General features: G+C 40.6%; 6 protein-coding genes across 11 annotated transcripts in view; 5 read left to right on the top strand and 1 right to left on the bottom strand.

The window, feature by feature from the left end:
• Positions 1-9,957: 9,957 nt before the first annotated feature.
• On the top strand, positions 9,958-38,831 carry pstk (phosphoseryl-tRNA kinase). 3 transcript variants are annotated; one of them, XM_076999814.1, is made up of 7 exons: positions 10,034-10,138; positions 32,341-35,036; positions 35,233-35,482; positions 35,803-36,004; positions 36,218-36,293; positions 36,617-36,710; positions 37,102-38,831. In XM_076999814.1, the coding sequence occupies exons 2-7, from the start codon at positions 34,791-34,793 to the stop codon at positions 37,329-37,331; spliced, it is 1,098 nt and encodes a 365-aa protein (XP_076855929.1). In that variant the 5' UTR covers positions 10,034-10,138; positions 32,341-34,790; the 3' UTR covers positions 37,332-38,831. The 3 variants fall into 3 exon arrangements, with proteins under 3 accessions (XP_076855931.1, XP_076855929.1, XP_076855930.1); XM_076999816.1 differs by lacking the exon at positions 32,341-35,036 and having other exon boundaries at positions 9,958-10,138; XM_076999815.1 differs by lacking the exon at positions 10,034-10,138 and having other exon boundaries at positions 32,310-35,036.
• A 328-nt stretch (positions 38,832-39,159) lies between these two features.
• On the bottom strand, positions 39,160-44,289 carry LOC143510451 (zinc finger protein Pegasus-like). 2 transcript variants are annotated; one of them, XM_076999811.1, is made up of 5 exons: positions 44,225-44,289; positions 43,884-44,085; positions 42,767-42,998; positions 42,067-42,249; positions 39,160-41,741 (listed from the first exon to the last, which is right to left on the bottom strand). In XM_076999811.1, the coding sequence occupies exons 3-5, from the start codon at positions 42,951-42,953 to the stop codon at positions 40,798-40,800; spliced, it is 1,314 nt and encodes a 437-aa protein (XP_076855926.1). In that variant the 5' UTR covers positions 42,954-42,998; positions 43,884-44,085; positions 44,225-44,289; the 3' UTR covers positions 39,160-40,797. The 2 variants fall into 2 exon arrangements, with proteins under 2 accessions (XP_076855926.1, XP_076855925.1); XM_076999810.1 differs by lacking the exons at positions 43,884-44,085; positions 44,225-44,289 and adding an exon at positions 43,073-43,212.
• Positions 43,379-52,798, top strand: acadsb (acyl-CoA dehydrogenase short/branched chain). 2 transcript variants are annotated; one of them, XM_076999812.1, is made up of 12 exons: positions 43,379-43,518; positions 43,675-43,751; positions 44,257-44,422; positions 44,679-44,779; positions 44,956-45,162; positions 45,376-45,546; positions 47,301-47,426; positions 47,652-47,744; positions 50,785-50,874; positions 51,003-51,140; positions 51,409-51,508; positions 52,162-52,798. In XM_076999812.1, the coding sequence occupies exons 2-12, from the start codon at positions 43,719-43,721 to the stop codon at positions 52,236-52,238; spliced, it is 1,302 nt and encodes a 433-aa protein (XP_076855927.1). In that variant the 5' UTR covers positions 43,379-43,518; positions 43,675-43,718; the 3' UTR covers positions 52,239-52,798. The 2 variants fall into 2 exon arrangements, with proteins under 2 accessions (XP_076855927.1, XP_076855928.1); XM_076999813.1 differs by lacking the exons at positions 43,379-43,518; positions 43,675-43,751 and adding an exon at positions 43,959-44,090.
• A 7,316-nt stretch (positions 52,799-60,114) lies between these two features.
• hmx3b (H6 family homeobox 3b) lies at positions 60,115-62,540 on the top strand. The gene is made up of 2 exons (XM_076998582.1): positions 60,115-60,734; positions 61,022-62,540. Exons 1-2 carry the CDS (start codon positions 60,413-60,415, stop codon positions 61,630-61,632), a joined length of 933 nt encoding a protein of 310 aa, XP_076854697.1. The 5' UTR covers positions 60,115-60,412; the 3' UTR covers positions 61,633-62,540.
• Positions 62,541-64,208: 1,668 nt separating this feature from the next.
• On the top strand, positions 64,209-65,764 carry LOC143509759 (homeobox protein HMX2-like). The gene is made up of 2 exons (XM_076998583.1): positions 64,209-64,605; positions 64,827-65,764. Exons 1-2 carry the CDS (start codon positions 64,353-64,355, stop codon positions 65,363-65,365), a joined length of 792 nt encoding a protein of 263 aa, XP_076854698.1. The 5' UTR covers positions 64,209-64,352; the 3' UTR covers positions 65,366-65,764.
• A 2,069-nt stretch (positions 65,765-67,833) lies between these two features.
• Positions 67,834-70,779, top strand: part of bub3 (BUB3 mitotic checkpoint protein) — a 7,704-nt gene continuing 4,758 nt past the window's right edge. The window contains exons 1-5 of one of the 2 annotated variants that reach the window (XM_076999818.1): positions 67,834-67,971; positions 69,085-69,279; positions 69,386-69,455; positions 69,814-69,965; positions 70,105-70,263. In XM_076999818.1, the coding sequence (XP_076855933.1) occupies positions 69,085-69,279; positions 69,386-69,455; positions 69,814-69,965; positions 70,105-70,263 (576 nt within the window). In that variant the 5' untranslated portion in view covers positions 67,834-67,971. Of the gene's footprint in view, positions 67,972-68,235; positions 68,395-69,084; positions 69,280-69,385; positions 69,456-69,813; positions 69,966-70,104; positions 70,264-70,779 lie in introns of those variants that run through there. The other variant, XM_076999817.1, reaches the window with a different exon arrangement.

Here is a 70,779-nt window from a genome sequence, read left to right on the forward strand (position 1 = left end):
TGTTTTTATTTACATCTCAGACATTACAGTGGAGGGAGAGAGCACCGAAGAAGCTCTGGAACTAAGTGATGTCATTAAAATGAGCTACGCTTCGATTGGCTGACAGATGAGGAGCTTAGCCAGTGGCAGGTATTTGGTGGTAAGACTCTATAAAGGTGATTGGGTAGAAGGTAAATCATTGGATACCAGTGGGGAGTGACTCACTCGTGTCTCCCCTGGGCACAGCAGCAGGGTTTTTATTGCCTCAAGGGCAATTGAATCGAGAGGTAAAAATGTCTCCTGCTCAGAGCTGAGCAAACACTCAACCTCCAAAAAAACTCCTCTCACTTTCTTCATGACTCGCTCAATCATTGTAGAGTCTAGCAAAATTAGGAGCAGTTTTTGATTCAGTAAACACGAAAGGCATTTTCTGAAGTAATACAAGACCTGTTTTGAAAGCTGGGAGTAAACTAAATTGTTATCATCAGTGATACATGACTAAAAAAGACCCAGACCTAACCCATGTCTGCAAAACTAGCTTAAATTTAAGTGGAAGTCTAATTCATTCAATGAGCCATCGAGCAAACAGGGCAGCCACTTGTTCTACCACAGCTGCTGAAAGAGATCCTAATGATGCTGTGGTTTGTCAGCTAGCTTCCTCAACCCTGCACCATCTTTCCTGTGATCTCAGATTTCAAATCTGACAGAATTAATCAAAATCCTTTAAGACTAAAAGACAGAGATTGGATCGAGTCGTGTGCTATTTGCACTTCAAATGGGAAAAAGCATAAATTATACAGAGAACTAAATAAAGATGCGCAGGAATGCTGGTGGATTCATCCAAGTGTTGTTCTTCTCCACCAGGACTGATTTCCCATAGTTTCAGAAGCTTTAGAATAGTATTCCATATTTTTGTTATGTTTTTAGTTAAGGAAACATCTCTGTACCATCCTGAGGGCTAGCAGAAGGAGAACATATGATCGGCATTCCAAACTGGAAGTCTTAAGAGACTTGAATCTGGCTGTGGATCATTTAGCTTGATGCAGAAAACACGATTCATAGCCAAAGGCACTCAACCCACTCACACTCTCACATCAGCACACTGGGCATTGGGTTGCACTCAACTCCATTAATTCAGCCTCTTTTTAGGAAGCGGCACTGTCATTCCCTGGGTGAAAGTAATTCACCTGTCATGAACACAACTCAGACAAGCTAATTTGTTCTTTGAACTTTCATTCACTGGCTGTGCTAAATCTGAAATGACGAATTGCAATGGACCTTATCCTAGTAGCGTTAAAATAAAAATATTATTGCTAACATTACTGCGTCCATTCAAATATAGTATGGATAGTCCTCACAGTTAAGTGAGCAGCAAAATACAGGCAAGGAAATACATGTAATTAACCTAATGCAATCTGAATGCACTTGTAGCAGTGTTGTTCCTTTAAACTGCTTCCACTAGCAAGCAGGCAGAGCTTTCAGACGGATATCATTAAGTGCCCTGAGTAATAGCACCATTCTAGGAATAGATCTCATCTGCCCACATAATTGGTCCATTAGTGCATAAAAGGCAAGAAACTAACCTTAGGTCTGTACTCTTACTTTGATACATTTGATAAATATGGGTTTTAGTGTCTTAAAGCATCAGGGGCGATTAGGGGACTGAGAGCGCCTGGATATGGAGCTTCTCTGTCAGGCACGCAGACAGCTCTCTCATGACTGACAGACATTAAGCGCTTGAACAGCTGCACAATAAAGTGAACACAGTTGTTTTGCAAACTTCTCTGAAACAGTGACAGTCGCAAGGGGAAAAAAGACCCTTGGTCATCATAGTAAAAAAAAAAGAGGAATACAGACTTGCCAACAGAGGACCTGATCATAGAGTGGCACGGTGAGGCTCGCTGATCCTGTCACTGTACAACACAAGCCTTATCACTAGTGGAGGGTAGACTGAAGATGGCTGGCCCCGATCACAGAGCTGCATGGTGAGACAACAGGTTGCGATGCTGAATAAATGTCATAACTAAGAGAGAGAAGTCCTGAAGGCCTACAGAGAGCTACACTGTGACGTTCATAGATCCTGGCCCACTGCTTCACACTACCTCTCTGACAGGCCAATGGAGAGGAGTAACAGGTCGTGGAATTCCGCTCAACCTCCAGACAGGCCTGACAGGTCTTTAAAACGCCTGTTTACATGGTCTTTGGCCCTCTACACGTCACAGCCACCATGTCAGACCCACTGCCTTTCCACGTCTCACTTCTGCTCTTCCATAGGCTCCTGTCACTGTGACCGTGACGTCTCTGTCAATAGCACCACACACAGCTCACTCTGTGCTGTACAGTCTCTTCAGCCTTGCACAGAATAGAACAGGCAGATATAAAATATTGGTCACAAGGAGAGAGCTTCATGGAGGGCTTCATGGACTGTTCCAAATCAACTCACAAAGTCAACAATTGTGCAAATGTCAGGGTTGCCAACTTTTGAAGATTGCTTGGAGTGAGATTTGAACCTGGAGGAGGTGGCGAACGTAAGTTGTCGAGGGGGGTGGCGAACGTAAAATGGACACAAATTAAGTGTTATATCACGATCTCTCGATAAAATGGACACAAATTAAGTATTATATCGCGATCTATCGATCGCCAGTGGTTGGTGCCAGAGCGAACTAGTAACTCATTTAGCGTGTGAAGACAGTCAAATGCGTGTGTCTCACGCTCAATGCGTGAGAGTTGGCAACCCTGAAATGTGGGGATGCAGATAATTACACAACAATAAACAAGACATACATGAAAATTTAAATTAATCTTAGCTCAGTAATCGTTGGATTGCAGAACTGGTGAAATTAATTTCTTTGTCTTCCTCTCTCTCTCTCTTCCTGTCTCTCTCCCCAACTCCATTTCATCAGTGCATTTCCTCGGCAGATGTGTACAGACCTAATCAAACCCAACATTAACATGATCAAGGGCCAAACCCCCCAAAATGCTTTGAAAGGCAGTAGGAACAGCTGCCTGGGAGGCTTTGAACTCAACGCCAAAGAAAACATTCGATTTTTCTCTTTTTCTCAGGAATATGGTGACAGCCCTGTTGCGGACACAAGGCAGATGGCACAAAAGCCTTGCTGTGCTGAGCTGCACCTACAAGTGTTCAATTAGGCGGTGTGCAGGGAGTGGTGCTATCCAAATCACCAACACAGGGCATAATTAGCCAAACAACAACAACTCTGGCGAATGCCCAAAATGGGACCACAATTTTATTTCAGAACAGGTACAGGACAGATTTCACAATGTTTGAACAAGTAACTTAATTTAGAAATGACCTTAAGTCCAGGGGAATTTATTAGTAGTGCAGTTTTTCAAGAGCAGCAAATGAATGGAAAAATGTCAGAGCGTATGAGCGTATTGTATGAGAGTGTATGTGTATGAGTGCCATGACTTTCATTTTATGCAACTATCAGTGATGTGGATGTAACTTTTATTTTAATTGCCTGTTCATTATCATGCGCTCAGTATTTGCTGTAACAACCAGATATTATTTTTTTTTCCAAAATATGCAGAGGATGTTAAAGATGTAGTTCAGTAGTTTATCCACATTATCAAACAAAGGGACTGTGGGATTGTCTAGATGTCAAGAAACAACATGTTCGTAGTGTCTGCTGTGTGGTGATCCTGCAATGCATTCTAAATGAAGGAAGTCAATCAATGTAATCAATTACAAAAGTACTTGTTAGGGACCATGTGGAACAGAATGCAACTACACAGCTATACACAACTATTAGCAGCTGTTAGCTGTTAGCTGTAACAGTTATTTTCTGTTTCTTTGACGTGACTAGTCATGTAAGTCTGAAATGAGCAACTTGAACTGTCAAGCAATTTTACAGTAGACTTGAATTTTCAAGCATGTTTACACATGGCCTACATTATACTTCAATTAATGTTTTCAGCCTCTAAAGACAAAGACAGCCTATCCAATAAACATTTGACTTCTTATTAATCACATCTGCACACATTCGTCATATTAAATTCCAAAAAAACAAACACCTGATTTCTGTGTTTTGCCCCACACACACACACACACATACACACACACACATACATACACACAAACTCTCAAATGAGATGGCACATGGCAGGGTGGGGTCCTGTTATAGAGAACTGAGGCCAAGCTACTCAATAATTTAAACACAAGTCCAACCCAACATCAATCTCAGCATGGTACATCTGATATGCCACCTGATGCTTTTAGTGAGAGAGATAGAGAGAGAGAGAGCAAGCAACAAAGTGATAGGAAGTGTGGGAATGAATGAGAGAGGTCAGAGAAACAAAGAAAGGGTTGGGGAATAGTCCATAAGGGAGCCAGGCAAGACTACAATCTTCAAACATACTATCACAAAAGCACATGAATTCGCTATTAAACAGTGACTATAAGTTCTATGAATTTCTGTAATACATATGAATACTAGAGTATCTACTTTAGGAATGGCAAATATCCTAAGTTGTGAACATCTGTGCAAATGTCTTTAAAACATCAATCCAGAAATCAGAATGTGTAGTTTGTGTCCTTCCAGAGTTCAGGACTCAGGTCTAATCCATTAAAGCCTTAATGAAGAATTTTCCAGTCCTTGTTTCCCAGCAGACAGCATGGCGATGGGGAACACTGTACATATTATTAGGGCTTCAGATGTTACACTGTCAACACTTAGCAGGACGATGCAGAGAGTGCTGACCGGGCCTTTAATCCTGAAACTCAGAACAGTCACGATGTGTTTGGCATGGCGGCGTATGCACACTTCCAGACAGCCTGCATGTGAAAAGGTCACGCTCATTCTGGGGAGGTGACGGAACAGAGGCAAATTCAATGAGCATCCTGTGTTTATCTCCAAGGGATGCGGTGACAGAGCCATGCGTCGACACCCGTGAGCTACAAAGAGCACGCTCAGATCCGGGCACCGGCACTGGGCACCCAGTCGATCCCGACGCAGCATGGTCCACACACTTTTATCCACACACCCACAAAGGGTTTTGAGTCAATACCAAACACACTCTCTCTCTCCTAAAACTCCTTAACAGATGCAGCACACCACCTAAAGGAACAGCTAAGAACTGCGGTGGTCATAGATGCACCATGATAATGACTGCCATCTGGACTAACTATGTCCCTTTCAATGTCATGCTCCAGAGACTCCCTCAGCTAGCGAGGAACAGTATGAACATTTAAAGGTATAATTTAAAGGAGTAATTTCGACTTAAATTTGCAATGATTTCCACTCAAGACTAAGAGCTTGTTTTTCATGCTTGCATTAAAACCATCACAACAGTATACTGAGAGCCTTTGTACTTTCATGATTGTGCAAAATGCTTTTTGGTAACGCTGCACCCTCCTCTGTGCAGTGAGTAATGCAATTCACAGAGAAGACATTCATTAATACAGGCAATGTTCTACCTGACCTTATGAATTTTCCATAGTAGTTCTTGATGTAAGACAGAGCTTTGCATCAAGACAACAGATGCAACGAGTGTGACTAATAAACAAAAAGACATTGTGAGTTCATGTCTCTGCTGGGGGGTAGCTTATTGGAACAGCAAGGCAAATGTTCCTGATAACATGCTGAAAATCAATGCTCACTAATTAGCACAACACAAACTACAAATCACTCCAGTCCAGTAAAGTGATTCGCTGTCAAACACTGCAAACAAATAGCACTAAAAGTGTCTTAGCATTATTAGGAAAGAATTTGAAGAGGGTTCATCATGGCTGTCAAGAGTTTATTAAATTCAAATATTAGTGAGAATAAACTGTAAATACTGAAAATTAACATCCACTGTTGTCATGAATGCCATTAATGTACAATTCATGGTAAGTGGCGGCTATTTAAACTTCTCCATAAATTCCACAACTCTGGCTCAAAACTACAGTAACCAAAAATTATTCCAGACCTTTCCTCATTTTTTGAGTTCTCATGGGTTAAGAGAACCCTATAAACCCTGATTTTTGGCTGAGCGATTCCATTAAGGTGAAGATGGACAGTCGGGCTATAATGAGGTTTCATGTTCGTTTCTCAAAATGGAATGACCTTATCATAGCAAGGTGCAGGGACAGGGCTAACCATGATCAGAGCCAAAGACAAAACAATGTGCAGCCCTTACTCCAGTTTCTTTAAGGAACTGCTGACTTATGTTTTGAAGTCTCTTTCACATTGTAGTAGATAATACTCTACACTGATTTGATTCAATCTCGTCATTAAATGACATGACGTCATTTAAATTAAATAAATCCTAAAACTGGCATGCAACAATCAACAAGCAAACACATTACAAATTATTATTTTTTCATTTTCATTCATATTCATCTAACATGTCACACTGGTGACACAACCCTAAAGTTGTAATTTAGCTCAAAGCTATCAACCTGCTATCAGCAGCACCATTGCTGACTGAACTGGATTATTTTGCTCCATGCTTTTTTCTTAAAAAATTTAAAAAATAAAACTTTTCTTCTCGTTTTGTGTCGTCTATGTATACTAGAATTTGAAAAAAAAATTCTAAAAACTTACAAACCTTCTGACACTTAGAACAAGCATGTGTCAGTGCTTTCTCTCATCAACTAAAACACATTTTAATAGCACTGTTATGTCTAAAATACTGTTAATTATGAGTCAATAACATATTGTTATCCTAATAAATATATACATAAGCATGTTGTATTATATCTATAAAATGTAATATGTAAGATACTGAGAATAAACCAAACTGCAAAATTATGTCATGTGTTAAAATAAATGATGTGCTCCAAACCACATGACTGTTGGAAGAAACAGGCATTAAAGCAAAGGTCAGACAATTTAAAACAAGTTGTTTGGATAAAATTTATAATTGATGTTTTCTTAACCTTTGACAAAGAGATTTTATGACGAGCCAACAGATTTCTGAAACAAGACCAAAACAGTTTCAAATTTGATCATTCTTTTCCCTATAGCTATTATTTTAGCTTTTCCCTATAACTGTCATTAGCTGCTGAACTCCTCACACAAAGGGGGATCCTGAACTTAACCTTTCACCTCTGTTTCCGAGACATTAGCGCCAGTGGTGTTGTTTTATTGTACCAAATTTCCTGATTGTGACTTCAAGGTAATGATAAAGTAACACCTGACTGTAAATCACTGTAGACTTCTTAAGGGCCAATATACCATGTACACCAGAAGACATGAGATCCTCACTCATAGATGAAATATTTCTAGGAATCATTCAATATGTAATTTAAATTTTTATTGGTGCAATACAAAGGTAAATCAATTAATCATTTAAAGGTTACAGGCCAAAAAAATATAGGGCTCCCTGAAGACAAAGTACTTCTGTAATTTCAACAATGAAATGGTTACCTCATTTTATAAGCCCATGAAATAAAACCAGAGCCTTCTGCTAAGTTGGCATGTAGAATAAAAGAAAATCTGTTCCACTCTCTCTCATGTTCTCCTCCCACCCCTCTGACTGTGGTCGGTCAGACTGTCCACTAGAATAAATACAGCGTAAGGAAGGGAACGACTGAAACAGAGAGAGAAGAAGAGGAGGGAGGGAGTGGGTGAGGGAGACAGAGAGAGAGAGAAGATATCGGAGAAAAGAAAAAAAAGCAAAGAGGACATGTAGAGATAAAAGTCTGTGTGTGAGAGGGAGAGAAAAGAGATCAGAACCAAAGAATAGACAGAAAGGATGAAAGGGAAGGAGAGGAAGAGAAAGGAAATGAAAGTAAGAGGAAGAGGAAGGCTGAGCAGGAGAATTTAAGGAGAGCAAGGAAGGGGTGTGTGTGCAGTGTGTGTAAATGACAGGCTTGGAGGATTCAGAGAGTCTGGGGCTTTAAGGATCTGCAGATGCCACCATCCCTTATAAACTGTGTAGCAGTATGTGTCAGTGAATGAGAACACCTTACCTGCACAGAACACAAAAACTAAAACACACATAAACTAAAAAAGTCAAATGCTTTCTGTGAGATGTAGCACTATTTCTGATATTTCAGAATATCTCTTGCCAAAATATCCAGAATATCTCTTAGACTGAAGGAATGCATTTATACAGATGATGACAATTTTCTGTGTGTGTGTGTGTGTGTGTGTGTGTGTGTGTGTGTGTGTGTGTGTGTGTGTGTGTGTGTGTGTGTGTGTGTGTGTGTGTGTGTGTGTGTGTGTGTGTGTGGCATGGATTTCTCTTACCGGCACTACATCCCTCAGCCTCAGCCATCATCTGCAGTAGCCCTTCAAGATACAACCACATCACATTTGTCAGCTTCCATACTGGCTTCAAGTGATACACACACACACACACACACACACACACACACACACACACACACACACACACGCACACGCACACGCACACACACACACACACACGAGGACAATAAACCACTTAAAGAGCTCCAAGCAACAGTGCATCCATCCCAGGCCTATTCTGTGATAGAATGTCAATAAGTTGGTGAGATGTGTCACTGCTTTCCAACAGACTGGTGCATCAAACACCTTACTGGCAGGACTTGTTTCCTAAGATGTATGACCTATGGTTGCTAAAATCTACAATTTCTGACATCTATGGTCCCTCTACAGTTCCTGAGATCTATGGTTTGAGATGTACTATCTAGCCAATAAGAGGTACAGACTCCAATTCTGTGTCAGGGGTGAATCTGTTAAAAAGTGCAACAGTGCAACAACCAATATTTCTCTGTGAAAATCTGTTGTCTAGGGGACCTGGTGACCTACACGTGTTTGTGTTCTCCCTGCTCCAGCAATTTGACTCAGCTCACTGGAGAAGTAACAAGCATCTCTCCAGTTTCCTGACTTACAGTATTTATTTACTATTATCCTTATTTCTTTAAGTCAAACCACAAGAGAGGACAATGAAATGTTCACAAATATAATAAACAAATGTTTAGAATGTGAAATCTTTTTTTACATAAAATTAAACTCTTAATGCCCAGATTAACTTCTTATAAAGTCTAAGCTTATAAAGAAGCTAAAATCTTCTCCCATTACTGAGACTGATAAGCTGAGTACTGAATAAAGGTGGATGAACCCGTGCATGTGATGAGATTTGCTCAAGCTTGTGAGAGTATTTTTTAATCCAGCAACACAGTACAGATTGAAGTCAAATGCTCCATACCATCAGATTAATTACTGTGTAGCCAATACAGTCACATAGACATAAAGACACAGAGACATACCATATGAAACAGATGCGTATGAAACGCTATAACAGCAGAAGATAACAGAAGCCATCAGGTTCAGCTCTATCCTACTTAGGGCTGTACGGCCTGAGGGCCACAGCAGTCTCAGACAAACAGAAGGACGCAGAGGAACAGGTGATCGATCTCATAATAAACAGGAAGTGTTCCACCTGTCAGGTAATCGATACCGGGGGTGGGAGTTAACGCCGGCCGTCAGCAGTGAGAGAGGGAGAGAATTTCTCACACTGACCTCGCTGGCAGGAGTAAATGCCAGCTCTGTGGAGGACTGTATAGTGATTGGTTTTCTGTGGAGGACTGTGTAGTGATTGGTTCTCTGTGGAGGACTGTGTAGTGATTGGTTCTCTGTGGAGGACTGTGTAGTGATTGGTTCTCTTTGGAGGACTGTGTAGTGATTGGTTCTCTTTGGAGGACTGTGTCATAATTTGACTTGGTCCTCTCAGTCAAAATTTTCATTTTTTGTGTACTGTGTAGTAGTTGGTCATCTGTGGTGGACTGTGAAGTCAGCGGTTCTCTGTTGAACTGTGCAGTCTCTGTTGTGGACTTGTGTGTAAATTGCAAATTACACACACAAATCTACACTGACTCCCTAAACCCATAATCTGAAAATAAAAGGTCATGACAATCAGGGAAGACATCCTACCCCTGGTGCACCAGAAATAGGAACAGGAGGTAAGTCCAAGTAGGAGGGGTTACAGAGCCTGGAACACAGGAACATAAACAAGCAATACAAACACAAACAGAACAGACCCAGCAAGGGTTGCAACAGTGAGTGAACTGTAAGAGTCAAAACAGGAGTTTAAAGAAGCGTGAAAACATTTCAGTATCCTGAAAACGGAAACAGAAAGCTAAGGAGGGATGAATAAGAATTTCAGTATCCTCAAGGCTGAGACAAGATTGAGGGGGAGCAACATTACAGAGGTGGTCAAAAGCAAGGTACAAATAATAGTGAGTAGATACAAAGTGTGTCTTTCTAATAGTGGCTGGTAAGTGTCTAAATCTAAATCTAACCAGAACTCACTCAAAAGTGTAATGCGATTTGAGCAGTGTAAGTTAATTTTAGATAATAAAAAATGTAAGAAATTAGTTTCCATTGAAAATGTCTGCACCACTGGACCCAAATAAAAACCTCTGTTGAGCATAACATTAACCCTCAGTTAACTTGCATTCTTCTCATGCCAAAACTCACTCATGACACTAACAAAGGGTGACCAGTCTGTTCAAGCCCTCCCTCCTGTCTAGCTCACTAGCACACTGACACACTAATGCATGCAGCCCAGAGAAACATGAAAGATGTTTATTCAGCACTTATTTATTTATCTAAACAATACAGATGTTAGATCATCGTGAGTTAAATCTGACTGTAACAGGAAATTATAGCTTTGGCTGGGGGGTAGTTAGGGTGTGAGGAGAGAAGAGGGTGGGAGATGAGGGGGGAGAAGGAGGGAGGGACAGAGAGAGAGAGAGAGAGAGAGAGAGAGAGAGAGAGAGAGAGAGAGAGAGAGAGAGGTTAAAGGCTATTTATGTGTTGGGAACAGGGGTGTCAAACCATTGGGGATCAATGCTCAACATCAAAGAGCCTGCACACATGCGCACACTCATGTGAACTTCCATTCTCGTCAATAATACATAAGCCTGACAGTCATGTCTACAAACTCAAAAACTCTTGTATGTCAAACACAGAAATTAAATGAGCCACAATATTTTCAAATGTTTACAAATTGATTTTGTAATTTGATAATTGTCAGGGGGAAAGGGGATGTGGATGAATACTCATGGATCATTTTATAATCTATAAACATCAGTTTTTGTTTTTCAATGGTTTAGATGCTATTTTATCGAAACCTGAACTCACTCTCAAACAGTGGCAAGGAAATTCACCAATATTCACTTTACACACTAATATTCACTTATATTCACTAATAATATTCACTTAATCCACTAATAGTCATTTTATACACTTATATTCACTAATATTCACTTAATTCTTTAATATTCACTTTATACACTTATATTTACTAATATTCACTTTATACACTTTTATTCACTAATATTCAATTTATACACTTATATTCACTTTATACACCAATTTTCACTTCATACACTTATATTCAATTCAATTTATATTCACTTCATTCACTAAGATTCACTTTATACATTAATATTCACTTTATACACTTATATTCACTTTATACTTTTATATTCACTTATATACACTACTATTTTGTGCAAGTCTTTCTGCCCAGCTCTATTTTATCTGAGTGGAACTGCAAGAACTCCAATTAACTTTTCGGTTACTGTAAACCTGGTGAACCTGCCGTAACCACAGTACATGTAATAACCAGCATAAACCTGTCCTGACCAGAATAAACCTGCAGTAACCATAGGAAACACACAGTGACCTGCATAAAACTGTACTGACCAGAATAAACATGCAGTAACCAGCATAAACCTGCAATAACCAGAATCAACCTGCAGTAAACATAGGAACCACACAGTGACCAGCATAAACCTGTACTAACCAGCATAAACCTGCAATAACCAGCATAAAACTGTACTGACCAGACTAAACTTCTTTGTGACTTCGTAGTATATATACATTCTACTTTAGTCTGCAAGTGTCTGAATACTGTTACATTTGTTGCTGTACTTCAGCACCCTGAATTTTACAGTTTTTGACGACTGCTAACGTGCATTTCCCAATACTTGTTATACATTGTCAAAACTCTAAACACAGCAACACATTGACCTCACACAAATAGCCAAATAGTTAATATCGTGTTCAAAAGCACATTTTCTTAACTAAATAACAACTCTGCATTTCACAATACAAACAACTTTGTTAAAACACAGCAAACCTGGTTCAGTATCCAATCATTCTTTCAAACACTAGCACATATTCTCTTTTCGAGATGAACATAGTCAATCACTGCACAACCACTGTAAAAAAACTAACATTTGATGGCAATACAGAAACAGTATTACATGTAATATTTTACCCTCTCCCAGCAAACAACAGACATTTTACAGTAACATCTGTTGTTTTCTTAGTCAGTTCATTTTTACTGTAATCTGCTTCATTTGGACTTTTTTTTCAAATGTGTGCATTTTTGGCAACATACTGTCTACACAATGAGTTATATTTACTGTTAGGTACTATATGGAATGTAGATTAGACAAAAAAGTAGTCAGTAACAGTTTTGCAGTAAAGGGTATATTTTACTGTATTAGGGACATTACTGTAAATTGTGGCCTAACCCAAAAAATAATTATCGTAATTGTAAACATAATTACCCATGGTCCCATATGTGTAAAAATACACATATACAAAAAAAGCCACACAAGGGGGAAAAACAGAATACAAAACTGAACAGTCTTGTTAGGTCTAATCTAAACAGCCTTCAGCAGTTGGCCACATGTTTTCATCTACATCACATCTGATGTTGGCCCTTGCCATGGACCTGGGAAAGAAAAGCTTGGTATGCCTTATTCACCCCTGGCAGTCTTCAGCTGAAATGTCTCTGCAGCCGGGATCCATTGCATCCAGGAGGGACATTTGGTCATGGGGCCGATGATCATACACCTTCCACCTCCAGACTGAAAAAAGTTCCTTAGTGGGGTTGAGGAAAGGCGAGATGGGCGGGAGGAAAAGGGACATCACTCTTGGGTGGTCTATAAACCAGTTTGTGATGACATGAGAATGACAAAATGCTACATCGTCCCATTACAAATGTCCTCGTGTTTCCTCCCACCTGTTCCCTTTCTGCTTCTGGAATCAGTTGTTGGTAGAGTTCATTCAAAAACGAAAGAAGGAGGTCACTGTTATAGGGACCAATCTGGCATTTGTGAAGGACAAAACCAGCACTTGAGATTGCAGGACAAATTATTACTGTGTACAACAGTAATAACTTTTCAGCTGCCTTTGTTTTTGTAGAACTTGGCATTTTATACGATATTTAAGGTTTTGAACCTTAGGTTTTCATTTTTGGCATGCTGTGTACAAGCAATTGTAAATAAGACAAAAACGATCCAGAATTTTGTTATTGGATAACCTTGTGTGTATAGAAAATTTAAGCATTATAAAAACATGTAAAATGACTGCATTTTGTGCCATAACAACATGAATTGAACTAATAGTATAGCCACTGAAAACTGATGTTGTGTTCACTGTGTTTGGAGTTTTGAAAATGTGACTACAGATTGGACAAACGCACGTTAGCAGTCGTCAAAAACTGTAAATGAAATAATAATTTTGATAATAAGGATTTTAAATAAAATAATGATAAAGCACATTAACGATGTAAGCGTCTACAAGAGGGGCCAAAGGTCATTGAGCAGTTTGTTCTTTAGGAGTTTCTCTGCCATTTTTTGGTTATAGGATTATGATGCAATGTACAAGTGACCATAGGAAAGGTATAGATTTCAGTGCCATGTGTTTTTGGAGTCCATAACTTTGGTTTTGGTATGTGCTCTGAAGTCATATACACAGACTCAAACCACTACATCATAACCCTGCAAATACTGCTGTGTCGAAATAAGAAGGCCTGGTATAAAGAAATATGAGAAAACATGTTCTACATGTAATTTATTAATGATGTAACAAATAACTTATTAGGTTAATTTACAGTGCACAGCATTACCACAGAAACTAAACTGCTTAGTCTGCTCTTCACGAGGTTATAAAGAATGGAAGTGCACTTTAATCCCAAATCCCTTATGTTGCTAATACACAAGCGATAACATAAGGGGTCAGCTAATAATGACATCATTCTACCATTAGCAATTAAACATTTATTTGAAAGCACTCTTCAGACCCACAGTTAAAATATTCTGAAAACATCTGCTATGAGGAAAAAAAGAGTCCAATTTGCTTTCCAAATCAATTAGCATAAAACCACCTAGAAAATTGCCCAGACTTGGTGATCAAATTATTTATTAAAATGCTGGACATGAGGTAAAATTACATATGAAGATACAAGGAAATGTATGAGGATACAAGATATGATAACGTATGAGTATTTGAGGTAGATACGAGGTATGATACCATAGGAGGACACAAGGTATGAAAACATATGAAGACACAAGGTATGAAAACATGGGGATACAAAGTATAATAACATGAGGAAATGTGGTATGATAACTTAGTTACTTCATGACTTCAAAATATTTTCCAATACACACCAGCCTTCAATTATAAGTGTATTATAAGAGTTCAAAGACTAATTCTAATTTCATTCTTCCTCTATTACCCATCTGGTTACTAAATGCACTGTGCACTGTGTGTGTTAGTGTATGCTGTGGTTTTAATCACAAAGCAGCTGTCCTGTCCAGTCTCATAAGCCTGGATCCTTTCTTTTCAATGGCTAGTGACCACATCAGTGGAATGTAACTCTGTTCTCCGAGATGTGGGGGATGGCTAAACAAATACAAAAAAGAGAGAGAGAGCTTTATTTAATCTAATATGGGAGTTCTGGCACGGGCTGAGTGAGCTGCATCGACCCATAATAAAAAACAAAACAGGCGAGCCAAGAGTGCTTTTATAGATAAGTCTACTCAGTTTATTAGCAGCTGGATGAGATAGCATGTTCGTTGCTCTTAACAAGGCTCCGCCCACCTTTGCCCTTCAGAAGCTAAAAATAAGATGCAGAAAAGATGCAAAGCACAGGAGAACAGAAACAGAAGTGGTTATTTAAAAGTGCGCATTTGAACAGTGGGTGAACCATATAGATGAGATTAGACTGGGTGTAACAAAGATTAAGAGCAACGTGATTAAAAACTGTGGTCCCCGTGGTTCCTAAATCCAGTGATTCTCAAATCCAGTGGTTCTCAAATCCAGTGAACTTAAAGACCTTAAGGAGTTATAACAGGAGTGTTTAAGTTTTTTAGTTTTATATTTTTGTGGCATTCTCAAAATTTGACAAAACAAAGGCCAGGGTGGTCTCTCTTGAAAAGCCTCACAGAAATGCTACCAATTACAGTGATAGATTTAGATAACTGAGTTATTTCTTGACAGCAGCCAATATTACAACACCCGAACGCTATTTTATGCCTTACAAATGAGTATATTCATCTTGGCTTCTTTCCTTTGAAGTGATTTTTATACTATTGATAGTTGAGCCTGGGACTCAAGAGAAGTGTCCTTATTTATCTCGGTGCTCTGAATATGGAAGCCACACAGTGCATTTGATTTACTGAGTGCTTATGCTGTCGAGAAACACAACGAAAGGTCACAAGCGCGTCTCATCAGAGATTAACCGACTGGTTGAATAGCACCCTCCTGAGAGTGTCATTAACATAATCTTAATGTCATCATCTTCTGAAGGTTTTTTGTCCCTGACCCTAAACCAGTCCATTCTTTGACCAACCCAGCAGGCATTCCTTTTACATTCCAAATGAATGCTGACATTTCAGAAGCTGAGGACTGCAACTCAAAAACCCAGTCTTTAATTTCATAATGAAGAAACATCCAATGATGTCTAATGTTGAGTAAGTGGGGCAGGACACAAGTGCAATAGAGCAGATTGTTTTTTGGGACAAATCCAAGATTCAGAGTGCTTGAAACAGTCATAATCCGAAATAGAAATGGTCATAATAACACTGGTCAGGCTGGTAACAGTGACATCTATAAATAGTACTGAGAATACGAGATAGCAACTAGGTGAAGACAGGATAAAAGGTAAACGCTGCATGGCAAACTGGCTTAAACCAGGTATACACAGACAGCCTGATCAAGGTTTAAAGGAACAGGTGAGGATGAACCGGCGTGGGGAACACACACGATGGAGTAGAGACAAGAGTGAAACCAGGTGCTTGGAGAGAGGGACCCAGGAAATAAGGGGAAAAAAACAAAGACCTGGCATACCTGTATTATTTTTCACATCTAAAAAAGAAGCAATTTTGTATATTGATAAACACTTGTAAGTAAGAACAGGTTTAAGATGAGCTCCAGACATGTTTCCAACAGAACAAAAGCGAAGCATCGTTGGTGCCCGGAGAGCTGAATCAGGGGAGCTGGATCTGCTGGGGGAAGGATATCCAGACGCTTGCGTCATGGTGCTGAGGTCAGCATGGCCATTAGTGAGTCACCCAGCTTCCGTTTGATCCCATTTCTACCTCTGACCGTCCTGACAGTGGGCTGATACTACGCCACCAGCCGGAATTTAATTAAGCAAGTTTCAGTAGGCCACTGTAAGATCCATTAAGGTAACATGTCAAGAAGCTCCATGAGGAATATGATTTACCACATGGGCTTTATGCTTCAGGGGGGGGGGGGGGGGGGGGGGGGTGAGAGAAGAAAGAATGGATGAAGGTTGTAATATTGAAGATGGAACTGGAATGTACATTAGTACCACAGGACTCGGTCAGGTCTCTCCACTGTAATTAATTCTGCCCACCACTAATAAAGTTAAGTGCCCTTAAGTGGATGGCCCAGAGATGGAGGGAGGGGCCTGAAGGTGACTCCATGGAGACTGGATGACAGACAGGCATGGGCAGAATTCAGATGAGAGGAGAAAGGAGAGACAAGGAGAGAGGCAGGCGCCAAAGCCGGCAGGGGACAGAATTACAAGAGGACATTTAGTACCTACTGCTCATATTAATGGCTCCCTGTAGACTTGGGTAAACAGAGTACTGGATACAAAGCAACACAGTGTGGTTAGAGAGCACTTGTTACTCAGCTTGGGTTCAGTATGTCAGTAAAGGGACAAAACAATTTTTAGTGTACTGTACTATATAATCTGGTTTAATTAACAAAAATATTAATATTTGCACATTGCAACTTTTCATTCTGAGAGGTCACATTAAGACATCTCAACTGCCATTTTGGACATTCTGATTCTAGAACAGAGATGCCTCTAAGCCTGAGGGGTCACGGTGCTACAGAGTTTATTTCAGAGCTCGCAGGTCCTATTCCGGAGCTGCACTGCTTTAGTTTAGTTCCTGACTGCATCAAGTCTTTCAATAGCGTCTGAATATTACAGCAGCAAGGTAGCTTTCCAGGACCAGGCACATCCTTTGGCATGCTCCAGTAGATCCTGCTTCAACTCAACAAGGACTCTGAATCAGGACTGACTTCAGTCGCACTTGAATGACACTGATCTGTCAAGGTGAGCTTTTGGATTCTTCTAACATAGACCTTGTCAGATGATTCTATGATATACTATGATCTTCCGAACCTGCAGATCTACACAATGTATAAGGAATTAGGGGTGTGACATTTTGTTCAGGTTGTATTGCACTGTCAAGACATGTGAAAAGAGACTATAAACCTGTTTGGGTGATGGTCGTGTCTCGTCTTCCACAATCACAATCTACAGTTGGCAATCAGGGTAACCCCCTACAGGGTGTAGAGAGGGTGGAAAAGGAGAGAGAGAGCAAGGGAAGAGAGAGAGAGAGAAAGAGAGAGAGATAGAGAGAGAGAGAGAGAGAGAGACTAAGTTGTGACCGTCATCCATTCTTACTGAGCCCACACTGTGCAAAGGCTGATGGGAATGTTTGGGGCAGAACTGACTGATTGCACGTCATATGAACACACTCACATTTACTTCTAAGCCTTCAAGAGTTATAAAGGAAGAATATAAATGTATAGTGTATGGTATTCATGTATAACGTATGTATAACGTGAGTAAGTGTATGACAGGGTGAGGGATATGTAAGAGGGTACATGAGACTGTGAGTTTATGTGATATCTATATCTATATTTGAACTGCTGTACTTGAGAAGACAAGATGCCTTGTAATGCAGAAATCATTTTTTTAATTGCTTAAAAGTCCATACTGATACAGTAAATGTTGTGGGGGATTTGATGCTAGAGGAGCAGGAGCATTTATTTCCCCTAAGTTGTTAAGGCATATGTATGTGAAAGAGAGGGAGGCAGGGGTAAAAGTGGATGTGAAGGCCACTTCACATCATCCTCTTCTATCAGAAGCTGATTGGATGTCACAAGTGCACCCCGGCAGTGTGTCTCCAGCACTCCTCCTCTCCTGATTATTAACACCTGTGCCTTATTTATCCATCATTAGTTAGCCTTAGTTCCAGTGGTTTCAAAGCTGTCCAAACCAAGCAGGATGTTAAACGTTCAGACTGCAGGGGGGTTTTGATTTAGCGCTTGCTTTACATCTCAAGGTTATTCTGATTTTTCTTCTTTCCTGTAAAGCAAGATTGGATAGATGACCAACATCTATTTTGAACAGCAGCTGATTAGCCACTAGAGACTAAAAAGTTAATAGAATTTTTTTGGCTAAAGTAACAACACTTTGCTGTTTGCTGCTGAATTTCACACATTATCAGCACTACTGGAATGGGAAACCTGGGAAATTACCCTTGCCTTTCAACAAGGACTATGCAAAGGTGCCACGATGACTCTCCAAGCTTGGACCAGTCCATCCCCTTGGCTGTATAGCTTGAATAACTGTTGTATGGGAAACATTCATACAGCTCTGGAATCCTCATTAACTCATTAACCAGCTAGGTCACCTAAGCCAGTGAAGTTGGGGTGCACAGGACCCACCTCTGAAGAATGAAGATTACAGTAACAAAGTATTTTTACTTGTGGGAGCTCAGGCCATCCCCCATACTTCCTGCAATACATATCCTAGAGCCAAGAAGGACCACTCCCAGCCTCCAGAGAGTGTTGCTAACCAGGCAACCAGAGCTTCCAGAGATCACTTCCTATCCCAGCACATCTGTTCTAGAATGGTAATGATATCTCTGTTATGGTTTAATAGACTCAGGAGCACCTGGGAGTTTTATTGATTACCACATGGCCTGAGCCCCCTAAATTCCTATAAACCCCCACTACTCATTAATTTACTAAATGGTTGCCCACTGGATTGGGAGTGGGTACAGGAAGTAATTCTAAACTATTTCCCTTTTCATTATTGACTTTCTATTACACTCTGTTATGGGATAAGAAATCCCATGGCTTGAAAAGCATGGCCACCATCTTCCCTGAGCCTGCAAGAAGATTTTAGCTTGGTCATCAAAGTGAAAGAACCATTGCCACCAGTTACAATGCTGCTTAACATCCATAGAGAGCCACACAATACAGGGGATTGAATCATTCCTCAGGAGTATCAGGATCTTAATGAGGTGTTCTACCACAACACTGTGTCTGTGACTCTGCCAGTGATCTATTCACTGTACTACACCACCTCACTCCTGAATATAGCCCTGTCAGTAAAGGAGATGTCAGCTATGAAGAGACTATGATGCAAGGGTTTTTCTGTCCTTTTACTCCACCTTGCTCAGCAAGTTTTTGGAGGACTGCAACTGTAAATAGATCATTAATGACGTTATGGTGAAGTTTCTCCATTCCATGTGTCTGGTACCATCCACACTGAAGTGCAGTACAAATCTGGTCATGCACTATAGCCTATCCAAAGGACCACCTATGTTCATTGATGAGGATCTCCTTGATATTCTCCATTGTTTCATTACAGGTTACACAAGGGGTACTCATTACGTCGATCGCGATCGAAGGAAGTGTGGGTAGATCGCATGACATTAAAAAGTAGTGGATGAATGACAGGCTATCATCCATCTGCACTGACGGTTGTATTTTGATTGACATACATAGCCAATCTGACGTCTAGGGTTTGACACACACAACCACCAAGCAACACCCCCCCCCCCCCCCCCACCCACCCACCCCACCCGTCAACGATCAACACACATCACACATTGCCGCCACCCCCCGCCGTCAACGATCGACGCATGCCGCTAAAAAATAATTAGGTAGATCTTTCCGACTCGGTCATGTTATAAGTAGCTCGCAAGCTGAAAACGTGTGGGCACCCCTGGGTTACACCAATGATATGCTCATCTACGTAACAAAGCTGAAAGACCAAATTTGTTATATAAATGCTGTCTTAAAAGGTTGTTCAAAGATTGACCATCAAGACAGATGAGGAGATGCATATATAGGACATGCAGGAATGACCTCAGCTGTGTGCTGTGAAGGACTTACAATGCTTCCTGGGTCTTGCCAACTTCTACAGCTACTTCATCAAAAGCTTCAACATGTGGCAGTACCTTGAATTGCCCACTTCAAAACTGTTCCACACAGACTCTCCTGGCTGGTGGCTGACATGAAATTATTTTTCACAATATCTCTAGTCCGGGCTTATACTGACTCATCAAAGCCCTTCACTGTCAAGTGGACACCTCCAAAGTGGGAATAAACGCACTTCTGTCACAGGCAAGGAGATCCACTCAGTTACCTTCTTCTCCAAGAAACTCGTTTCTGTGCAATTAAATTATCACTGCTGTTGGCTGAAAACCTTGTATTCTCGTATCTCATTTTGAAGCTGGCCACAGTGCATAGCCGTTATGATATTCATGAAGGAGTGGAGGCACTAAGTTAAATTGCTACTGACCAAGAAGCAAGAACATTAAAGCAGATAGCTTATCCAGAGTTCATGAACCTGAAACCATATATCCACAGCCTGGTCCCATAGTTCTGTCCATCAGCCTGGGTGTTCCCATCAAAAGGGTTATCAAAAAAGAGATAATGGATACAACAACCAAACCCACCAAAATGTTATATGTACTGGTGAGCCTTTGGAGTTGAGTCATCACCTTGAAGAACACAGGAGTAACTAAGACCCAAGAACCAGTGTCAGTGGTGGTAAACTCTCAGTGTGGACAATCACATGGCCTCCTGCTTGGTGTGTGGTTAGGCCAATTTCCACCTTGGGGTCACTTTGGAACCACTTCCCACTAACATACTATACATAACTTCCGTGGATGAATCATCAGGAAATTTAGTCACAGACCTCCCAAACTCAGAAAGTAAACCTACCATCCTTGTTAACCACTTCTCTAAGGAGGGCATTTATGGGCCATCTGGGTTTGAGTGCAAGTCCTCCATGAGACTAGTGCTATGATCAGGTGGAGAGAGAGATGCAAGAACAAAGCCATTATCTACACTGTTGCTCTGGAGACTGACACAGTGAGTAGCTTAGGGTTCTCTTCTGGGCCAAGTATGCCCATAATTTCCTAATTCATTTGCCTACTGGAATCACACTTGTCCAGTTTGACCTTAGTTATCAGCTGGCCCTGTAACTAAGAACCCTATGGAGAAGCTGTTAAGTCAGTTGGTGATTCATTTAAGGGCAATGACAAGATGTGGGCATCCAACCACACACCCACGATGAGGGGTATCAGGAGACAGAAGACCCAAACTGTCCCAGTCATGGACCCATGCTTCAACTGATTCTCATTCCTCTGCCTTTGGAGCAAGTTGTTTGGGGGAGGTTTGCCCCACCTCCCCTGTTTATTAGCAGCTGTACCTCATTTATGCCTAACGTATTTGTCTTTGTGCATTTAATTCAAAGCCTTATACCTTCCTGTGTGTTTATGCCACACCATATTCATTTCTTTGTGAAGACCTGGTTGTTGTTTTTATTACCTGTTTTGCAGTTACTCTGGTTTATAGTGATACTCACTGAGGTGGACACACAGTGATTCTTTTGTTTCTGAGAATGAGCTAGTCTGCCTGTTTACACTGTGCGGGACACAGCTCGGTGAGGGCAAGCTACATGGCTTTGACAATATGTCAGTAGGTCTGCCCCTTTACTGAGATGTCCATCAACACTGCACTAAGGGCCTGGCATTCGCAAGGGGCAACATTTCAGCTGCCACTATGACAATATGATGTAGCTTCACCAGCGTATGGCTACACAATACATTGTTTGGTCAGTCACTACCACAGAATTTGCCTTTGCTAATCTGATATTGCAAAAAGTCTAACAAATCACTTTTTTATTATGCTCTATAAATATCCTTACCAATCTCAAATATGCTGATCATTGTCCTCCGGGTATTTTGATGAATTGTATTATTCAGAATATCAAACGAGCATAAATAATTTTGGTTAGAAATCTCAAATGACATTTTTTTCCACATTGGGGTTTCACCTAGATATGGCAAAGCATACTGCAATTACAAAATGCAGGAAAATAATCGCAACATAATTTTTGTCCATATCATTTGACTGTACTCTACAGCTAGGGTTAGGAGTCCAGTAGTGATACATCATGACTGCTGACACACCCACCTCCTATATCAACACAAACACACACACACACACACACACACACACACACACACACACACACACACACACACACACACACACAAATACGTGACCTCCTATATCAACTGCATTCCCGCCTTCAGCATCCCATGGTCCTACTTTACCATGGTTCCTTTCCAGCTAATGTGCAGTTAGTAAACAGTTCATTGTGGACTGGAACCGATCCAAAAGACAGACAGCTGTTTACTCTATAAGCAATCATCATCTAGCATCTTTAGCCAGCATTCATAAGGACTGAAGCAAGTCTTCTAAAGCTGCACAAAGTAACAGTAACCTTGAAAATGATTTGGTGCTAATTAAATCCATAACTTCTCCAGTAGGGATGTTTTTCTTTTGAACATGACTAGGTCAGTGGGCCCTTGGAGAAAATGTAATTAACCAGTTAATTAATCGATATGCTGACTGATTGGTTGTTTTTAGTTTTGAGTGTGTATATTATACAGACTCACGTTACATTTAAAGTAATGCAAGTCAGATTTGCATGTTTTGTCATGCGCATGTAACCATGAACAAATGTATATGTCTTGATCCCAGAATCAAAAATCATAATGTGTACATCATTAAACAACTAATACAGTATTTTTGTCCATTTGCTTCTTTAACGTAGTTACAAGAACATTGAAGACAGCTTTAACTGTAGACATGTAAGCTCAGTGAGGCTTAATGTTTCAATGGCATGCAGTCCCCTCCCTTCCCCATACACACCACAGTGGCCTCAGGCCCTCCATCAAAATCAAGTGTTCAGGCACGTGTTCTAATACAAAATCACAGAGAAAAGCAACGACTGATGTGCAGATTTTTCATGATGGTAACTAAACTTCATGCCTCTCTAATGGATATTATAATGCAGAATTTCTTAACATCTTCTGTAAGCAGGACCTGAGAGAGAGAGAGAGAGAGAGAGAGAGAGAGAGAGAGAGAGAGAGAAAGAGACTGTATTTGAACGGAACATCCCTTAGGCAGAGCAGAGAGCAAAGTTCATCCATTTCCATCCATCTGAATACATAAGCAAAATTCTGGAACTACAGCAACTGACCTACATGACTGTCAACAGTTCCCTCTGTCCTACATACCATCACTCACAGCAGCTCAAATCATTATACTGTCATGCACATGATAAAACACAGTAGGAAAAGGATTGAAAGTCAGACTAAGAAAGAAAAGTACATCCAGTCTATATCTCACATGAATGAAAAAAAAATCAATACAGGCTTTTAATTATGCTCTTTTCAGAGCACAAAAACGGCAATCAAGTAAATGACCTACAATGCTTGTTCATCATCGTAATATCTTAGGCAGTACCTCTGTAGTTTTCCCACTCTAAAACCAAGCAGGCTGACACCTAGGCTCTATCTTTCAACCTACAAGATGAACAAGTAATATAACCTAAGAATCCACTTCCCCTAGTCTTCTTCTGAAATTGCTATTTCACACATAACACATAAAAATTATTGCAGTAATTATCTAAAATCAAAACAAGTTTCTGACTATAGTCCAATAGTACTGCCTATACTATATACTGAACAGTCTATGTTAATAGGTTAGATATGACTAAAACATCTCTAAACAGAAAGGGTTCTCCTCAGCCTCTATCCCTCTCCCCTCAGCCTCTCTCTTTATCTCTCTCTCTCCCTCTCTCTCTCTCTTTCCTCAGCCTCTCTCTCTCTCTCCCCTCAGTCTCCATCTCTCTCCCTCTCCCGCTCTCTCTCTCTCTCTCCCCCTGTCTCTTTCCCCTCAATCTCCCCTCCCACTATTGAAGTTGCTCCTTTCCATCTCTGTTAATCTTATTGTGTCTTCCTCCATTTAGCAAACCACACAGCCATGGCTTCAGAGATATGGCCAGTTATTACCCAGATAGACAGAGAGAGAGAGAGAGAGAGAGTGCTTAAGAGGGAGCCAGCAAGCAAGAAAGAGATTACATTTATCTTGTTAACTGTACATTCTGTGTAAAGACATCCACTGAATATATTAACATCAATATTGGTTGAGGTCTCCAAAGACAAAATGCTGGAAAAGCCCTATAGATTTTCCCCTTTTAAGCGCTTGACAAACAAATAAACAATGAAAACATTTTATCACTTTATTCTAACAGAAAATTACAACTAGTATGTATTGAATGTGTGATATGTAGAGGACATACTTACACACATTTGTTTCACAAATGTTTGTTGTTTGTCTTTGAATTTATTAGTCAATATAAACCAAAAGGTGTGTGTTGCCTCATAATGTACATTTGTATATTTACAATTGCCTTCTTAATAGCAATGGGTATCACAGACTATACAAAGCTATAAGGCTCATTTTGAAAATGGGATGTAATACCTAGTAAAGATGATGTTATGCTTGGCAATGACAAAAGATAAAGGTAATTATCATGAACACACTGCAAACTGACAAACATAAAACCCATAACAAATGCACACACAAAAATTATTTTACACAGGAAAATCACCACAGTCCATCAACAACAAATGAAATCAACCCAGTCCTGAATTTCAGAGGGAACTTAGTCTAACATCTTCTCTGCTCTGTCCCACATGACCGACCTCATTAGCCAATTATCAAGCCCTTCAAAAGTTGAATCAGCTATGTAAAGAGTGGGAAACCCTGACCTGTGCAGTGCTGTGGTCTTATATGGCAGGAGTGTGTTTCTGTAAATGGGGCTTACACCATAATGTCCCATTTTCTTTGATGTTACTGCTCAGTGCCACTGCAGCTGGTTTATTCCATTAAGCCTTCAGTGACACAACCACAGGTCAAAGTAATCAGTTTAGCTGTTTGCTAAACAAGACAGCTTAATTACATTGACTCAATTAGCAGAACTAATGTAGGGCCCTCCAAGGGCTGCTCCAATCGGACGAAGTAATTACCCCAGAGATCTGAAGAAGACCCAACCCTCCAGAGAGAGAGCAAGCCAATGAGAGAGAGAGAATGAGAAGGATGACAATGACCACTTTGAGTAATCAACCATAATTAACTTTGAGTCAAAACTATATTGCTAATAATGACTGCTTGATTTCCATCCATACATAGCTAAGGGGAAATGTTATATTAATTTAGTTAGATAGATTACACAATGGCTGACAAGCATGGCTCTGAAATAAAAGAGGATTACTATAGAACATTTGCATAAATGAATGTCCATCCGCATCTCAGAAGTGCACGTGTGTATAGTGAAAACAAGATGTGGGCTTCAACCAAAGTGTACACTTCTGAGTGTGCTAATTTAAGGCGTGTTGCTGTGGTCAGGTATGTGGTCAGGCTTTATGGATGGAAGATGGATGGAAACAGTGATGGCTGTTCCAGAACCTTCCATCATGAACTTCCCACTATACACAAGACAGCTTAGAAAAACTGGCTGTCAAATGCTTGTGAATAATGACATTTCAGCCATTGCCTTGAGTATCTGCTTATTTTAAACTATCATTAACTTCCTGATCAAAATGCTACCATACCCACCCTCAATCTGAATCTCTTTTTATCATGTTATATTAAGGGGCAAAGCAAAATTGTTTAGGGAGTGTCACACATTGCAACATGAGAAACCTCCAAGATTCAAAGCTCAATTTTCTAGGAAATTCATACAGTTCTTCTATAAAACTAAAAGATACACATTCATTCATATGGCAAGCATTCATATTGTGTTGACTAACCATTCACATCTTGGTAGATGACAGTTGCTTGGTGAGCTGTCTTGCTCTTGAACCCATACCTGCCCTCCGAGGGTGACAGTAGTGAGACCAGTGGTCTAGACTGAGGCCATATGATAAGCAAATTATATTTGTGCCAGGGTGGCAACTCAAGAGGGTCCATTCTCACAGTTTCCATGCACAGTGATGAGGAACTCTGTGTGGTTCTGAGTGGGTTTGTGTGTCAATGCTTGCGAATGGCTTGGTACCTGTATAAACAGCTTGAGAGCAGTCAACACTGTCTGAGCTATGGCAGGAAGAAACCTTCCAAAGAGCAGTCCTGCTTCAGTGGAGTCCAGCACCTGGAGAGAGAGACAGCGAAAGGGAGGGGGTTGTTTATTAGTTCCACAGTCCCAACTGAGACTATTTGTTGCCATGGCATTCACACCCAGCTGTTGCTGTGGGTTACACAGCCAGATGGATAGGACACAGAGAGTGCACATTGCTAATCATTAACTTCATCAGCAACAGTACTCTGGCACCTGGCCTGGAAAAGCAACATCTGAAAGATGTTTTTAAAAATACACCTAAATCTCCTTTGCCTCACATATCACGTAGGCCTACTTCTAAGAAAACAAAGCTCTACAAAGCACCAATTCAGATAAATTTTTTTTTAGCAATGACAATATTTTCAATTCCCTGGTACAGATACTGATCTAGATTTTCTTGGTAAATACATTTCCAATGTACTGTAACGTGAACTGTTATGGTTGCCATTTTCCAAAGTTCAATTTATCAAATGTCACACAAAGGTTTCCTTGTTTTTTACAACCAACTCTGACACTAACAAGCCTAACGAATGAGCAGACGTTCAAAGGTGGCAAAATTAAGTGTGCTGTCTGCAGCATTACTGAAACACACACTACGACATTCACAGATGCTCTACATCCAGTGTAAAACGCAAATCAACACTCAGGCAGCCAGCCACAACACACAGCGCCTGCACAGTTTAGTTCGTCAAAGCAGATAGTTGCTGCGATCTTATTTATGAGCGCAAGGGTTAGCGAATGTCAGAAAGATCAATCAGGAAGGTAATTTTGCCAAGGTCTTCCTCTGTTTAGATCACTTCTCGGAACACATGCAAATAAGATAACGTGAGCGATAGGACGGGGTGTTCCCAAACATGTTGGCGGCTCGACGGACGATTTAGCGGCATGCTTTTCATGAGCAACCGCCGCTAAAAGAGAATCTGACAAATGGCGTCATAAGTAAGGGCTGCGCTGACATCATAAAGCAGAAGGATGGGCCTCGGCTCTGGGCGAGAGAGGAGTCCGTAGAGACAGCCAGTGTAGCCGCCGCAGCGCTAAATCAAACGGCCAGTGTGAGGGAAAAGAAAAGATCTCTCTCTCTCTCTCTCTCTCTCTCTCTCTCTCTACCTCTACCTCTCTCTCTCTCTCTCTCTCTCTCTCTACCTCTCTACCTCTCTCAGCCCCCCCCCCCCCCCCCCAACACATGCACACACAAAGCCAACACAAAGAAGGTCTATATATCACCACTAACTGACAAAGTAATCAAGTACACGAGAGCTGACACACTGTCGTCACCGATGGAGTCTTTGGATTTATGTGTCTGTTTATGTTCACCGGAACCAACCGGAATAATTCATTCCACTAAACTTAATCAAATAATTTTTCCTACTCTTGAACTGAACCAAACAACCAATTTAAAGAGGGCTAAAACAAATTAATTTATTTAAATCGAATTATTAATTTTGCTGATACAGATTCAGCAAATCATACGCAACAGCTGAACTACTGAATTAGTCCATATATTTGCTCGGAATAGAAAAGGCAGGAAGTAACAAAAAATCCTACAAATCACAAAAATACAATTTATAGTATTTTACTTCAAAATGCTGTTGTGAAGAATCAAATTATGTACCTGACTAAAACTTCATGATTCATTCCAACTGATTACAAAACACATAAAATAAGCATATTCAGAACACACTGAGTAAAAGCAGACAAACAATTCAACAAATGTCTATCAAACGCAAATGGTTTATTCGCTCCAGGTGGTTATGGCTATGCATATTCTACAAGAGACCATGCGCTGTCTTCACCCGTCTGTCAGAGTGAACCCAGACCTGCCAATCAATGTGCATCACAAGCTCCATGCCCCCGCGTCACTGTCAGAGGGCAGATTTGAGATCAGACACAGAGTCAAAGGGAAAATCAGTCAGCCCTGACATGTGAAAAGAGGATGTTGGTGCTGTCTCTAAATAAGCTGAATGTTAAGGGCCAGAGCATAAGAGCCCAGAGGACAGCAGGCCTTCACACCGTTAAGACACAGAGGCAAATGGACAGCTGGGCATTCCTTGCTCTCTTCCAGGGAAGTAATATGAGAAGTTCTAATTTACATCTATTTAATTGATTTTTATTTAGATCTTATTATTTAGATTTTATTTATTTATTATTTAGATAATTTTATTTTTATTTATTATTTATGCTAAACCATCCAGTTATTATATGATTATAAACAATCTATTAATAGGCCATTAATATGGTTCTATTATAAAGCTTTTATAAACTCATGAAAGTTTCATGAGTCACAGGGTAGAGACACCAACAGGTCAAACATCATCAATGAATAAAGCTGCTATTTCTCTTTTTTATCATGAATCAAACAAGGGAGGAGGAGAGAGTTAAACCAGCCATATAAATTCAAAATGAATGGTTCCTCATGAAGGAAACACACATGCACACACACACACACACACACACACACACACACACAACCTCCATGACATTTATCAGAAAGCACACACTCTGACACTTCCATTTGGAGAGAGTGACTCCAGCAGTTTATAAGAGCAGCTCAAATGAGTGTTTGTGTTTCTATGGCTTTTTGGCAGCAGCTGTGTCCATCACTGGCCTCACGTTGCCAATTACAGCAGCAAAACTCCACATTTTTGCTTTAACATAGCCACATTTCTGCCACTTCTAACGATACTCAAACTCTTTGTGGACTTTTGGACTGTCAGGGTGTGTTCAAAATGCAGGCATGGTTCCTTTGCAGGGACAAGCTTGCATAAAGCTCTTCAGCAGGTTGCATTATTATGTTTAGATGCACTTGTATCCGTGTCATTTAGAATTTTAATATATACAACACATCTGCTGATTTTTTTTTATCAAATTAGAGGGAATGCATTTGGAAATAGAAATGTCATTTTAGATTAATACTTTATGCTGCTAAATATAGAACTGAACTTCAGTAAGTCCTCAGATAAATTAAATACTCAATCCTCATTGAAATTAAGTGATTCATTGTGCCATATATACCCATTTAATCAAAACCACTGGCTATAGTTTAAATGTATATGTTATGTTATGAGAAGGGGCTATTTTAACAATGACATAAAAGCTTCCGGTTATGAGCAGCTGTTGGTAAATAAATTCTGACTGAAGTGGAAAATGAAAAGACTCCTAACCTCTTCTCCTCTCCCTTCCTCTCCTCTCCTAGAGCTCGTCAGAGTTAAGAACGGCCATTGCTCTGTGTGTGTGTGTGTGTGTGTGTGTGTGTGTGTGTGTGTGTGTGTGTGTGTGTGTGTGTGTGTGTGTGTGTGTGTGTGTGTGTTTCCTGGCTTTAGAGAGGAGGTTTTTTCAGTGGAATTTTCAGCAGTGACGGTTGGTCACTCTCATTCTCAACTCTCTGAAGACCCACTCTGTCTCTCATGTCTCTTACATTAGTATACAGTATGCCAGACCCTTGAAAGAAAAACACTCAATTTGAAAGAAAACACAATTACGATGCATAATTTGATGAAACCATTTACATGGCAATACGAAAGCGATAAAACACTTCAAACTGGGAAAATGTATGATACATGGAACTAGTGTATTGTACATTCTGAGTGGGGAGGAAGCGAGAAACCTACAGAACCTCAGGGTACCTTTTTGGAGTCATATTTATGTAATCTGCGCATTAAACAGCATAATATTTGTAAACTTAATTTATCATAAATTGAAAGTCACAAATTACTAAGATGAATCATATTTTATGGTATTGTATTATTTGAAACATAACAATATATTGAATCATGGGCTTACAAATTGAAGTACTAAGATGCATTGAGTCACCCACTGCGTGAGGTTTACACGCATACATGTACTTACACCAGCTGCTATATATTGCTTTAAAGAGCTGTGCCTGAACGAAAGAAAAAAGAAAAACATGAATGAAGGGTGGAGTGAGGGAGGGAGAGGGGGACGAGGGGTCAACAGTCAGCCTGTGTCCCTCAGACCTCCACCGTGGCAGCACACTGCGGTGTCTGAGACAGCTCTGGGCTCAGCTGTGAGCCACTCTGACTCCTCCTCTCTCTGAGACTCCCCAGTCAGCAGAAATTCAATTAAGGAGAACCACTTAGGCAAGTTCCAGCAGGGTCACGTACGATCCATTAAAGCGACGTGTATCGTGACAAAAAAGCTGCATGAGAAATATAATTTACTGCATAAAAACTACACATCTGCAAGGAGGAGGGGAGACAGAGAGATGCTGTTTGTTATGGGCTGAAATTAGCTCATCTATGGATTTACTGGTTTCCTTTAATGGAATTAATTCAATTAAGGCAAACAGGAAAAGTGTCACAAGCTGTAATTGATCCGAGCAAAGCTGCAGTTCTCTGAGACTGATGTGAGGCTTGGCCAGGACACTTGGCTATGACGCATTCACAGAGTAACGATGGCAATGGCATGGCTGGAAATCCAGCATCCATTCTGAGACCAAAGTCAGGCACTTTCTATGAGCAATCAGAATGGGCACTGTGACAGGAAAAACAAAGGCTGTATAAACAAAACATAAAGAACCACGGGGCTGCAGTTACATTTTCTTAAAAAGGACTATACTCCAAATACAGTGACATATTGTATAAAGTTCTTGATACATCCCCTTGGACACCAGTGGAAATGACCGGTTTGGTAACATACCTCAGGTATAGAGCATGTGTTTCTAAAACAAGGTCTGCATTATAAATGTGGAAAAATAATGTTTTAGAATTGGTTGTTCTCTGGGTTTTCAATGATGGTGCTGAATCTGTAGGCATGTTCTTTTTCTGACAGATTACTAAACATGACCTTTTGATGCAATTACTAGCATGGCTTCCTTCCCTCTTTGCAGCTATGGCCACTCTCTTGAATAATGAGGTTGGTTTAAGCAATGATATCATTGCTGAAAAGTTTGTTTTCACTGGGGACTATGAGGAGAATAAATATAAAACTGTGTAATTTAAGAATATTTTGATGATACCATATATATATATTTTGATGATACCATTTGATGATACCATATACCATATATATGTATATATATATTCAAATGTAAACTATATATATATATATATATATATATATATATATATATATATATATATATATATATATATATATATATGTATATGTGTGTGTGTGTGTGTGTGTAGTTTAAATTTGTCCTATTGAAGTGTCACAAGCAAACAACAAGCAGGAACAATTACTGACACAGACTTGCTTTCATTTAAAAGATCATTAACACTGGTTCTAGCTAAATCGTAGCTAGTCCAAGAGCTAAGCTATATTTGACATATCCTAGTATCCGCAGACAGCACTCAGTACATACTGTATGTCCATGCAGTAATATGCAAAACAGTATCCAATATACATCAAATACAAACTGTGAGGTCACTTGAATGTACAAATTCACCACCATTTCATGACGGGATGCAGTATAGCACAACATAAAGCTTTGGTCACATGCTGGAATTTAGGCTGAAGTAGCAGTCATCTAGTCATCTAGGTGTCTTTCACATACTGGTAAATTATTGTATTATGCATTGTATACTGATTTGGGGCCCAACCAGTACACAAACAGTATGCAGCAGTATATTTTGAACACAGCATTACTCTTAAACTACAAACAGGAAATCATACTTATGTTATCTTTTGACAAAGACAATCTGTTTCCTGATAATTCCCACAACCACAGCGCCCCCCTCAGACGAACGTGGGTCGCAGGCTCCCACCTACAGCGGGCACTCTATACAGTGGCTGAGGTTTCATCAAATCACTGATTATTAAAACACAGCAGACCCAGACACATGGGCTCACCTAACTAAATCCAGTTAGAAACAATCACAGCGCCACTCACAGCCACAGTGGAGCTAACAGTGATCAGAACTGGGCCTTCTGCAGTGAACAGTCTATCCAGCCAGAGCATGTTGTGTTAAACGTTTTAGTGCAGCGTTGTTAATTTATATATTTTTATACACTAGAACTTTTTTTTATCTGTATAATCCAAACAGTGCACAGCAACTGTTCCTGTTTCATGCTCAAATGTTATAGGAGATGGAACTGTTTCAACATGAAAGTGGTTTTTTCCAGGAATCATTGCGTTTCACTGGTGTGACTCAGTAAGTGATTGATGAGGAGACCAGCCGATTCTGCAGTCACACTGCACCGGATCCAGAGGTCATTCTGAAACTCAGGACTGCCCTAACCAAGACACGTGCACATTACTGAGTCTCAATTCATAAGAATGTTTTTCATTGTTTAACAAAAATCAATTCAAATATATCCATATTTGGTCATTAATGCCTGGAAATATACAAATTTAAGATTGCATCCACACATCACTACAGCAGGTATGCAGCAGGCTCTCTCTCTCTCTCTCTCTCTCTCTCTCTCTCTCTCCTTCTGTTAATCAGGATGTGTCCTACTTGTTTTTATTAATTAAAGCTTCCTTTATTAATTGAAGTACAATTAACCTTAAACAAACTCAAGCAGAACCATTTTATTGTGTTTGGCACCCATGTGCTATAACCTAGTCTAAATGATCAATTATAGCGAGCCCTGAGTGGATTTGTTTAAAAACAAAATCACCAATAACTACTAAACATCTCCCAGGGGAAAACCTTCTAATTAACATCAACATAAATGGAGACAAACACAACAGATGGGAAGGAAGCAGACATTGTGTATTGTAAACTTTTCAATCGACACAGTGAATGAGCACATATAGGAAACAGTATTGCTGAGTGAAAAATCAGGTGGCAGATTTTAATGGGCAATAGTTATCGCCTCATTAGGCAGCAGGGGGCTTGTGTGGTTCACCCTATGCCATGGATTTTGCAAGAGGCTTTTTTCTTTCTTAAGATTACTGAATATCTGAGCTGTCCAAATAGGTTTAATGAGCTGAAGTAGGAGGTGTGCGCTCCCTAACTAAAAAATATACTAATTAGTAGTTAAAGTACTAACTGACAGTGTGACATGATTAAGTAATGATGTAGGGTCAAGGGGTGTAATGCTGGTTTCCATGTTCACGCACTAACGACTCTAAAGATTTGCACTAAAGATTTGCTTCTAGAAAAAAAATTAAACAGGCCTGCAGAAGTAGGTTGCGAATGAGTTCACACGCACATGAAGCGCATACACACACACACACACACACACAACAGAAAAAAAGTGTTATTAGGTGGGATATAATGTTATTAAGTATAAAATCTCATTCTGTCTGTAATAAAGCATGCAAAACAGCAATTAAATATCCAGTATTCATTATGCTAATGTTATTTACTAATTGCCCAAACAAACTCTGAAGCGCTTATTGTGGTGCTCATACGTAATTTCTTAGTTTAAATAAACAAATAAATGTAGTAACTTCAGACCCAAGTTAATTCCAAATGCAGTGCAGTACTGCACACAAAAATGTTAGTTTCATTAAACGTGTACTGTATGACAGTATTAAAAGAAAATGAAACTAGGCTATCCTAACAAATAGAACATTGTAAACATTCTAATAATGCATTAATACATTGTTGCACAATTTAGTAAAGAATCTGGAAAATGCCATTCATATCACCGAAAACTATAGACTACCGCTATATTTTCGAGCAGACTGGCTATCCGTACTTTACCTTCTACTACTACACTGTATTTATGCTGCCATCTTCTGGTTAATTGCGTAAATTCAATATTGTGTCAACGTTCGTATTGTATAATAACAGAAAAATGCAGAGCAACATTTTCTTAACAACAAAAAAGACAAAGCCTGGCAAAAGACGAAAATAAACACAAAGTCTGACTTTTACAATAAAAACTCAAATGCCTTCTGCAAAAGATCACAAACATCAGTACAAGCCGCGTTAAAAAAGTCCCGTGTGCCATGTAACACCTGGTAAAACTGCTAATCTGAGCAAAACCATATAGAGTTCCACATAGCAAAACCCTAGACATTTGTCGGTTCCGAGACTAAAAGTAGGCAAATAACCTAATGAAGTTGCAAAATAATATGTTGGGCGTTTCTTACAATTATTATAATAAATTAATAATAGCAAAATTAACTTTTGGATTCAGACCAGAGACCGTATAAAAAACTACAAGTACAAGCAAACGTTGTGTTCCGTGAAGCGTCACGACTCCGGTGACGTCACCCATCACGTGTGTATCCTCGCCAATACGCTGAGCTACAATTAGTGACGTTAGAAGAGAGTTTCTAGCGCTAGTTCAGCTTCCGATACAAAGATCATGTAGCTGGCGAGCAGGCGAGCTAGCTGTGCAAGAGACATATATGTGCTGTATAACATTTTGAATTATTGTCTACTAGCTTAGCACGGAAAATGGTTCCACGTTTTGTTAAACTTTAAGTAACTATTTTAGTTGTCAAATCGATTCATGATTTTCATCTGGGGAACAGGGGAGTACTTGAACTACGTCGTGTTGAGGGTTCTGGTGGTCGATTGGGTATGACGTAGCTGTTAATCCCCTAATTCGTAGGTAGTCTGGGGATGGCTATCTAGATCAAACGCCTACTAGAAACCTCTTAAATAAAGGCAATGAATACACCCTATACAAGTACATGCTTAGTGCACCGTGGTCAGACGATGTCTAGGGCAGTGATGTGTCTGTGTGTTCTGTGCGGGTTACCTGCCTCGGGGAAATCCAGACTAACGCAGGCGGTACCTGGTTACGTTCAGAAGCGCGGGTGGCGCACCTTAGTTTTATCATATGATGAGTTAATACCAGAGGACGCCTTCGACCTCAACACTTCTGTGGGTGACGATGAAGACAGATCAAACAGGGTAAGGCATTATGGAAAGTTGCGCACGGATAAATACAAAACCACTTCTGCTCATATTCTACATGCATACATACATAAATACATACAATCCAATAACACAGTTATCCTGTACAGAGTAAAAAAAAGCCAAATCTGGAAAATAAACGTGTAGGTTACAAGTGAGGAATAATATTCTGATTATGTTTATTGTACACCAGCAAACCAGATGGAAGCATCACAGGCAGCTTGTGTTGGCCTGTCTAGAGAGTTTCCTGCAGGACCCTGGTGCCCCCCGCCCAGGTCAGCCTGAGGGAGGATTGTGGGAGCGTTTTATCTTGGCAGTCCACCAGCAAGACGTCCGATCTGCACTACAGAACTCCTCTCAACCAGCACGCCTTGTACTGCTGCTGGATGACAACTTCTACTATCAAAGCATGAGATATGAAGTGTACCAACTTGCCCGAAAGTGTAGGTACAATAACAGCTCTGATGTAACCTTGGTGGTCTTATTGATCTAACTTGATGTCTCACAGAAATGAGCGTCTTCTCAGCTTTAGTGGAACACGTTTTAACCAAATGTACATGCATAGGATTTCTCCAAAGGCATTGTGGCTGTAAGGGCAGCGTGCAATTGTGGAACAAAGATCACTTTAACAGTCTAATAATTATTTTGCTTTTGAGAAACCGGAGCCCCATTCCATTGTTCATTGTGCATGTTTGCATCTTTATACAACTACATTTGAAAGGGGCAAGCATATTAATGTCTATTGCTCTCTCATTGCCTGCAGACTCAGTTGGTTTCTGCCAAGTGTACCTGCATTGTCCTGTGGAAGAGTGTCTGCATAGAAATCAGGCCAGAGGACTACCAGTGTCAGATGAGACCATCATAGAGATGTCCAAACGTATAGAGCCTCCAAACAGAGCGAAAAACCACTGGGAACAAAACACTCTTACCCTGAGCAGTACAGAAGACTTCACAGACACTAATATGTAGGTATACACAATTGTTATTCACAATTATTCCCCACACCTGTGGTGGACCCCTCCACTGAGCTTTTTACTGGAGTGCAATTTGATTGGTTCTTTTAAGCTCAAGCTCGTAGAAAGTGACTGTCATCTCTGTGTCTGTCCATAAAGGTAAAATAAATAACAATAAAGTTTTCTTATTTTTTTTATTTTGGTTTTCTTTTCTGGTTTTCTTAGTCAAAACCTGCTGCTGCTGTTGTCCACAGCAATGGAAAACCCATTGAGTCCAGTTCAGGATGACTCAGCACAGAGGGTAGGAGGCGCCTTGCGGTTTAACCTGCTTACAGCCAGACGTGCTCCTGCCAGAACGTTGGCTAATGGCATTTTAAATAATATTAATCATAACATATTAAGAAAAGTCAAGGTAAACATATGCATACTTAGAAGTTAAATTCTGAAAACTGGGGCAGTTTAGTGATTGCCCTGCTCTGACACACCTACTAAACCTTTCAAATACCAGATTTGATTTAAATCAGGTATGTGAGCAGTGAACTCACTAAACCACACTGGTCTCCAGCTCTCCAGAACTGTGACCCTGTACTAAAGTCTCAGTTTATTTATCTCCCTGTCACACAGGAGGCAGACAGAGAACAGTGTGCCTCAAGTGTGGTGCACCAGGCTGACCAGGCCTGCAGGAGACTGGTGGCTCAGACTATGCAGCTGGCAAGAGGTATCCATCGTGTTTTCCAGTCCAGGAGGACATATGACACTAACATTGCATTACATGCATGCATGTATCACCATAGAAACACATTAACCAATCAGCTTTCTTCTACCATAACCACAGAAATATAAGACATACTGCTTATCCAGTTCCTTTTGACTCACAGCAGCAGCAGCTGTAAGTCAGCCATGTATACACCATAGCAAATGACAGTGTTGTAGGTTTTGACCATTATGGTTTCACCATAATGAAAACAGCCATTTAAGCACTATTAAAGGTTAATTTAGGACATTTCAGAAATAAACTTTTTTTTCTACTCCATGTCAAAAACACACAAGTGCATATAATAACAGTTTTCTCCAGCTGATGTGCCAATACCTCTGTCTCATCCTTCAAGAGAATAAAGTGTCCCGGGAGGTCCTGAGTGGCCTGGCGAGAGATTTGAGTGAGCAGAAGGGTCGTTTCCTGCAGGAGCTGAGGAGGCATGTTCTCCAGGGACCACCCAGCCGCGTAGGAGAACCCCTGGATGTGGAGCGTCTGGTGAGCAGAGCCATGGGAGCGTTTGAGCAGGAGATAGACGATGTGTTGCAGAGACATGCCATTGATTCCAGAGCACAATCGACCTGAGAGCACGTCTCAAAGCACCTCACCTCCACAAAGGCTTAATTTTTCATTACAGTGGAAAGGTTAGGGCACCCAGTCAGGGCCTAGAAATATTCTGAAGATAATTATCATTCATCATAGTATTATTTTTTTGTTCTTGCTCATTGTTAATACAAGTTTATGTTACCCCGTCCCAGGCATTCAATCCCCTCGGGGCATCATGACGCATGACTATTGCATGTACAGCTTTGCAATGTTTACATTTTTGGAATTTGTTTCAATGAAATTAGTTCACATCTTACATTAATTATACTACTGTTATATAGTAAAAAAGTTTATATATATATATATATATATATATATATATATATATATATATATATATATATATTCATTATTTATTGTAATTTACAGTAATTATAAAATATTACTTATTCATAAATAAGGCCAATATTACACATATAATTTGTACAAATGTACAAATGAGGAAGTCTGAAACATTTTTTTGGATTCAGTGAGCAAAAATGCATAATAAACTGACAAGATGCAAAATCACTGTTGACCAGTGATAGTTTTTATACATAAACACTTTATTATATATAAATAAATAAATCATCAGCCATGAGTTGGTGTTCTTTCTTTAATTGTTTTTTGCAAAATCAGAGTTTAGTTGAAATTAAGGTGAGCACAAGTAGCACTGTTTTTCTTACAAGAAATTCTGGATAGTTCTTGAGCTTTAGTTATTTCTTTCTCGTTTTTTGTGTTCCTCTGACTAGTTACAAAAGTAACCTTGTCCTTGATACTACATTAAACATTTACTTCAACCTCACACACATCAACTTCACATTTGATGATGCTTCCAAATGCATTTATCAAACCCTTCAAGAAGTTCTATTCTAAATCCATCTTCTAATATAAAAAGATTAAAACTTTGCTGCATGTAACAGAATTTCATCCGAATTACAATTTATATCTGCAATCATCTCTAAAGCCAGAATTCTGAAATCAGAAGATTAGCTAAGAAAGTCTGTATAGTTGGCAATATCGACTTCCCTGATGTCCATTCTTACAAAATCTTGAAACCTCAGTTATTTACAAAATATACCAAAGTAAATAAAAAAAATAACACTGTAGGATATAATAAATTATGCAAAAGGCCTCATCATATTACATTTTACTAGAACCTTTGAATGGTAAATGTAGAAACAATAGCTTGAGTACAACTTGAAGACAAGATATATATATAGATGGCCATATATATAACCAAACACTGCAGACCAATATTGGCATAAATATGTAAAAATTTGGAAACAATTTCTCATCTTCTAAATAAATAAAAGTTATCAAAAGGCAAAAACACAAGAAATTATAAGGGTTTTGTTTGGGGTTTGCAAACTAACCACTTTTAGTGTTTACATGACTATATTACATCGGACAGTGTCTGAACTTTGGGAGGGTGTGCAAATTTGAAAAAAAAAAGCTCAACATTGTCTAAAGAGTGGGAGCTTCCACAGCAAGCACATATGTGCATATATTACAATTTTAATCTCGGGCGTATTCAAATTATAGCCCTCAAGGTTGACGTACTTGCTTTTCCACTCTCAGAAGGATGCATGGTGGTGTGGCCAACCACAAACAAACCTATTCAATAACCTACAGTCACAACAAAATGAAGGAGCAGATGCCCATTATATTGTTAACACCCAAGACTTTAAATGACATTTCTGCCCATCAAAAAGGGGAAAACATTAGGGCAGCTGGATTGAGATCTGAATGCTTAAAATGTATAGTTTGTTTTATTTAGGAAAAGCACTGGTGCTGATCAATCTGATTCAGTCACCTTGTCAAATTGTTATTCCCAACACTAGTCCAGCAAAAGTGGCAGTGTAGTGTTGAAAATGAGCTTGAGAGCATTCCAGGAGCAGGGGTGGAGATATGTGATCTAAGCAATTATACTGTAACCCATGTGCTAGGCACCAAACTACCATATATATATATAAAAAAAGAATGTCAAAAACATGATTAAAGACATGATTTGTTCTGGTGGAATTCTGATCATTAAAAAACTGCAATATTGACTTGAGCCTCTTGCAAACCTGGCTTGTGCTTTTTTTATCTTTAAGAAGATAAAACACAACAACAGGACTGTAATGGGAGTGAAAAGATCAAGGTGAAAGATTTGGAGAGTTAGTTTTGTAATAAAAAAAAAACCCTGCAAAGCCAGTCCTATGTAAACGCCATGACATGGTGTCAAAATGTTTGCAGTAGTACCTGGATCTAAGGAGGTAGCTTTAGGATGTACCAATATTATTCACAGGCACAGCAGTACAGATTTTTACATTAGTAAAAAAAATAAATAAAAATCTATTAAAACAGCACAAATCTAAATGCCATTTAAAAAGCTGGCTACATTTGCAGAGTGAAGTTCAAATCACACATATTTAGAGCATTTTTTTTCCTTTGTTGTGGCAACAAAACAAATACAAATGCCCATCTGCCAAAGGCCAAATATCTCTATTAAGTACAAACCCCCAGTCAGCCTTTCAGATGTTGTTATAAATGCACTGATGACAGTAAGTACTGGACACAACAGTACAGTTCACGTCACCTCTGAAGACCCAGATTAAGGTTCAGAAGGCAGAAGAATGCATGGACCACACACAAATATCAGAACCAGCCAGAGACAGCCAGCACCACTCGGCTGGATGGAAAGTCCACTCAGATGGAAAGTCACTGGAATGAGCACTGGACCTGCTTATGACAGAAATCACACTAGGACGTTCACACACACACGGATACACTCATCTGCCTCTTTATGAGTAACACCTACCTTGTACCCACTCACTGTCTCTTCAAGAACCACCACAGTCAGCACTGGTCCTGTGATTATGGACTGGCCAGTGTTGAACAGCATGAAGGGTAGTTGACACATTTACACTGTGTATTTGAACACAGGTGTACCTAAGAAGACAGGTGTACCTCAAGTAGACAGTGAGTATAGTTGCAAGGTAGGTGTTCCTATGTGGCTGCTAGGAGAATACATGTGTATATATGACTGAAGCTCCATTCTTTAAATACTAGTAAACATAACACAAAGAAATAATAAATAATCAGTCCGATAGTTGTTCCTGCATCATTCTTTTGAACATAAAAAACTCTGCCATCCATTATTTCCTGCTATCCATTCTATAATTCTGAGAAACCAAAAACTACACCTCCATGTAACCTCTTAACTGTAACCTCAGTCTAAGGTAGTAACTGACAGTAATAATTAACATAAAAAATAAAGGTTATGTAAATGGCTTTGTGTAAAAAGCGTATTCTTTTATCTTATTAATCTCTTAAGACATATCTTAGCTTATATGGAGGCTTTGAAAACCTTATTTTTGATATTTGAGAAAGATCATTACAAGCGAGAAGATTCAACACCTTCCACCCGCCCCTTCAACATGCACAGCCGACATCAGCCCACAACCCAAGACCTCCACGTTCACTGCTGGTGCTGCCCTCGTGCAAAATGGCACGCAAAGTCATACTTGTCCCTGCACTTGCTGCCGCACACGTTGCACTGAAACGGCTCATCGTAGCCGTGGCAGCCCATGTGTATTGTGTAGAGAATGTTGTCGGCGAAGTACGTGCTGCAGTGTGGGCAGGTGTAGAGCGTCTGCGGGGTGTCCCGTGTGGAGGTGTGTGCGGACACCCCCGACGACGCAGGCGCCGGTGTGCCTGACCAGCTGCTGGCCCCGGGGGCGCTGCGGTCGCTGCAGGGGCCGAGGGTGGGGCTCAGGAGTCTGCGCGGGGAGAAGTGAGCGTGGGCATCCGAAGCGGCCGTCGAGGGCCTACACGGGTCGGCAGACCTGGGCGTGGCCGGACGGCATGGAGCCTGGGAGATGAGCACGGGCTTCTCTTCCCTGCCGGAGGAGGCCGCACCAGTCTCCAGCAAAGATGGAGGGTGGTGTTCCTGCGAGGGCAGGCTGGCGAGTTGGCCGGCCAGTGTTGAAAGCTCTTCCAAAGGGTTGTCCGAGAGTAAGGGACGAGCGTCGATGGTCGTGGTGGTTCTGCGAGCTTTGACTAGGCCGTCGTACGTCTCCGTATGTAGGCAGGGGACTTCGGAAGGAAAGCCATTGGCGTAATCTGGCTTCTGCACCACGATAGAGGGAGGGCTGAGGCTACCAAGCATCTTGTGACTGTGAGCACTTTCCTGCAGGTCAGTCAGCATCTTCTTATTCGTCAGTGTGAGGTGGGTGCCCTTCGCTGGGAGGACCTTGTGTCGCCGGCGACGATGATGCGACAGGTTGCTACGGTCGCTGCAGCGGAAGGAGCACAGCTCACATTTGTAGGGTTTCTCCCCCGTGTGAGAACGCATGTGTGCCTCCAGGTGGCGCTCGTACGCAGACGCAAACGGGCACAGGTGGCATCGGTGGGGTTTCTCACCTTTATACACACACAAGAGGTATAATAACATTTTCATATGGTACTTCTGACAATTAGGTTACAGAGACAGATCACAAAATCAAAGAGAACAGAGGAACAGATAATGTATCATTAACAAAGAAACTATATGAATTCTGTCTTATGCAAGAATTCTGTCTGAAATGCAGCATGAACCCAGCTATCCAATGGCTACAAATGAAAAGCTGATGTCTATAGCAGTTCTCACTATCACCACTACGTTAGCTGGAACTAGTATTGAAAGGAAAAGACAGTAGCGCATCTCTGCATTTTTAAAGCCCCCATCAAACATTGAAGCGTGCGTTACCCGTGTGTATGCGGATGTGTTCAACAAGCCTCGCTACACCCCGGCTGGCGTATTCGCAGTAATGGCACTTTAGTTTTCCATCGTCTGTCCTCTCAAAGCCATCGGCCAGGACACCGGCCCCATCGTCCAGCGAAACCTCTATGGAGGCATGTCCAAGCCCAGACACACCCCCCTCACACACATCTGCGGGAGAGACAACACAAGCACTGTGCTACACCACTGTGCACTAACACAGAGATCCAGTCTCTGTACGAGTCTCTAATACTACTCGCTTGTAAGGGTGCTGAATTTAAGTACACTTGGAAGCAATAAACACTGTGTACATGTTCAATTTTGTTTTTCTTTTTTACAGTTTTCTAATTTTAAATTCTTTTTTTCCAAATATTTTAAATGTTCATGCACTCATTTGAAATTCAATGCATTAAATTTCTAGTTTTGAACGTGGCCATTAATACAGCTGTATAACATTGCATTATATCTCACAAATTAATTATCTGTATAAATGTTCCAGGTGTCATTTAGAGGTATGCATGACAGAATTATATATATATATTTTAAATAAATAAAACTTTTTATATTTTTCAGGAACTAAAACTGCAATGAATATCAACTCTAGTGTGTCTGCATGCACCATGTATTTATTTACACATCATTATGGATACTTTAAACATTTGGCTGATGAAAATGAATTTCCTCTCACCCTCCTGTAGATTCTCTGGCTCTTTCTCGGGATCAACAGGGCCCGAAATCATATTAACGTGGTGCGTTTGCTGATTGAGATATTCCTGGAAGTCTCTCACGAAATCCAGCGGCTCCGGTTTCTTTTCGCCCATGGTACAGTCGTTCCAGCCGCGATGCGTCACACGGTGCGAGCGGCTTATCCGCATCTAAGAGGCGCTGCGACTTACGCCCAAACGTCCACGGCGAGTATCCTGAAATATACACCTGTACCGTCCATTACGTGTCTGGCCACCACACTTAATCACCACGTGAAATGTCACATTACCTCTTGGAGTGAAATATAACTCAGTGGCGATATGCTAGGTCCGAACATGCGCCCACAGCTCGTTACGAGTCCCATAGCGGATGGCGCCGCCTACAAACGCTGTTTGTATTTATAAATGTCCGCAAACGAGCGCATCACCTGGGCCTGCTAGCGCCCCATCACTGGACTACTGACACAATTCAAACAGGACCAAGGTTAAGCTACGTAATAAAACCCATAGGCGACATTCATCTTGTCCCGTGTAGCGAACGTTACTTTGGCGAAAAACGGCAAGAACGCCACAGTCAATGTTACTATTCCAGCTGTATCTGTGGAGACACGCAGCTCATTTAATAGCGGGCTAATGATCACACCAGGGCTGCTAGCTGCTAGCTGCTAACAACCAGCGGTAACTGACAGCGCACGGAGAAACTGCGTTCCGAGGGAGGAAAATCTTCGTATCAAAGGTCCACCGTCCACGATAAATCACACATATGCGTGCATAAAGCAACTATTGTACAACTATTGTACAAAATGTTATGTGGGAAGACATGTATATTCTTTTTTAAATAAAAAAATAAGCAAAACGATATAGCCATCACTGTTTCACCCGAACGATTAAGGCTGTGGACGGAACCACGGGACCCGTATGTAAACAACCCTAACAATGGCGGCGCCCTTAGTCAGAGTCTTCGGAAAGGTGAGTGAATTACATACACTGGAACAATTATGGTTCATTTCGTTAAATAAATATAGTAAATCTTAAATGTGAATATATAGTAAAAATATAGTAAAGCGTAACTCTGTCTAATTACGTAATGGTGAATCATACCTCAGCGTGTGACATTGTGTAATCTAGCTGTGTTAGGTAGTTAGATAACCAGCTACTTGGCCGATGCAGTCAGGTATCAGGCGGACAGCAAGATGTGACACGCAGCGGCAGTACTGATTAAGATCCCATCGTCTCAACACGGAATATGATGTGCTGAATCCTCGGGAGAACCTCTCGGAATTCTGTTAGCTTGCATAGCTTGCTGAGGTGCAAGGAAATATTTGAGTTTAATTTATGGATACGTTGCACTGTGAATATTGCCAGTATTCCATTGCCATGTTTAAATAAATAATGTTCATCATAGTTTTACACTGAACACTTATCCATTGAGGTCAGGTTACCTGTTAACTGTTTAACTTCCTCATATTTGTAGCTTGGTAGGCTGGTGCCCCGGCCATGGAGCTCTTCCCAGGTGGCTCTGCGCCCCATGTCCTCACGGACAGTTGTGGATATGGCCACAGAGCAGTCCGCCACTCCAAGCACCATGTTCCCACCACTACAGACCTACTCAGAGGAGGAGACCTTGATGATGGAGACAGGTGAGCTTGTAAATATCTAGTTACTGTGCCTAACATTGTTCAAATTGCAAACTGTCCAAAGCTAAATAAAATGAGGTTTTAGTATGAGAAGGTACTCTCCCTAATGAGTACCACCACAACATAAATCTGCTTAAGGGTAACACCACACTAACCTGAATAATGTTACTGTAAGATGTAGTATCATTCACATCATATCACAAATTAAAGTTTAATATAATTGAAACCAAGTAAGCATCTTAACTCTTTCTTTCTACAGTTAAGAAATATGCCCAGGAACGCATCAGTCCATTTGTGTCAAAGATGGATGAAAATTCTTCCATGGACGCAGAAGTGATCAGCTCTCTTTTTGAGCAGGGGGTATGTGCCATTCTGTCCCTCTGCACCTCTCTCTCATACCAGAAAGCACATTTAATGGTAGCTCAGTTGGACAACTGGTCATAAGTGCAAAATGTCACAGCTTGTATTTTTGTGTATTCAACTAATTTAAGTGAGTTTCTGTATTCAGCTCATGTTCTGCTGTTACCATATCACAGCTGATGGGGATTGAGATAGGCACTGAGTACGGGGGCACTGGCTCCTCCTTCTTCTCCTCCATCCTGGTGATTGAGGAACTGGCAAAGGTGGACCCATCCGTGGCTGTGCTGTGCGACATTCAGAACACACTCATCAACACGCTGTTGATTAGCCTGGGCACAGAGGAGCAGAAAGAGAAGTACTTGCCACGCCTCACCACTGACACGGTGAGGGCTGAGCCTCTAACACAACTGCAGTATAAAGGGACAGTTCAGTGTTTTCTTTCCTCTACTCTTAGGTGTCAAATATATACCATAAAAGAGGTCAAATCTTTCAAGATATACCCTCAAGTAAAAAAAAAACAAAACAATTATTTATTAAAGAAATTGAGTCAGTAGGCAATGTTACACAAGCTGGCTTACTTGCGTTCCACTCCACAGGTTGGTAGTTTTTGTCTGTCTGAGGCAGGCTCAGGAAGTGATGCATTCTCTCTGAAGACCAAAGCAGAGAAGCATAAGGACTATTACATCATCAATGGCTCCAAAATGTGGATCAGCAATGCAGAGCATGCAGGAATCTTCCTGGTGATGGCCAACGCAGATCTCTCAGCTGTAGGTTTTTCTCACAAACATACACACACACACACACACACACACACACACACACACACACATGCTCGACAGCACATTTGTTCCAAGCTTGCAGTGTTTACATATCAGTGATTCCTCATGTGTTTTAGGCCCTCTTGATATTTACTCAAAGTCAGGGCAAAGTCAGGCACCTCCAATGGAGAACAGAGAGATCTCATACTGTATTAGCTACTCAACGATGTTGAAGATGAAGATTGTTTTCTGACTGACTCTGACATCTAGCAATTTTACAAGAAGTAGCACACACATGTCTGCGTTTTCTTCTCATATGCTCCTTTAATGCTGTGTTTGACAGAACTGGGAAACACTCTTAATGTGCTTCCAACTCAGACACCTCAGACTCTGATGCACTGAGATGTCTCATTTTCTCCTTGGATTTAGTTCTCTTTTTTTGTTGTTTTCTAGTCATTAGTGAGCATAATCCACTCAAGATTTATGTGAATTGGAGCATATTTTGCTTAAGTTGCATGAAAATGTGCATAAGGATTGACATTGGGAGCATATGTGTAGATGAACAGCTGGTGCAGTGGTGTGTCCAGCTGCAGCCGATACACTGCTAAACATCCAAGTTCATTGTAGTGCTGTGAGTCAGACGTGGGACGTATCTGAAATCATCTACTCCCATTGGCTGCAATTTTATGACACTCAGTAGATACACTATACTTTATGGTACACCATAGTACATTTTCCAGTTAAGCTAATCTGAATTCCAATCCACAGTGCCACAGTATTCCCAGCATACTAATCACTTGATGTGGGTCAAGCGAACTGCAGTTGATTAAATCCCTTAATTCAGGATGCTCTACAATATTTATTAGAGGGGATTGACATACTGCCTTTTTAACCTCACCATCGTGTGAACAATGCCTTATGCACTTTGTTTTCTTTAGACAGCTGGGAAGTTAGACAGCTCATTTGTTAATGTAGCTAGAATGAACTGTATCAATGCAATGGCAGCCCTATATTTTGCACATAAAATGAATAGCTTGTTGATGTTATAGGCATCATTTACTTCAGGATAAAAAACAGTAGATATCTTAGTAAAAGTTAAGAAACTGTCTGTTTTCTGGCTATTAGAAATTGCACTTAAAATATCCTTGTGTTCAGGGAACTAATGGCATCACTGGAATGAGTCTCACATGTGCTGCAGAGGGCATGTGTCATGGGGTTTAAAGCCCATCATACAGCATGAGCAAGATATGGGCTGTTGATGGCCAAAAAAGATAAACGACTAATAACACTTCCTCACATTTAAAAATCTATATATCAGTCTAATTCAGACTAGTAAGTCTGGCTTGTTTATATTTGAAATTTGCCAGCTAATGAATTAGATTTGTACTTTATTGATCCCTTAAGAACGTTTCCTTCAGGGAAATTAAAGGTAGGTTAGGTTAGATAAGTTGATGGGTAGATAGGTTACCCAGATTGCTGAGTGTTGTCATTCTGTAGTGAGGAATATATCCTGTTAAACAAGACAAGGCCTGCAATTGCAGACCAAGTCATGGAGTTCATAAGTCTTCCAGAGTTGGCAAGTCTGCACTTGTTTTACACATCTGATGAATAAGGGGCAGTGCCAGACGTTCTGTCAGGTGTATGGTCTAAGCTCTTCTGTTTTGTGACAAGAACCTCAAAACCTTCAGTTTGAGATCCTCTGCTTGAACATCTTTCAAAGTGCATGCAGCATCTGGGTTTGTGTTTTCTTCTTTCCTCCACAGGGCCACAGGGGCATCACGTGTTTCATCGTGGAGCGGGACACGGAGGGCCTTCAAATTGGGAAGAAGGAGAATAAGCTTGGGCTACGGGCCTCCTCCACCTGCCCCCTCACCCTCGACAATGTCCAGGCACGACCGCACACGCCCACACACACAGACAAACATGCACCAAGGAACCTCATCCCCAAAGAGCTAATATCACTTGAAATGATGAATGCTAACATTATACAAATCGTGCAAATTGGATGCCGCTTTAATTTCTTTTCATTTAATTCACTCACGGCTTTAAGCAAATAAAGAGCCTCGTATCGAGAATGTGGGAGGATAATCTACATCTTGTTTAATGTGAAACAGGTCCATGAGAAGAATATCTTGGGTAAAGTGGGCCATGGCTACAAATATGCCATCGGGATGCTGAACGGAGGCAGGATCGGTATTGCAGCCCAGGTAGAATATGTAAATTGTTTACACACTATGTAACAGGCTGACCAACTCAGCCATTACTAATAAAGTTTGACGACTAATTGGGTGAGTACAAACCATCATGAAAAATCGCTGCTCCACTTCCTGTTTTCCAACCAGGGTTTTCTTTTGAAGGAATGAACAGGAAGGTGTTTCAAAATGTTATATAAATGTTATATCTGGGTTTGTGTTTTCTTCGTTCCTCCATAGGGCCTTGCACTCACTGGCCACTTTATTAGGTACACCTGTCCAAATAGTCATTAACGCAAATGTCGTATCAGCCAATCACATGGCACTGCTGATCTACTGGGATTTTCATGCACAACCATCACTAGGGTTTACAGAGAATGGGTCGAAAAAGAGAGAATTTCCAGTGAGCAGCGGTTCTGTGGTTGCAAATGCCTTGTTGATGGCAGAGGTCAGAGGAGAATTGCCAGACTGGTTTGAGCTGATAGAACGGCAACAGTAACTCAAATAACCAGTCGTTACAACCGAGGCATGCAGAAGAGCATCTCTGAATGCACAACATGTCGAACCTTGAGGTGGATGGGCCGCAGCAGCAGAAGACCACACAGAGTGCCACTCCTGTCAGCTAAGAACAGGAAACTGAGTCTACAATTCACACAGGCTCACCAAAATTGGACAATAGAAGATTGGAAAAACATTGTCTGGTCTGATGAGTCTCGATTTCTGCTGTGACACTCGGATTTTCCTGGAACACTTTGGGCCCATTAGTACCAACTGAACATAATGTCAATGCCACAGCCTCCCTGAGTATTGTTGCTGACCATGTCCATCCCTTTATGACCACAGTGTACCCATCTTCTGATGGCTACTTCCAGCAGGATAACGCGCCATGTCATTAAGCATGAATTATCTCAGACTGGTTTCTTGAACACCATAGTGAGTTCACTGTACTCGAATGGCCTCCAGAGTCACCAGATCTCAATCCAATAGAGCACCTTTGGGATGTGGTGGAATGGGAGATTCACATCATGGATGTGCAGCTGACAAATCTGCAGCAACTGTGTGATGCTATCATGTCAATATGGACCAGACTCTCTGAGGAATGTTTCCTGTACCTTGTTGAATCTATGCCACGAAGGATTAAGGCAGTTCTGAAGGCAAAAGGGGGTCCAACCCGGTACTAGCAAGGTGTACCTAATAAAATGGTCGGTGAATGTATATACAGTTGTGATCAAATTTATTCAACCCCCAATGCTGCGAAGGGTTTTATGAAATTCAGTGCACATTTGTAATTGTGTTCATAATGAAATCTTACAAGGACTTGTTAAAGAACTAAATGCAACTAAGATAGCATCAATTTTTTTTGTCATAAAGTATTAAATGGCCTTTTTGTGATTTCTTCATTGACACAATTATTCAACCCCTTTACGACTACCACTCCTAAGAACAGAGGTTCATTCCAGTGTTTTCCATCAGGTATTGAAAACATCTGTGGATGTCAACGAGCAGCAGTCAAGCATGATAAGCACCAATTAGGCAGATTTAAAAGGACTGTGATACTCAGCTCCTTCTAGACATCTACTGGTGTGTTTCCAAGCATGGTGAAGGCAAGAGAATGGTCCCAGAAGACAAGAGAAGAGGTTATTGCTCTTCACAAGAATGGCAATGGATATAAAAAGATTGCGAAGTTGTTAAATATTCCAAGAGACACTATCGGAAGTATCATTCGCAAGTTCAAGTTAAAGGGCACAGTGGAAACGTTACCTGGTCGTGGCAGAAAGAAGATCCTGACCGCGACTGCTGTGCGCTACCTGAAGCGTAATGTGGAGAAAAATCCCCGCGTGACTGCTAAGGAACTGAAAAAAGACCTGTCAGATGTGGGCACTGAAGTTTCAGCTCAGACAATAAGGCGCGCACTGCATAACGAAGACCTCCATGCCAGAATGCCCAGACGCACCCCCTTGCTGACTCCAAAGAACAAGAAAAGTCGACTGCAGTATGCCAAAAGTCATGTGGACAAGCCACAAAGGTTTTGGAACAGGTTTTGGAAACTAAATTAGAACTGTTTGGGACAATGGACCAGCGCTATGTTTGGAGAAGGAAGAACCAGGCTTATGAACAAAAGAACACCTTGCCTACTGTGAAGCATGGCGGGGGGTCAATTATGCTTTGGGGCTGTTTTGCTTCTAATGGTACAGGAAAGCTTCAACGTGTGCAGGGTACCATGAATTCCCTTCAGTACCAGGAGATCTTGGAGGAAAATGTGATGGAGTCAGTCACAAACCTGTGGCTTGGGAGACGTTGGACCTTCCAACAGGACAATGATCCGAAGCACACATCCAAGTCCACTAGAGCATGGTTGAACATGAAAGGCTGGAACATTCTAGAGTGGCCATCGCAATCACCAGACTTAAATCCAATTGAGAACCTCTGGTGGGACCTAAAGAAGGCAGTTGCAGTGCGCAAGCCTAAGAATGTGACTGAACTGGAGGCTTTTGCCCATGAAGAATGGGCTAAGATACCCATAGGTCGCTGCAAGACACTTGTGTCAAGCTATGCTTCACGCTTGAAAGCTGTCATAACTGGAAAAGGATGTTGTACTAAGTACTAAAAAATAATGTCACTAGGGGGTTGAATAAAACTGATAATGATGTGAGCACAGTAAAGACATTTGTGGTTATTCCATCATAAATATTATGTTATGTTTGTCTAATTTATAAGTGCCTCTTTGATATAATTGTAAATAAGATGACTGAAATGATCAAAATCAATGTCAAACTGGCCAAAACACTTTATTTCAGTGGGGGTTGAATAAATTTGATCACAACTGTACATAGGGAGAACAAAATACTGGGATTATGAAGAGGCCACACCTCCTCTCAACACATCTCAATGAACAGATAATTAGGGACTTTACTCCATGGGATAACCTAAATAAGGAATCTAAGTAAATCTTATTAATTATTAAATAGGAATCCCACAGGTCGCCTTAAGTTGCTGGGTTTTGTATTAGCCAGCAAGGGGGTGTAAAGGTGTTCTTCCACTCCTCTGTGTTCAGATGCTGGGTTTGGCTCAGGGCTGCTTTGATCATGCTGTTCCCTACACCAGGCAGAGGGTCCAGTTTGGCAAACGGATCTTTGATTTTCAGGTAGTGGTGATTTAAATTGGCTCATATTTGCTATTGCAAATGAATGAACTACGGTACATACTGAAACCTTCATATTGATAGTAATTGATGTTAACTGACAAATAACATTGCTCATGTTTGATTGGCAGGGCATGCAGCATCAGATTGCCCATGTGGCCACTCAGCTGGAAGCGGCCAGGCTTTTGACCTATAACGCGGCTCGGCTAAAGGAGGCGGGCCGACCCTTCATTAAAGAGGCCTGCATGGCCAAATACTTCGCATCAGAGGTTAATGACGAGCGCTAATTTTTCACCACCGGCCTCGAGGACTACCACGTGGCACTTTTTTGCATTTCGCTTTTCCAAGACACATGACTCCACTCATGAAGAGCTTGTGTTGGCAACTGTGTTGTATCAGGCGTGATGGAGAGGAGAAAATGGGACACTACCCAAAGAAAAGTCTCTGCTTGTTTGCATTACTACTCAGGAACACGTTTAAAAACATTTGTGTGTGTGTGTGTCTGCGTGTGTGTGTGTGTGGGGATTTTGTGTTCAGGTTGCAACGTTAACCACATCTAAATGCATTGAGTGGATGGGAGGAGTGGGCTTCACTAAGGACTATCCCATTGAAAAGTATTACAGAGACTGCAAAATAGGTGAGTATGTATCCACTGTTTCCACTCGCATGGCCTACAAAGTATGAAAATGTAATCTGGGAGCATTTAAGATTAGGTTGGTGGTTCTGAAACTCACCATGTTTATGAAACTGTCAGATGAAGTGAAATGATCTGCCAAACTAATGTAGAACGTTTTTACTGAAATCTCTTGCATTACAAAGTAACGTTTAGTCATTTATTCCAATGTCAGGCAAACAGTGCCACGTTCAGGGCTAGAGTGAATAAAATGTTCATAGACCACATAAGTCATTCTAGCCGTCATCTTGCACATATCAGTCTAATAACACAGGCTCTGAAGAGTTTTTCTCTAAGGAAACAATGAATGCCACTGATGCAGTCTGTGATAAATTTAAATGTTTAAAGATTTGTTTTATGAAAAAAATTTTCTCTGGACTTTTATCTCCAAAAACACTGGATCATCTGAATTTTTTACATTTAAAATGTACATTTTGTATAAATTACACTCAATGACCACATTTGAGTTGTCTTGACTGCATTTTTGTCTCAATCCACTTTACAGTCAATTCAATGTCATGTGGCCTGTTACCTAAAATGGGTTTGACAAACATGGTCTGACTACAGATGCCTGGTACTCAAACACCACTTTGGCTAATCACTGTATTTTCCAACAGGGACCATTTATGAAGGAACAACCAACATTCAGCTAAGCACCATGGCCAAGTTAATCGATCGGGAGTATGAATCGTAGGCCCATGCTGTGTTTCTCTGTGCTGCCACCGTATTCCCATTATGCATCTCTGCAGTGGTCTGTAGCTGCTCCAGTAGTTATAGTTGTACTGACCAGGTCAAAGCTCATCTCAGATGTCACAAGCCTGTATGGTTAAATTCTTTAGTAAGTGCTGTGAATGGTTCAGGCTAAGTTGATTTAGGCTAAATTCAGGCTAAGTTGATTTCACTTGCGTTACTGTATAAGGATAGGGTAGGAGAGAATACTCAAACACTCACAGTTAAACAACAAAAAGGGTTCTTGCACACCTAACTCCTGTGGTAGCTGGCAAACAGCCTGGCAATGTCAGCACTCTTCTAATGTCACTCTGAACATATTGTGTTCAGTGTGTGGTGCAAACACACACACTTCTCCAGTAGGCTAGAGAAGAAAGGCTTTCATCTGCAGCGTTGTCTCATCCATGAATTATGCCGTTCCACTCTGGTTTCTTTTGTGTTCCTTAGTTTGCCATTTGGTCTCAACACTCCCAAATAAGTCCACAGAAAAGCAGGCATTGACAATAAAGAGTGTTTTTCCACAAACACGGTTCAGGTGGTGGGTGTCTTGAATGCTGAATGAGGTCTGTACTGATCTGGAGACACAGTTCAGGTAAAAAGTAGTGGTTAAAAATACATGGACATGCATGTTTTACTTAATTTTTCATAACTGTATGGTATTTATGAGGGAATGGGTTGATCTGAAGCACATTTTCCTTGTAATGGGTTTTAATCACATCTCAGTCGCTTTGATAAATCTCAGTACAGTGAACTGACAAACCTGATAACGTATTGCAAAATCTAGGTGGGGTGAGTTTCCTGTCTCAAAGATATTGTTGTGGAACAAGAAAATCACGTTCTGTCTACAGTAGTTTGTTACTGACCCATGATCACATCCTTAGTTATAATGATGTAGCTGAAAATGACTTCTGAATAAACTGGCTTGTTAGAGAGTGGTAAATGTAGTGTCTTGTAATATACTTCATTTATGGTTTTACCTTAAAAATAGCTAATTACACATATACAATTATTTAAAGATCAGTCGTATTTGAAAATTGTGGTACTGTCATGTTTATGAAGACCTACGAATTTGTGTGGCTTACAAATAAACACAATATCCGGGGAAACGCTCATATTTGATATAACTGCGGTTGAGACTTGTCTTAGCAAGCTTCAGCCACCAGGTGGCATACATAGACCGAATTTGCAACGTCGGCCAACGCCTGCCGCTCTGATCTCCCTAATCTGCGACCGCGCGTATTGTCATTCCATTACAACCTAACTATTGACCTTTGGATATTAATGTTGTTTGGGAGGAATAATTAAGTAGCCTATGTATAGATGGTATTTCCATCTGATCCTTTTGTGTGTTCTTCCCAGTTGGTCAGCAGTTGTGCAGAAAATCATTCCATATAGAATGTAAAACACTAAAGAAACATTCAGAGCATTTGAACAAATCAAACTTTTAAGATGTTTTAGACTATAACCTAAATAGTCCTAAAACCATAAACACAAGCTTTTCATTATCCAGATAGCAAATTCTAAAATGTAGTAATTAACTGGTTGAAATGCATGAGTTGAGTGATATGGTTGTTTTGTGCAAACAGAACCTTTCATTATTGTCTTCTTTTTGTCCCTTTACATTTCTCTCTCATTGCTCAGAGGAAACACCTGTTACTGCAGGATGTCCCCAAGCTTCTTCACCTAATCGCATTCCCATTTCAACATGCTGGACTCAGCCGCTTGTGTCTTTACTAAAAAGCTTCATTCACATGCCCGTTTGTACTTTCTCACCACACAACACTGATCATTAACATTTGAAAAGCAACAAGGAATTAATTTAGAGGTTGGCCTCTAACCAGCTTGTGTGTGTGTGTGTGTGTGTGTGTGTGTGTGTGTGTGTGTGTGTGTGTGTTGCTCTCTACTTCATGGAGTATACCTTCTGCTTCAACAAAAAAAAAGAAAGAAAGAAAATCACTTTCTTGGAAAGTGTAGCTATAGTAACGGTCTCATGGAAGCATGTGTGAACTACATCATTTCAGTGTGGAGCATGATGAGTTTTAGAGAGGGCGTCATTAATTCTGCAACTATACGTGGGCCCCTGGTCTCCTCCGCTACACGTGAGTGGCAGGGGAGTGGAGGAGAGATGGAGAACAGGATGGAGAACAGGATGGAGTGGGGCTTTTTATTAGCTCCAGCCTCTCGATTCTCTACGCAAGCACTGCCCTGCCCAGCTTTGCCTAATGAGCGTAATTGCTGCCTTTGATGAAAACGTTATTATCCAGATCACACTTTAAGCAGGCAAACAGAGCTCGCCTGCCCCCCTCCCCCCCTCCCTTCTCTTAGCATGGCTATGAGGCCTCTGATTATGCACAGAACAAGTGGCTGTTCACTGTGGAGAGCAGACGCAGGTCGGAAAGGCTGAACGACCCACGGGGGTCGTGCAGGCAGCGTGCCGCGGTCCTGGTCTCATCAGTCAGCTTACGCACCACACAGCAAATGTGCCAGCGTTTAAATCAACATGCTTTACTTAGCAGCTCTGTTCTGCTGTGGTAGTGCCCTGAACTTCCACGCTGAGCACAAACCATAATAGCAGGACAGCCCATATAATCAAGATGCTCAGTCTGAAAAGCACATATAGTAGCCATCTTCATTAATTTCAGATTTTATTTTATTTTTTACTTTTCGATTTTCAATAATATTAATATAATAATATATTCAGTGCCTGTTGTGAGAGTAAGCTATTATGGTGCTGAAGCATTATGTATATCAATAGTTGATTATCATAAAGACATAAGATAAACAGGCCATTAAAGATTTGGAACAGTGGCCATGGCCCTGTCACTTCTCTCTGCTCCTGTACACATTACTGCTGTGAATTATAAGGCCAGATCCATTACCTTTGACCTTTCATCGATCCATTCTGCTTGGGTGAGTGTGTGTGGGATGTGCTCACTGGGTCAATGGGCACCAGACAGCACAGCTGTGTGTTCTGGACTGGAGGCAGCACAGATCTACAGAACAGGGCAATCTGGCCCCACACTGGAACACACCCTGCAGGTGACCGTCGCTGGAAAGAACCCGGAATGTTTCCTCCCATCTTCACTGATTTATTCCACTTTTCAGATCTGATGCTGAACACTCTGAAACTGAGAAGCAACCTTCCATTGCTGGTGGTGCTTGTGTAGGAATGTTGATGTTTGGTAGAGGATGTTGGACCTGGAACTCCTGAAGTAGAAAACTGTAAATCCATGTGGTGCTCTGCAGCCCGATATATTGTGGTAGATCTGCAGTTCCAAATGGACACATTCATCCCAGTCAGATAAAGATAATGAAGACAGCAGGTACTTGTCCTAACTGACTGGGTTTCCCAGTAGACAAAGTTGCAATATTAATGGTGTTCAAAGATGATAAAAAAATTGACCACCAGCTCAAGAGCAGCACCACACACATGCATGCATAGGTAAACCAGGATTAGTACTAACACCATTGAGAAAAGGACGTCATTCCAACCTAGGGATTAGAAATGTGAAGAATAATAATGTAAGAATAAAAATTTAATCTGATTTTGATTCAAAAATCAGAAATGTCTCATTAAACAGTTGCCTGGAATGGGCTATGTGCTACACGTGTTCCAGTTTATCGTCCAGACTGGCGCTCCCTATGAGAGCAGCTGCACAGAGAGGCAGGCCCACGGCCCTCCCATCATTCTCTTCCTCAACTTTGGAGAGCTCTTCTGGGTCTGGCTGAGAGGAATGGGTAAACACGCAACAGGAAATCAGTCACGACTCTCAACATCCCAACCGCATAAGCATGGGGGTGGACGCTCTTGGTTTTTCGTTTGTGTTGTCTGCATCTGGGGTTGTTACATAAACCGGTGGAGGTACTGGAGTGTGTAAGTGATCCTGAGTGTGTATGTGGAACAGACTACTTTTTCAGACTGGACTCATTAGGAGCTTTTTGACAGCTGCATAATATGCAGCCTGCTATAGGCAAAAGACAGCATACTTCATGATGGCCTGAGAATCCATGTACAAGATAACAAGATAGAGCATCCCACCCCCCGGCCCTCTCCGGGAGAGTGCACGAGTGAGTTCATCACTGACGGGAGTAAATGAGCTCCTACAGAGGCACAATTATCCCTCGGATGTACTCGACATGATTTTTCACATGAATCAGCTAATGCTTGATAAAAATAATTCATTCCATCAAGACGAGGACATTTCATTTTCTATATGTGTATGGTCATTGTTATTAAAGCCAGACTGCACTTGAATATTATGGGTTATTGCCTTAAAATGATCGTATTTACCAATTTTCACCGGTCTTGGTTTTTTAGATTAGGGAAGTAAAATCATAAAATGGCAGTACATTACATAAACTACAGCCAAGCACAAACCTTTTAGGGGAATCCTGAACTGAGCCAGGGAAATCATTTCTCCTGAGTAAACTGGCTGTCTGTAGTGCACCTGATCTCCTGAAGCTCCGTGCAGATCCAGTTACCAGAGGCCTGAGGCTGCATTGGGGCATGTGTCAGACCCTCACTGACGGATTTTTTATAGATCAGAGGTTGTTGGTGCCTAACAAACAAAAGCAGAGGAAGATGAGGTGCCAGCGACAGGCCCGGCTGCAGTCGGGAGCCTTACACTGGCCAGTTACACCAAGCTCTTTCCTTCTGTAATACATAGTCTGTACTGCAGTCCTTCACTGCAATACAAAGAGACGCGGGACCTAAACACTGAGGTCAGTGTGCGCGGTATTTGTCATCACTGCTGACTTCCTTGTTGATCATTCCCCTCCCATTAATAGAGAGTGAAATGTGACACTATTCAACTGCAAAGGGTTTTTTTGTGTGTGTGTGTGTGTGTGTGTGTGTGTGTGTGTGTGTGTGTGTGTGTGTGTGTGTGTGTGTGTGTGTGTGTGTGTGTGTGTGTGTGTGTGTGTGTGTGTGATGAGAAAGTGACTCCTTAGAGGAAATATGTACAATGAGAAAAGTGAAAAGTAGAACTCCTGCATTAAAATGAGCTACACTGAGGATGCTTACTTTGATATGCCAGACCTCTCTAACCTGAGTTCACTGTTACACTGAGATGAGAGCCTCTAGTTATGCTTGTGAAGTAGTTGTTTTGAGGTGCTTTGGCCATCCAAGCTCAGATATGTACAGTGTTCTTTGCAAACAATAACAACATGTACACAAGCACTGCCTAAACGGTAAAGAATCATGAGCATACATATTTGCAAACAGAAGAATAAAATGTAGCTTGTATTAGTAACAGGAGGCATTTATCTGGAAGTATAGAACAAGTTACCTTCTATTTCTTACACGTGCCTCCAATTTGAATGCATGAAAACAAATGTTTGAATCACACTTCCTCTGCTCCATCTCAGCTACAGAAATCCATTCCCGGCAGAAATCCATCCACGCCCGAGCTGCACGGGAGTAGAATTTATCGTTATAATCTGCCACAGTAATCCCCCATTCTCTCCAGCGGCATTGATCATCATCCGCGAGGAAAGAGGGAGCGCGAGCTGCACTTTCTAATGCATGGATCTTTGATTCTCTATTATAGCTGCTTATGACTTCATCCGTCTTCAAGTACTTCAGTGCCTACTTGCAAACGGAGGCTGTCATTACTAGGGAGGCTATTTACCGGCACACAGTCGGCTAGCATTACCGTGCAAGTCACTGCACACGAGCACTTACAGAGTTTTGATCTGGCGGTACAAGCTAAGCCCAGGCGCTGCAGTCAGAAACCGCCGGTTCTCTTTGGCTTTAGCAAGGCCAAACTATGAGCACTGAAGCACCTTAGCTTGAACACACTTGTGAATGTTGTCTTCAAAGGTTGCTGCATATGTCTTCGTCATGCATATCTGCGGATCTTTTTTGTATCAAATTATTATCAGCAAGCATTTTAAAAAGAGAAGCCTAGTGTCCTCTCCATTACAACTTAAAAACAAACTGGTCCAACTGTCAACATACAGTCAGTCGATCGTTACAAAATTCACCGACCATGATAAGATAGCCTAATAAAACAGCTATGAAGGGTGTGACATGCGTGCTTTTTCAAATGGGCCATGAAATGAGTGTGTTATGGTCTCACTCTTCAGTGTTGTGAAATTGTCCTGCATCAGTGGCGACTTCATAGTTACAGATAGAAATGTACATTTAAAAATAACCTGTGATTAAAGTTGTGGGTTTTGTTTGTTTTTTATTATTAATTATTACTATTAATTGTTATTATATTAGGCCATTTTTACATTATCATTGATCCATGGATTTTTCCAATATTTAAGCCATCATTAGCTACTGAAAGCGTACCAAGAATAAAAAAAACAGGTAGCATGAGAGACCGATGTCACGAACTATGAGAGACCGATGTCACGAACTATGGGACAGTGGCCGGCTCTCCAACCTAAATTGTACTAATCAATATCTGGGTAAAGTATTACAGCTGACTTCTGTTCACGATGAATGTGAGTCCTGTGCGTCGGAAATTCACAATGTCACCATTAGATTCTCAGAAATAACGTGGAGGTTGGTGCGTCAGAAGAAACAAAACGTTCTAGCTCGAGTTCTACATTAAACAACGTCGTTTAGGATACCATAACAATACAGGTTATTCCCAATCACTGTAAAACCACAATATGTTATCCCGGAAATTCCGTGTGGTCGGTTTAAGATTGGAGCCGCCTGTCAGTAAATGGTTTTTACAGTGAAGGACGAAATTGCTGAGGCTGGGTCCATCAATTATTGTGCATTCTGAACACCAGGTGGGGCAATTTCGTCCTTCACTGTAAAGTGCACGTGAATATGAAGAGAAACAAAAACAATTCTTCATTAAATCAGTAGGTTATATGCAAAATACGGTGGGAAGTAACAATAAATCGTTTATTAATTCGGTCTAATAAACATCTAGTAGCATCACTTTCTTTAATAATTTATTTGTTATAAGCTTATAAAGGAATTATAACCATTTTAACATTTTGAAGCAGTTTATAGTTATATAGTTATAGTTATATGACAAATTTATTGTCTTTTTAAAATAAACATCCGGGAAGTACTTATTGTACTTATCCAGCACTTATGATGTTTAAAACATGTTGATGCATCATCTTTAATGTTTGGGTTATTAAACTACTCTAGTAGGCTAATCCAATCGAAGTTCCACATTTAAAAGAACAACAGATGGAGAAAAACGATGGAGCTGGAGAAAGATAGATCTGCACAGCCATGGACTGAAATGCTAAGCAAAGTAGCTAAGCGACTTTATCTGCACTTGTTGTGTACCATTTAGAATATCTAAACCAGACAATAAATGCCTGGCCTGCAGAGAATGTTTATGTTTAGAAGAAAATAACCAAAACATAGTTTACCTCACTAGGCTTTAAAACCCAGCAATTACAACTACTTTACTTTTATTATCAACAACAACAACAATAATAATAATGAGTACGTATAATGTTATATTTTTATGAATATGCAATTACGACGAATTACGTATACATTTTAATTTTACATAGGCTACTTAATGTAAAATACATCTGCCTGTCGAATCACTCGCTGATAAACGTCAATAAAACAAGTTCAATAAAGACTTTAACTCCTCAGTGAAACGTTGCTTACTCTATAGACACATACACACACACACACACAAAAAAAAGACTAGTCAGTGAAAATAAGCACTTGATGACGTGTGTGACAAATCCCCTCTTGACTAATTGTCCCATAGTCGTTTGCTGACTAATTGTACTACAAGACCAATCATAGGGCAGAGCATTCACCCTGCGGCAACGCCGCTACAGCAGGGGAGGGAGCGTTCACGCTCAAACGTTTCTCTTCCCTGCTCTCTCTCTCTCTCTCCCTCCCTCTCCTCCCCTCTCTTACCCAGTCTGCTATTTCTTCTTAAATCCCATTTGCCATTGTGCGTACCCAATAGCTTAGCTCAGTCCGCGTTTAACTTGGATGACATTTTGATTTCATCGTTACGATCTAGCGCGAGACGGACGCATTTATCATCCGGCTATCTGTTACTGTGGCTCATCTTATGAATTGCACGTCGTTACGAATTTGAACACTCGTTCGCCTTCTTAAAGCCCGATAATTATCAAGGTGTTTCAACTGAGAACTGTGGCGTCGGGACAACTTCATATTTCAGTTTTATGGTTCGAGCTACAGGAACTGTAACCGACCCAATGGCCGAAACAACGCAGGAGACTCGTCCGTCAGCTAAAGACTCTCCGTTTTCCATAAAGAACCTTCTGAACTGCGATAGCAAGCCGCCTAAACCAAAGGCCATCATTACCTCAACAAAAGGGGTTTTAGATAGTAGTTTCTCGCTCTCCAGAGTCGGTGACTTAAATTTTCCTCGGTTTGAGTTACCTGTTCAGAGGTTTGGATTACCGGCCCACTATCTGGACAGGACGTCAGCGTGGTGGTATCCGTACGCGCTAAGCTCCACTGGACATTTACACAGAGCGGCAGGTAAGAACATCAATACGTGCTTTGAGCATAAGTGTGTGACTGCTGTTTAGATTGTATTTTCACGCTTGCTACCTGTCCATGACGTTTATAGAAATTCAAGAGGAGAAGGTTAGGCTGATTAAAAATTATCAGGTGTCGACAAAGGGAAAAAGTTTGATGGGAACAGACATTACTGATAAGTGATTGTGATTAGGCTATACATATATAAATGCCTAAATGATGCAAAATTGAATCTATCCCTTTAGTGATTCAGTGATATTTCTTTTCTTTTTGTTTCAAATGAGCAGTGCCGGAGAGGGCCAGCATTAGAGACTCGTCTCCCGCGTCCGGCACAGACAGAGACTCCCCGGAGCCACAGCTCAGAACGGACCCCGATGCCAAAGACGACGAGGACAACAAAAGTGCGGACGAAATTATCCTTGAGGAGAGTGACACCGACGAACCAAAGAGAGAGGAGATGTCGGAGGACTGGAAGAAATCAGGGGATACCTCGGATAAGAAACTGTGCCGGAAAAAGAAGACGCGCACCGTCTTTTCGAGAAGTCAGGTATTCCAGCTGGAGTCCACCTTTGACATGAAGCGCTACCTGAGCAGCTCGGAGCGCGCGGGCCTCGCCGCGTCGCTGCACCTCACCGAGACCCAGGTCAAAATCTGGTTTCAGAACAGGCGGAACAAATGGAAACGGCAGCTCGCTGCGGAACTGGAGGCGGCTAACCTCAGCCACGCCACCGCACAAAGAATAGTACGAGTGCCCATTCTATACCACGAGAACTCCGCCACCGAGAGCATGAACTCTGCTGCCAACGGCACGGCCAGCCAGTCCCTGCTGACGTTTCCGCACCCTGCTTACTATTCTCATCCAATTGTTACAACCGTTCCGCTGCTGAGGCCCGTTTGAAAAATCTTCATGTATTTATATTTCAGTGTAATGTAATGCATTTATAAGACATAACCGTGATTAAATATTTTTCAAAAATAAACTATGGAAAATACTTGTATTGCTGAAAGATCAATGAACCTTCACACCCCAGCAGGTGCAATTTAGTTTATTATTATTATTATTATTATTATTATTATTATTATTATTATTATTATTATTATTATTATTATTATTATACGCGTTCCTTTGAATTAACCCTCCAAAATTACACTAGTAGTTCGGACATGCGATTGCGTATTTCAGAGTTTCAGAGGGGTGATGGTTAGGGTTTTACTTTTATAATGATGATGATGATGATTTTTGTTATTAGTATTTTATTATTATTATTATTATTTTGTAATCAAGTATCTTAATTGCCTCTGCATTTCCTTTCAAAACTCAGCACACCTGAATGTTTGGCCTTTTGTGGTCAGGTTAATCTGCCACACCGTGTAGCTACCTGCTTACAGGTAGTGTGGGATGTTTACAAGGCGCCCTCGCCCATATAGACAGTAACAGCGGAGCATCGCGAACGCCAGTTAACATACGTTTGATGGACAATCATTGAGACCACCTATTTGGTACTTTTAAACTTTTGTACAAATAACAAACGGATTTTCATTAAAACTGCGATGGTCTTTTGGATTCCAATTCATTGTATATATAGGTTATATAAGATAATGTTGTGAATATTCGTAAATATTCTGAAGCAAAAATGCAACATTCTGTATATGGACAGATTTTGATATTGTATTTGCTGTAATAAATTTGGTTCATTGAACATGCGTCTGTGATCATATGTTCACAGTGACTTATTATCATGACCACTAAAATTATAAAATGTAATTTAGGCCTACTTGAAATTATGATTTCAAATGATTTGTTACGAAAACGTTCCACTTGTAATAAACATGATATGGACTCACCTGGATTTTTTTTTGTTTGTTGCTAGTAAAGGTATGGAGCAATTAATTCTATTAAACAAGCAATCCTTAGTCTAAATTCTCTTTCCAGCATTTTGTCCAGCACATATAAGCAGTTGTATAGTTTTCTGCATAAACCATTACACTGCTCCGCCTCTTGGTCCAGAGCTAATCAATTCAGTTCTCAGTTCTCGCCCCGCAGCGACACGCGAGGCGTCGTAATTCTTCTTAAATATATCCTGATTCATGGCAGACCCGTCTCAAAACTACCGCGCAGCAATGCTGGGGGATGCTATTAAATATAATGATAGTTATAAAAAATGAGACGGCCCAAAAAGAAAACAAAAATTTGTTATTATTTCTGTTGTTGTTTGTACATTTAAATCTTAATTTCCTGGGATATATTGTCCTATAATACACATCTGAGAAGCATCTTACGGTTCTTTGTTCGCGCGCTGAATCAGCCTAGGTCCAGTTGAGCCGAATGGATGAGAACATTAGTATCAGTGGTGTATTGATTCTGAGAAAATGGTAAGAAATACCGATATCGATATTTTTATTCTTATTTGACTGCCATCAGACTAAAAAGCAGAAAGAAACACATTACTGAACAAATTGTCAAACAGCTGTTCGTTTCTTGGCTACCACTTTAATGTTCCAAACGCACAAACAACCGCGTTATGGACATTTAATTTTTCATTTCTTATTCACAAAACGTGATAGTAAATAAGATAAACGTACTATGTAACTAAAGACAACCTACATGTGACAAATCAGGAAAGTTTTATGGTGGTGTCGTTATCATCACGAATCTTCATCTCCAACATGTATCAATTTATATCTAAACGTTCACTCCTATTCTATTAGACTAAGTAGAATAAAAGTCAGATTTTTCTTAGGCAATATCAGTTTGTCTTTTCTGCCTGTTACTGAGTTCATTTCATTTTTTTAAAATATTTGAGTCCATCAGAAATGTATTACTCGCATGAAAAAACATATTAAAATGTATTTATATAATCTATAATATAAACTGCAGCAACACTACCACCATCAGTACTATTGCTTTAATATTAATATTATTCATATGATTAATATTAAAATGGTGAAACTTAATCTGGTAATATTTAAAACTTTTAAAGTTCCCGAGTGACCCACACTGCTCTCCTACGAGTTTCTATTGCTCTATTCTTTCATTGTGTTCTTTTTAAATTGATTTCAACGAATAAAAAAGTCTAGTTAAAATGCATGAATGACCTACTGTGTGTAAGGGTTTTCACAAATTCTAAAATATAATTGGGTATCAGAGCCCAATTGACTTTTCTGAGTGGAGAGAAGTAGGTTAGACTCTCACAAAAAATCGCATACACGTATGTTTTAATTGAGAGATGCGTTCATTTTATCCGGGGACCATCAGTTAGTGTCAAAAGAGCGTGGCCCTGGGCAGTAATGAGAGAGAGGGAAAAAACAACCGATTGTTCGTGTTGTTGCTACAGATTGTGCTCTAGTGCGCTAAAATTCCTCCCTCAATTGAGGTTTAAAATTTCCGGGGTGCACTTTACGCATGTGATTGGCTCGTGGGAAGCATACCTACATGCAAAATGAAACATCGCCACAATACTGTTCTGACTCTGCCTGGCGCATAAGTGGAGCACGCGGGGATTCTTTACAGCCACACAACTGGGATTTAAACAGACGCCAAAGAATATAATATAACAAATTATTTTTGTAATTTGCATTATATGCATAAGACGTTACTGTGAATAGTATGCGTCTACGATGAATCAGTCCGTGGATAATGGTTGTAAAAGCGCGCAAGTCCCAGTCTCGAGCTTTACCATTCAGTCCATTCTAGGCACAGTGCCGGAGAGCACGTGGAAAGACAGCTCGAGCGCAACGCAGAGGAGACGCACACTGTCCGTGTCTTCGGATGAGTGCAGTGGTGAAGATGATAGTACTGACTACTTTTGCTCCGATCCTGGGGACAATGAATCATGCAAGCCACACCATTCACTCTCCTTGCCATGTCTGAGTAAGTATGCTGAACAAACATACCTTGTTTGTATCAGTCGTATGAATTCTTATTATGAATTCTTATTATAATTATGACATTTTTAGGTGTATTAAATCCATATTCATGTATTAAACAAATTTGAAAAGGCTACATGAGTAATATATACAGAACATTGTTTTTTGTTTCATTTTCTCTTGGGTAATGTATTTTTAACTTATGTCTTAATCTGTATCTTGTAGATGCCACGCAAGCAATCAAAAGTGTAGTGGACGGAAAAGAACACATAACTCAGGGTATACTGCAGGATTATAAAGACAGTAAAGAAAGACAGTGTACGTTAAGATCACAAAGTCCCAGTGACAAGCACGCGGACGGGGATGAGAAGCACAGTAATTCAGCAAAGAAAAAGACGCGGACGGTGTTCTCGAGGAGCCAAGTGTATCAGCTGGAGTCCACGTTCGACATGAAACGATACTTGAGCAGCTCGGAGCGCGCGTGTCTAGCCTCGAGCTTGCAACTGACAGAGACACAAGTCAAGACCTGGTTTCAGAACCGGCGAAACAAGTGGAAACGCCAACTGTCAGCCGAGCTTGAGGCCGCGAACATGGTCCATGCCTCGGCTCAGACTTTGGTTGGGATGCCACTCGTGTTCAGGGACAACGGCAGGTTAAGGGTGCCGGTTCCGAGATCTGTCGCCTTCCCGACGCCGCTTTACTATCCGGGAAGCAACATACCAGGGTTACCTTTCTACAGCCTTTACAATAAAGTCGATTATTAAGCATCATTTCATTTAAAATACGCTCGATTTTTTATTGCAATATGAACAAGTCACATCAAGCTCTCCATGTGCTTTAAGAACCAATTTTATTGCCTGCAACGCCTTTTGCTTACAAATCTATAACGAATAAATTATTCATATAGTACTAAATATATTACTTATTGTGTACAAAATATAAAAACTGGTTTGTAAATTGTTTCCTCAGCAAACTGATGTATAGATCATTCGAGAACGACTGATTGATTTATTTCCAAACATTTCCATGATTCATTGAAATTTCGTTTTGACCCATGTTTTTACGTATATTGTCAAATTGTGTTATTATAGTCTAAGTAAAATATAGCTTTAAACGTTCGTTTCAGATTTTTTTGAAAGGTAATTAAACCTGCTTTGCTTTGAGAAATACCAGGACTTGGTATAATCTTTTGTTTAATTGGTCATGTTTCCGATGCTTCTCTCTCTCTCTCTTTCTCTCTCTCTCTCTCTCTCTCTCGCTCCCCCCTCTCTCTCCCTCTCTATCTCTCTCTCTCTCTCTCACACACACACACACACACACACACACACACACACACACACACACACACACACACACACACACACACACACACACACTTGTGCTATGACCTTTATACCTTTATAGATATGATATATATGGTTTTCTAATTAGAGGATAATTATTATTGCACGCATTACTTTAATAATCAATAACTTGTAATGAATTCTATCCTACAAATGTGGCGTTCACAGCTTACACGTTATTCTAATTTACATTTTACTGGGCCATAAAATATTCATCCATATTCTTGAAGTCACATTATTCAATCACTGTGCTGTTCATATTTCTAAAAGTTGAAACAGTAGAACAGGTAAAAAAAAATGTGGGGAACATAAGGGCAGTCATAAGAATTCAGGGATTAATAAGTTGTTGTTTTTTAGTTAAAACCACAGATAGTTTAAAATCAGTGTAAGATGTTATATTTTACGACATACTGAAATTATAAAAGACAGATGTTAAATGGTATTTTTTGTTGAACACGCCTAATGGACTTTTGCTTTAAAGAGGAATTCTTCATTCATCTTTGCAAATGCAAGTTAAATGCAGAAATGTGATAAATGTGATACAAAGATTTTACTTTTGTAATCATTGTATGTTAACCAAAAGTATACAAAAGTGCTTTCACGCACTAGGCCCGTTCCAGAGGACACACACATTGTGGAAATGTATTTTCAAAAGTCTATTTAAATCTAATTTGCATGTGAGGTTCGACATAGTGATTTATTTTATAGCAATATAAATAATGAAATAAAAGAGCTCAGAATAATAACATGATTCACACCTGATTAATAATATAGGTCTAAGCAAACATTAATGTAGCAGCTGTAATAAAAAAAACAATATTCATTAGACAGCATTCAATATTCAGTACTTAATATTCATTAGGATAAATCTCAGATCACAGGCTAAATTTCAAATTAGTACTCATTGATATATAGTGACTGATGTTACTGCATTAGCCATGTGACGAAGGAAAGAATGAAGAAACGGCCACCTAACCTATGAGCATGTGTGTGTGTGTGTGTGTGTGTGTGTGTGTGTGTGTGTGTGTGTGTGTGTGTGTGTGTGAGAGAGAGAGAGAGAGAGAGAGAGAGAGAGAGAGAGATGCCTATTTGTATCATTTCATTGTTTTTGTTTATTACAATAACACAAGTTCTGAATGTATGTAAAAAGGTACAAATTCTTGGAAGAAAGTTGTCTAGTGGTACAGGTCCAATACACTATTTAGGCTGTTGACTTTGCATCTAAAAGGTCTATTAATATGTGCCATAAAAGGGAATGACAGGTAATGAAATCTCGTGAGTGGCATACAGTAACCAAAGTGAAACAAATCCAATGCTAAACACAAAGTTCAAAACTAACAAAATTCGACACTGAGTCAATTCATCACATTCCAGGTTAGGGTCTTTCAGATTCAAAATAGATTTCAAATGCAGGGTTTTTCTGCCTGTGCCTTATGACAGACCATGATGGTTTGTGACATCTCAGTGCGCTAAATATGTATTCCATATAGTGTCTGCTGTTATATCCCCTCTGTCTTAATTGTATTTTATACATTTTTGGTACATAGATGTTTAGCTACTGTTCCACTCCCATTAGTCCTGTTTGTGCATATACTTTTAGGATCACTACTGGACTGCAGTGTTTACCCAGGATGTAACATCTGTGTACATAATCTCACTTATCACGGACGAAAGTCCTTCATTAGCTGTGCAAGCATACGGCTTCTGGAGGTCTAGCAATACAAACCAGCTTATAAAAAGTATATTATATAGAATGTTCCCGTGTTTGTAACTTGTAGCCTAGACGCAAGCTGATTTGATAAGTGGCTTCAATTTTATTTCGGCGACCGACAGACGCGCCTCCTCCTTTCAGTTAAACGCTGAAGCTAATGCGCTCACCATCTGAAGCGTCAGTTTAATGTCGTATTTTAAACATACTGGCAGCTTACGGCTTTTTAGCGGCGCAAACATCCTAATCATCCTATACGGCCATGTGAAACAAAACGAAATACAACACAATATCGAAGTATGGAAATACACAATTTCAGGTACGACCATTTCTCCATTACAGCCAACGTCAATTTCTCATAACAAACAAAAAAATCGGTTTGCCCGGCGACGCTATTCCTAAGAGCAAACCGGAGAGCACAACACTGAAATAATTAGCTAATATTTTGCGCTTTCCGTCTTTATTTTTATATATAGTACTTGAATTTTGATCGAGTACTGTGGTTTCTACACGGCGTGTTTGTAAACGGAAGACGCCCGTTTAACCCAATCAGACGAACACCGGGGAAACACGGTATTTCAAGTTCACCAATCAGAACGCTCCTCGTGCCGGCGCCGCGAGAGCGGGATTAGCAGCGGTGGCGTTAGCGGCCGAGCGCAGTTGTTGGGCTTAGCTGCTCCTTCGTGTTCTCCCTTATTTTTGCGATAACGTCAATTTAGGTCTTTGGTCGCAAGCTCTAATGGTAAGTGTACGTATACGTTTATAAAGTGTAAGTTTGCGCTCTACGGATGTCGCGGACTCTTTTAAAGTGGTCGTCCTTCGTGTGGGCTAGCCAGCGTGGCTAACGCAGGTCTTAGTTAACGTTAAACAACGCGGTGATTTCTGAAGCGATGTTCCGCGATTCAGACGTGACTCAATCAAGCGGTGTGTCGTCGTCTAAGTCAAAGATAGTTGACTTGGATACACACAACTATATGTGCGTATCTGTACTGGGCGGTTAGCTAGATGTACTACGCTAACATGCTAGCTACTTTATTCCCATTTACTACTTTAGCTCACTTGCTAAATCGGCTAGCTAAATGTCTGCCTTCTACAGGAATTCCCAGTCGTTTTAGCTAACTTAAGTAGCTTTTTATAAAGACGGGATTGTGTTTCCGTGGGACTGAATATTGTCAATTTCACCCACAATTAGTAGTTAGCTAGATTACACAATCGAAATACACAACTAGCTTAGTTATCTATGTAGCTATGGTTTAAGTGTGAAGATCATTTTGACTGTTAGCAAGTAGCTAACAAGCGTAACAAGTAAAGTTAGGTAACGTAAGCATGCAAGTAACGCTTTTTCTCTTCAAATAATATACTTTGTAAACCGAGACAACTTTACAGCAATCAAGTGATGACTCACGTGCATTTTTTCTAATTCAACTCTTAGATGACGGGCTCAAACGAGTTCAAACTGAACCAAGGTCCAGATGATGCCATATCTGCAGTGAAGTTCAGCCCCAGTACGTCCCAGTTCCTGTTGGTTTCTTCTTGGGACTCAACTGTACGGCTTTTCGATGTTGGTGGAAACTCCATGAGAATGAAGTATCAACATATGTCACCCGTGCTTGATTGCGCTTTTTACGTAAGAAATCGGTTCAAACTACCATATTCATTCTAACTGAACATTGTGCGAGCGCAAAATTCCATCAAACAAATAGTCACTTTTGTTAATGTCCGCACTGTTACAGGATCCTACTCATGCTTGGAGCGGAGGGCTGGATAATCAGCTGAAAATGCACGATTTGAATACAGATCAAGGTGACTTTGTAACGACATCATGCCAACATAAATTAAATATTTAGATAATTTAGGATCATGTGGAATATTGTCCATGTAGTTCATGTTGTCCATAGTTGTACAGTGATTTTTGCCGGTTTATAATATATTGGATTTGAAATGCAATGTATGTTAAATTGCAGAAGGTCATATTTAATTAAAAGGGTATTAATGCTTAGTAATTTATTCCATAACTACATTATCATTTTCATTTCAGTTCAAATGTTTTGATGCACATGGTCAAATGTAATAACTTGCAACGGTCCACCTGTACATAATTGCACTCGTTGCACACAAACCACATATTCTGAGGGTGCCTATTTCTGCTTTCCTCCTGAAGACACGATAGTTGGAACTCATGATGCCCCCATTCGATGTGTTGAGTATTGCCCAGAAGTCAACGTCATGGTAACGGGTAGCTGGGACATGTCTGTCCGGCTGTGGGACCCCCGCACTCCCTGCAACGCTGGCACTTTCACCCAGCCTGAGAGGGTACAGAGCACTGCTTGGGTTTTGGTTGTTTAAGGCCATCATAAAATGTTTATATCTATGAAGGCTATAAAGGTTGACCTATGAGCAAACTAGTTGTATTTGCTGGTAGGAAGATCCGAAATATTGTCATGCATTTCAGGTCTACACCCTGTCGGTGGCTGGGGATCGTCTGATTGTGGGCACAGCTGGTCGAAGGGTGCTGGTCTGGGACCTAAGGAACATGGGGTATGTGCAGCAGAGACGCGAGTCCAGCCTCAAATACCAGACCCGCTGCATACGAGCCTTCCCAAACAAACAGGTAATCCTTAACGTGCCAGATCCACAAACAAGTAATCAGCACTGTGTAGGATCATTCCCAAAGAAAGGTGTAAACATGCCACACTGCATGTTGCCGACCAACAGTTAAATTGTGCCATATATAAATAAACCTCCTTTCCAACAAACGTGTGAATCACATGAGTACCTCACAAAGGTTCCATAAGCTTACAATGGTGTTGAAGTGTGAGCTGCCAAGATCAAAACATTGTTTTCTGTCATGAAGACCCTCGGGTTGTCCTTTTAAGAGTATGGTTGGCAGTCCATGAATGCTTGTTGCTTTACTTACTATGTGAAGCTGCTTGTGTTCATTTATATACAAACTGTTCAGTTAGGATGCTAACGTAGGTTAACAGGAGGGAAAAGGTTTACCAATACGCATTGTGCATTTATTTGCTTTGGGCAACTGTCGACTGGACTGTACTGGACACAACTGTTGGACTATTCACTACTTTTGTGGTTTGTTGAATGAGCATGTGACAGCCTAAAGTGTGTGTGT

The sequence above is a fragment of the Brachyhypopomus gauderio genome, chromosome 3 (genome assembly GCF_052324685.1).
Source record: "Brachyhypopomus gauderio isolate BG-103 chromosome 3, BGAUD_0.2, whole genome shotgun sequence".
NCBI classification, from domain to species: domain Eukaryota; kingdom Metazoa; phylum Chordata; class Actinopteri; order Gymnotiformes; family Hypopomidae; genus Brachyhypopomus; species Brachyhypopomus gauderio.

What these genes read in the sequence shown, in the direction of transcription:
- acadsb (XM_076999812.1), top strand. Translation starts at nt 43,719, where the DNA reads ATGGCGGCGCCCTTAGTCAGAGTCTTCGGAAAG. An exon ending in CCAACGCAGATCTCTCAGCT is followed by an intron (nt 45,547 to 47,300) that starts GTAGGTTTTTCT and finishes TTTCCTCCACAG; the next exon opens with GGCCACAGGGGCATCACGTG. An exon ending in CCAAATACTTCGCATCAGAG is followed by an intron (nt 51,141 to 51,408) that starts GTTAATGACGAG and finishes TTTTGTGTTCAG; the next exon opens with GTTGCAACGTTAACCACATC.
- LOC143509759 (XM_076998583.1), top strand. Translation starts at nt 64,353, where the DNA reads ATGAATCAGTCCGTGGATAATGGTTGTAAAAGCGCGCAAGTCCCAGTC. An exon ending in ACTCTCCTTGCCATGTCTGA is followed by an intron (nt 64,606 to 64,826) that starts GTAAGTATGCTG and finishes TGTATCTTGTAG; the next exon opens with ATGCCACGCAAGCAATCAAA.
- hmx3b (XM_076998582.1), top strand. Translation starts at nt 60,413, where the DNA reads ATGGTTCGAGCTACAGGAACTGTAACCGACCCAATGGCCGAAACAACG. An exon ending in ACATTTACACAGAGCGGCAG is followed by an intron (nt 60,735 to 61,021) that starts GTAAGAACATCA and finishes TCAAATGAGCAG; the next exon opens with TGCCGGAGAGGGCCAGCATT.
- LOC143510451 (XM_076999811.1), bottom strand. Translation starts at nt 42,953, where the DNA reads ATGCGGATAAGCCGCTCGCACCGTGTGACGCATCGCGGCTGGAACGAC. An exon ending in GCCAGAGAATCTACAGGAGG is followed by an intron (nt 42,250 to 42,766) that starts GTGAGAGGAAAT and finishes TCTCTCCCGCAG; the next exon opens with ATGTGTGTGAGGGGGGTGTG. An exon ending in ACACATCCGCATACACACGG is followed by an intron (nt 41,742 to 42,066) that starts GTAACGCACGCT and finishes GTGTGTATAAAG; the next exon opens with GTGAGAAACCCCACCGATGC.
- pstk (XM_076999814.1), top strand. Translation starts at nt 34,791, where the DNA reads ATGAATACACCCTATACAAGTACATGCTTAGTGCACCGTGGTCAGACG. An exon ending in ATGAAGACAGATCAAACAGG is followed by an intron (nt 35,037 to 35,232) that starts GTAAGGCATTAT and finishes ATTGTACACCAG; the next exon opens with CAAACCAGATGGAAGCATCA. An exon ending in GTACCAACTTGCCCGAAAGT is followed by an intron (nt 35,483 to 35,802) that starts GTAGGTACAATA and finishes CATTGCCTGCAG; the next exon opens with ACTCAGTTGGTTTCTGCCAA.